Here is a 71,826-nt window from a genome sequence, read left to right on the forward strand (position 1 = left end):
CGGGATACAGAACTCTGGTGGTGGGAATGGGGTGGAATTGTGCCCCTCTTATCTTACAGTCCTGTCATTTACTAAATAAATAAATAAATTTAGTAATAAATTACTAAATGTTATTTACTAAATAAATTTTAACCAAAAAAAGATATTTTCATGTGAGCAAATAGACTGGCAGCAAGACATCCCTGGGCACCTGAAGAGAGGTGATATGGCAAGAAAGAGACTGCTGTTCTGAGTAGAATACCAGTGGGAGGGGGTCAGGAGGGGAGGAAGCAGATGGACAGATGATTCAAATACTAAGAAACCCTTCCTTACCTTCTGTAAGTACTTTAAACTATTGCATAGGACTGCCACCTACTGGTCAAAGGCATTAACTATGTCAAATACCAATTGAAAAAGTCCTATTTTACAACTGGCAGTGTTCTAGGAAAGTCTGTGTGAAATGATAATCATTCAAAACTTTGGAAACTCAACTTCTGAAAAGAACAAAAGTTCGATAAACACTCCTTTGCTGCCCTCATAAAGTTGCATTTGTTACTATCAGTTAAGGTCTCTCACTTGGAACTTTTTTTTATTCTTATTTATTGATTTTCCCACTTGTTGCCCTTGTTGTTTGTATTGTTGTTGTAGTTATTATTGTTGTCATCATTGTTAGACAGAACAGAGAGAAGAGGAGAGAGGAGGGGAAGACAGAGAGGGGGAGAGAAAGAGACACACCTGCAGACCTGCTTCACCACCTGTGAAGTCATGTCCCTGCAGGTGGGGAGCCGGGGGCTCAAACCCGGATCCTTACTTCACTTTTGCACTTTGAGCAACGTGTGCTTAACCGCTGCACTACCGCCCGACTCCCTCACTCTCAGTTTGACCTCAATACACAAGGAAATAAATAAATAAATAAATAATCAACAACAACAAAATCCCATGAGTCAGTCATTATGGGTTAATGTCGAAACGTACATTATTGGGAAACTCAGAGAGAGCAGAGCCACGAGGAAAAATGGGTCATGATGAATTCCCATCAAACAGCCTGACAGAAGAGGGTGGGCTAACACATCTCTTTTTTTATCGTTATATATTTTTTTTACTTATTGGACAGAGATCGCCAGAAATTGAGAGGGAAGGGGGGCTAAAGAGAGACACCTGCAGCACTGCTTCACCACTCGAAAAGCTTTCCCCTTTGCAGGTGGGGACCAGGGGCTCAAACATGGGTTCTTGCACATTATATCCTGTGTGCCCAGTCAGATGCACCACCACGCAGCTCCTGAACGAATAAGTTCTCAGAGGTGACAATAATGGATTCTTGCTTCTTTGGAGTACTAGACAGCTGTCACAAAGGATGCCACATTCTGCTGTGCTGTGACTTGGATGGCTCAAAAGGGAAACCTGTTCAACAAGAGAAGCCGGAAGAAGGACAGATGGGTTATCTCTCCCTCCCACAACCCTAGCAAAACAGTACTATAATACAGTGAGAGATTTGGCAGTGTGATGCCTCCAGTTCTGTTCTTTCTTCTCAAGATTGTTTGGGCAAATCTAGGTCTTCTGGTTCCAGATAAACATTTGTAGCAATTGTTCTATTCTCCTAAAAATGTGGTTGGGATCTTGATGGGGATAGCATTCAATCTGTAGATGGCTCTGGATAGTATATTCATTTTGATGATGTTAATTCTTACAACCCATAAACATGGAATACCTTTCCACTTCTTTGTGGCTTTTTCTATTTCCTTGAGTAGTGACTCATCATTTTCAGTATACAAGTCTTTCACTTCTTTGGTTAGCACCTGCCCATTGAGGCCCTGAGAGCTCAGTGGAGCCCACTGCACCAGCCCCTGCCTTGAGTGAGGACTCCATGGACTTTGTATTACCTCAAGAACACTGGCCCTCTTCCATGAATGCAAGGACCTGCTTGAAAAGTTTGTTTCTGACATCTTCACCTCTGGAAAGCACCCCAAGATAGCAGCTCAAGTCAACTATTGCCTTCCAGAAGCTGAGACCTTGGTTTTGGAGACCTGTTGAGACCTGATGGCCCTGGGGTCTGATGCCCCAGAAGCCCAGCTTTGAAACCTGCCCCTGAAGACCGCACTTTCTCAGCTACCCGCAGTGCCCCTCTGATCAGCCCAGCTCTGAACTTCTCCACAGAGAAGCCCGGGCTCTCTGGTTAGGTTTATTTCTACATATGTTGTTGCTTTTGTTGCTATAGTAAAAGGAATTGGAGCTGTAGTCCCGGAAGGCAGCAAGGAGGATGCACAGTAGGGCGATCAAAGGGTGTGGCTACTCTCAAGAGGTCTCCAGGTCTCTCCCGGAGCGGGAATCTCCCGGCCGGCCATTTCGGGATGGCAGAGGGAGGCCTGGGCAGCCAGCCTAGAAAGCAGGGTGCTGTGTGGCTGTAAGACGCCTTGGCTGCAAAAGTGGATCCTGTGCCCTCCAAGAAGGCAAAGCAGTCCTTCATACTATGAGTTCCTCCGAACTCCAAGCTGGGACAAGACCTCCTTCAGAATGTGTCTAGTGGGCCCAAGACCATCCACCAGCTGCTTCTGGAGCAATTCCTCACCTTCTTGCCCAAGTCAGGCCTGGTCCAGCCCAGTGAGAAAACCAAGGACCCCCTGGCTTCGGTTAGGGGTGGGAGCCCTGGCTTTCTGAACAGAGCACAACCTCATCCCTTAGTGAGCCTTGTGCCCAGAGAAGGAGGCCACCAGAAACAGGACACATTGTCTCCATGTTGGAAAGCTAAGCCTGAGGAGCTGACAGTCTTTGAGGACTTGAATGTATTTCACTCCCAAGAAGAGTGTGTGAGCCTGGATTCTGCACAGTGGCCTAGCTCAGAGAAGGAAGACAATGTTGGGGAGATGATGCTCCTCAAGCCTGCTCCAGATGTGTGACTTACCCCCACCCCCGAGGGTAATAAGCGAGAATAGGACTTTTCTTGGTCTATAACATTCAAAAAGTTAATGACAGTAATCTTGAGGATGGTGATCTTTGAAAAGAATCTGAGAGAATGAAAATCATGGAGAACACCCATCAGATTGTGGTGAAATGGTCTCTAAGAAACCTTCAAATTATGATAAAGTACTAAATGCATCCACTGCAATGGAAAGAAAAATGAGAAATCTTTTAGTTACCATTGAAAATGATGCTCCACTAGAAGAACTCTCAAAATATGTGGATACCAATGTTGTAGCACTTACCTGAAATCGAAGATCAAAAATATGGTACACTTGTCCACTCTGCGGGAAAGAGTTTAACGAAAGCTCTTACCTTGTTTCCCACCAGAGGACTCACACTGGAGAAAAAAACCTTATAACTGTAGTCACTGTGGGAAAGGCTTCAATCATAAAACAAACCTAAACAAACACGAAGGAGTCCATACAGGAGAGAGGCCTTATTCCTGTTCTCATTGTGGGAAGAACTTTCATCAGAATTCTCATTGGAGTCAGCATGAAGGAATCCAAATAAGGGAGAAGATGTTTAAGTGTCCAGAATGTGGGAAAACCTTCCCAGGGAATAAAGAACTAGTACATCATTTACAGACTCATGTGGCAGAAAGGTCATACAGCTGTCGAAAGCGTGGTAAAAGATTTGGTGGGCTGTCAAACTGTACCCGGCATGAAAGAACTCATTCAATATGTAAGAACCGAAAGCACAAGTGGACTCGGTAAAGGTCTGATGGCCCTGCCTCAGTCTGAAATGTGTCGCACGTATTCAGAATCCCCACTGTCTGGAAGATGTAGACATATAAAAACCTGTTAATAGCCAAAATCGGATAAATTCCCAGTTTGGCTCAAACCTCAAGTTTTTAGAAAATCTACAAGGAAGAAAACATCTTCAAGGGCTATACCTCAACACTCACACTTTTTGGACTAAGGATTTTTTGTGTGCATGAACTTACATAACTATGTAAGTTCTATTCCCAAAGAATGGTTTTGAATGTGCAACACACAGTGACTCATGTATTGAAAGCATACCTATTTACTCCTTCATGTGGGGATTCACACTTAAGAAATATTGTGGGGGTCAGGAGGTAGCACAGCAGTTTAATCACACGTCACTTCAAAGGAGGTGAAGCAGGTCTGCAGGTGTCTTATCTTTCTCTCCTCCTCTCTCTCTTCCCCTCCTCTTTCCATTTCTCTCTGTCCTATCCAACAACGAACTACATCAACAACAGTGGCAACCACAACAAGGGCAATAAAGGCGGGGGATGTCCTCCAGGAGCAGTGTTTTCCTGGTGCAGGCACCGAGCCCCAGCAATAACCCTGGAGAACAAAAAACAGTAAGAATGTGAAGGTTCTAATTTAGAACTGTGTTCCTCTAAAAGAAGCAGATTATTCACTTTTTAATCCAACTGCCATTATCAATTAACCTGACTCTTTTAAGAATTTAACACCCTGTTAAAGCTTGAGTGTTGAAAAGTATTGTTTACTTAGGAAAACTACAGCAGTTGAATGCCAAAGACTCATTAAAAGTGTTTACTGTTAAAAAAAAAAAAAAAGAAATTCATTTCTGGATTTCATCTTCTTCTAACTTAGTGTTTTATAGGGTATGCCACGTACTTCTGCATGTTACATTTGTAGCCTGACACCTTACTGTATTGCCTGATAATTTCCAAAACCTTCTTGCTGGATTCCTTAGATTTGTCTGTGTGTACTATCATGTCATTGGCAAATGGGGAGAGTTTGACCTCTCTTCTGATCTGTATGCCTTTTATTCCTTGCTCCTGGCTGATTGCTAATGTCCAACACTATGTTGAATAGTAATGGTGATTGCTGCGCTAGCTTCATGGGTGAGAGAAAGATGACCAGGGACTCATGGCTCATCTGGGAAGCAGTATCTCTTTATTCATGTGGAATGCAGCACAATCTCAGCTGTCTAAACTAACTATAATCACAATCCTGTCCTTATATATATACTCACCAAGTAGGGTGGAAACAGGATATGATGTAGAGAGGGTGGAGCAAAAAGAAATTGGTGGCAATCAGGGTGTGACAAGGAGAAGGGCAGAGCAAAAAAAGAGTATGAACCAGCAGGATTAAACCAATGCCCTAGAGGCAGGGTGGTGCTTAGTTAACAGTGGTTTCTGTAAATAGAATACAGTGTTAAGCGGGGGGATTAAACCAATGAAACATAAGGGGTCTTAGAAGCATACCAACAGTGATAGTGGGCAGACCTGTCTAGAACTTGATCAGAGAAAAAATGCTTCCAGTTTTTCACCATTGAATATGATGTTGGCTGTAGGTTTGCTATTTATAGACTCCAATATTTGAGGGATTATCCATCTATTCCCATTTTTGTAGTGTTTTGACCATAAAGGGATGTTGGATTTTGTCAAAGGCATCCTCTGCATCTATTGATATAACCATGTGGTTTTTGGTCTTGCTTTTATTGATGTGGTAGATCATGTTGATTGATTTTCAAACTTCTGGCTCCCCACCTGCAGGCAGGTTGCTTCACAGGCGGTGAAGCAGGTCTACAGGTTTCTGTCTTGCTCTCTCTCTCTCTCTCTGTCTTCCACTTTTATCTTGATTTCTCTCTGTCCTATCCAACAAGACCAATGGCAACAATAACAATAACCACAAGAGCAACAAAATGGGAAAAGTGGCCTTCAGATAGGGTGGATTTGAATTGCAGGTACTGAGCCCCAGCAATGATCCTGGAGGTAAAAAAATTTAATTTATTTATCAATGACAAAGATAGGAGATAGAAAAAGAACCAGACAGGACTCTGGTACATGTGCTGCCAGGGATTGGACTTGGGATCTCTTATTTGTGAGTCCATTGTTTTATCCACTGTGCCATCTGCCAAACCATGTGAATATAATCTCTCTCTCTCTTATGTATCTACTGTTTCTATGCTCAATTTTGTGGTGGTTGAGTTTGGAAATGAATATGTGGTCTCATTTGTCATTGTGGGCCAAAAAAATTCATTCTCACAAACCTTTTGGGGGAGTTTAATAGAGTAGAATTCTGCCCTTGAATGCTAAGAACATGTTTGTCATTTAAAAATGCAATGTAATTTTTGGGGAATGAGAGACAGAGAGAGATATGCAACACAGGGTTCCACTGGTTGGGATGTGGTGGTTCCAGGGTCTGAAACTGACCTCATTCTCCACTTTTTTTTTTTTGCCATTAATGAGAATCTCATTCCAATAAAAGAAAGAAAGGGAGAAAAACAAAATCTGACATTCTCCTGAAAAGTGTTACAAACTTATTTCCAGTGGCCTCAAAATGGAAACAAATGAGCTGCATCATCCTTTATGTCCTAGCGTTTAGATTAAAAAGTTCACATGCTGCCTGTCCCAGTTCTGGGCGCCAGTGGCCGGGCTAGCTTCGTGGGTGGGAGAGAGATGACTAGGGACTCATGGCTGAGCTGGGAATGCAGTTCCATCTTTATTGATGACTGGGGATGCAGTGCAAGCTAGCTATCTCTATTCACAATCCTGAGTGGATCCTGGAATTAAGACTCATGAAGAGAATCTCCAAAATGGACATTGGTAAATTGTATGGGATAGATTATAGGAGTCTGATGCAGAAAAGTAAATGAATCTAAGTTGACTAATCCCTTAAGCCTAGTATGCCTAATAGCAATTAGTGACTGCAACTGCTTCACCTCCTCCCTCCATATTCTTAAGCAGGAGAGCTAGGCAGGATGCTGCCTAGCTGAAAGAGCTAAGACCCCTGTATCTATCTAGCACCAGGACCCAGGATCATGTGCCTTTAGTGTGCCAATGTATGCATTCTCTCTGTAACCGAAATGTAGAATCCTATATAAGCTGGTGTTGTTTCAATTTTCAGTGGAGGTGGTAGGGAGAACTTCCTGGAGCAGTCCAGACCTCTTGCCCACCAGTGTATTAAACTCCACCCGGCTCTGGTCTCATGTTTGGGGATAATCACTTTTCTTTCTCTCTTCTTTCTATTCTTTTGCCTCAGGGTTACTGCTGGGGCTTGGTGCCTGCGCTACAAACCCACTTCACCTGGAGGCCATTCTTTTCCATTTTCTTGACCTTGTTGTTTTCATTATTGTTATTATTGGAAAGGACAGAGAGAAATGGAGACAGTAGGGGAAGACAATGAGGGACAGAGAAAGATAGATACCTGCAGACCTGCTTCACTGCCTGTGATGTGGCCTCCCTGCAGGTGGAGAGCCAGGGGCTTGAATAAGGATCCCACAACTGAGCCCCATGTGCATTCAATCTGCTGCACTACCACCCACCCTCCTGGAGGCAATTTCTACAGGAAATCCCTCCAATACCTCATGGAGTCAATTGGAGATGATTTGAATCTACTTCTGAGCATGGGGTTGGGGTTCAGCCTGGAGGATCTGGGACGCATTTCCAGATTGAGGACAGGAACACAGACACTGTTGATATTAATTCTTTTACTTATCTTTATTTTTTGACAGGAGGAGACATGTTTTGACATTTTTGACAAGGAGACATTTACAAAACCATAGGATAAGAGGGGTACAACCCCACACAATTCCCACCACCAGATCCCCGCATCCCATCACCTCGCCTGACGGTTTTCCTATACTTTATCCTTCTTGGAATATTACTCTAGCTCCATATCCATCCCAGTTTCTCTTTCTATCATATACACATATATAAATACAATATAAAAAATACAAAAAAGTTGCAGCCAATAGTGATCATTCCAAATGTTGGAATTCAAACAAACTTCACTACTGGAACTCAGATATGTTCAATATTAACTTGTCTCTGGACTTTCTCAGCCTGTCCCTATGCATTGTCTGAAGAATAAAAATTGTATCTGTTTCTGACAACAGTAAGACAGTTATGCCAGAATTCCAGACTTGATCCTGGGGCCAGGAGTCCCTGTGCCTGAAATGTCTTTGGAAAACATGTCCGCAGGGGCAGGGCGAGACCATCCTCCAAGATTTAACATCAAGTTAATTGTGGCAGCCGGGCCTCTGGTTCAGGTGCACAGGAGCAGCTGCCATGAGGTTTATCAGGGTCCCAGTTCTAGGGTGTTGTCCATCTAGTGGGTGGGCAGGAAGTCTGGTAGAAGGGCTGGTCCAGGGTGTCCTTCTCACTGAAGTCAGGAACGGGGTCCCCCTGGGTTGCTGCAGGCCAGGCCCTGGGCTGATAGCCCGGGCTTCTCTGTGGAGAAGTTCTGAGCTGGGCTGATGAGAGGGGCCCTGCGGGTAGCTGAGAAAGGGCAGTCTTCAGGGGAAGGTTTCAAAGCTGGGGTTCTGGGGCATCAGACCACAGGGCCATCAGGTCTAAGCAGGTCTCCAAAACGAAGGTCTCAGCTTCCTGAAGGCAAGAGTCAAGTTGAGCTGGGATCTCAGGGTGCTTTCCAGAGGTGAAGATGTCAGAAACAAACATTTCAAGCAGGTCCATGCATTCGGGGAAGAGGGGCAGGTGATCGCGAGGTAATCCGAAGTCCATTGAGTCCTCAGTCAAGGCGGGGGCTGGTCCACTGGGCTCCTGTGAGCTCTCAGGTCCCCCAGGGGCAGGTCCCGAGGCTAGGGATCTGGCACTGTGGGGCTGTGGCATCACTGGTCTGGCGGGACCCATAGGGGCAGGAGCTGGTGGAGTGGGCCTGGGGCTGCAGACAGCAGGTCTCCTTGCGCGTGGCTGGCCCTCAGAAGTGGAGGCTGAGGGCAGGCAGATGGGCTGGGAGTCCTGCACCTGTGGGTGTTGTCCTGCCATTCTGGAATTTGCTCTGGAGAGTTTTGCCCTCTGGTTCTTAAACCAAATCTGCAAAGAAAAGGACACAAGGACTGTGTGAGAGAACCCGGTACCAGCCCTTCCTGGTACCGAAACTCTGCCAGTAACCCCTCCACTGGGAAGCTAATGAGATTTCCCAGATTTAAGGCAGGGGGTGGGCCATAGAATCAAAGCCCAGATCCCTGCTCTATGAGGGTCTCCTGAGAGGCCCTGAAGTTTGGGCTTACAGACCTCATAGCCAGGGCATGCCAGCGCCCTGGAGGTGGGACTTGAGGTCAAGGTTGGGAGTACTAAGGGGACCCCCTTGCTATGAGTCTCACCTATGCTGGGCCTGTCTGGTTCTCTCAGTGCTGCATATGAGGTCTTAAGGTTACAGTGGGCCTGGGTGTTGATGATGGGTGGGGGAGAGGCAGAGGGAAGGGAGTCTGAGACCACTTACCTTGACACTGTACTCTCCCAAGTTCAGCTTGTGTGCCAGGGCCTGGCGCTCTCTGGCACTCGGGTATCGGTCGTGCTCAAAGCATCTCCGGAGCTCCTGCAGCTGCTCCTCCGTGAACATTGTGCGCTCCCTCCACTTCCGATTCAGGGCTTTTGTACCATGTAGAGACCCTGGTGCAGGGAACTGGAGTTAGCTCATAGCCCAACACGTCCCAGCTTTCATCCCTTCCTCCCAGTCTGGGCCTGTTGGGTTTTCTGTTGTCAGCAGAAATCTTGCTTCGCTTGTGCTGGGGATCCACTGAGGCTGCGCCCCAATTCTGGACTCATAGGCCACCTCTGTGCACCCCTACCCCAACATTTACCTGTGATCCCACAAACCCTGCAAGGCTTCAGGGTCCTGGGATCCGCCTGTAGCACTGCCCACCCTAATCTTATCACCAATAGGTGACAACAAATTTCAGAACTAGACAAGTCCCTGATTTCAAGAATTTGCAGTTTATGTTAGTTCACCTAAAATATACATAGAAAATCATGGACAATTGGTATATATGATATTCAGAAAGCGTACCATTCATATTGCTATTACATTTTCAGCATTATTTTTATTTTTAATTTAAACAAGTTCTGTGCAGCCCGGTTTTGGCTAGCTTTGGCTGAAGCAGATATTGAACTCGGACCTTGGTTCCCTCAAGAAATTCTGTATTTTGTAATCTTTACAGTATTTCCCCAGTCTGTTTGTTTTTAGATATATTCAAAAAACAAAACATATTTTTGGAACCAGGACCTCACAGTGAAGAATTACACTGTCTAACTTTTTTTTTAGAGAGAAAGAGAGAAAGAGGGAGAGGTGAGGAAAGAGAGAGAGCACACACATCTTCAACTTCCATCATTGCCACAGCCCAGTCCTGGGAGCCTCCTCAGAATCCCAGGCTCCCTCCAATAACACCTGGACTCACCTTCCGGAGACATGGTGGCAGATATCGTGTGTCTTCTGCTCTTCGAAGCTCTACTGAGGTTCAGCTCCCTCACCTGGCTTTATATGCTGCCTCTGATCCTTCACACCCTACACACCCCCACCACACCCTCTCCCTGGGTTCCCAGAAGCCCCTGCATGCCCTCACGGCTCCAGGCTCCGATTCCAGTTACCCATCCTAATGATATCACCAGTAGAGCCAGTAAATTGATCTCTTGTCCTAAAAGATTTGAGGTTTACTATTTTTCATCATTTGTTTTCTTGATTTCTCATTTCAGATGGCTCTTCTTTTTTCTTTCTCATCTCTACTATCATATCACTTGTTGGGTAGTTGCCATCTCCCCCTGGCTTCTGCTTAACCATATGCCTATATAGGGATTTTACTGATCCAAAGGTTTGGTCTATTTACATAAATCACTTTTACATAAAGCACTCCAGGGCATTGGTGGTTCAGTTATAGGATTCTCGCCTGTTCTGCCCCCTCCTTGTCACACTCTGATTTTCACCAGTCACTTTTCTCTCCACCCTCTCTATATCACATCCTGTTTCCACCCTACTTGGAGAGTATAAAAACAGCTGCTCTTCTGATTAAAGACACTTGGAAATTGCTTTCCGGCTCCGAGAGTTCCAGAGTGTATCTCCTGCGGAAGTTGGTGCAGCACGCGTTCCTGATCCCTCTCCCACACAGCAGCCTAGATCAGCTCCAGTTGAGTTCTCTCCAACCCAGAGAGCACTAGCTCGGGAAGAAGTACCCTCAGGCTATCCCGGCAATCACTCACTGGTCAACTACGAAAAAAATGGGATCTGTCTTCAACTGTCTTACTTCCTGGTTTCACAGTAGAAATGTGTTATAAAGTCTATAATCTAGAGGGTAAAGTCTCCCCACCATTGTAAATTTAAGCACTTTACTGACATGTGCAGTGTCTGTGGGCACTGTTGTCATGGACAGGGCAGGGAGACACACAGAGGAGCATCTTCACAAAGGCCATCAGGCTGCAACCCATTTGCAAATGGAAGAAAGGACTAGAGACATGATAGATAATAGATATGAGTGGTTTCTATTAATACTTTTAAAAGAACTTACTTACCAATGTTCAAGATAGGGGGAGAGAGAGAAAGAACCAAACATCACTCTGGTACACATACTTCCAAGGATTGAACTCAGGACCTCATTCTTGAGAGTGCAGTGCTTTATTCACTGTGCCACCTCCTGGACCACTGTATTAATACTTTAGTGAGATTTTCATATCAACGACATAGTGTAAGTCTCTCACAGAGACAATGAAACTGAGTGAAACCTGAACTGAAAACTCAGAACAGATTTGCAGGGGCAATTGAGACACAATTTATAAAATAGTGACAGATACATGGCTGCATTCAATGAGTAGTGAATTGACTGTGTAGTGGCACAAAGCAGTTGAGAGCACAAGTCATCACATGCAAGGAACTGGTTTCAAGTCTCCAGGCCCCAGTGTGGAATCATCACAATTGGTAACTCAGTGATGCAAGACTCCCTCTCATTCTCTCTCTCTTTCTCCACTCTCTCTCTGTCTCTCTGTCTCTCTGTTTCTCTGTCTCTCTGTCTCTCTCTCTCTCTCTCTCTATATATATATATATATGCCACTCTATGAATAAATGAAAAACTGGAAAGATGAAACTTGGGTGATAATTACAAGTAGTGGAATTCTATTTTCACTATTTGAATTCAATTAAGTCGATCATAGTTTGAATCTGGACTTTCCCTGCCTTCCAGTAATGAGATAAAGATGGAGAGAAAGATAGTAGAGAGAAAGGGAGAGAGAGAGAGAGTAAGTGTACAGCTTAGGTTTCTCAATTGCCAAAGCTCCTGCCTTGTAGATTTGGATTCTGAGTGAAAGGTAGAACCAATGCCCTCTTCGGCTGGTTTATAAAGTGGTGTTTGGATTGAGTCAATGACCTCATGTGGGTGTTTTAGAGGAAGAGTTATCCTCTAATATGTTAACACATTGTGTATGTATTAAATAATATTTAAGTGGGAGGGGAAGATATGTGTGAAGAGATTAAGGGAGACACCTGCAACACGGATTCACCACTTGGGAATATTCCCCCCTCTGCTGGACTCTGCAATGCATGTTAATTAAAACCTGGAAATTCTACAAGCTGGGGAGACTTTCTAGTGATTATGCACAATGACTTTCCTGCCTGAGGATCTAAGATCTCAGGATCCATCCTCAGCACCACTGTAAGTCTGAGCTGAGTAGTGCTCTGACCTCTTCCTCTCTCAGTATCTTTCCCTCTGAGTCCAATATGAGGGGGACCACATTTGCTCTCTCTCCACACTGAGCCTTGGCCTTTTTCAGTCCCGATTTCTTGGGTGGTAAGGGTTGGGGCTGGGCCTGAGGGAGGTTGAAGCTGAAGTCTCATTTCTTCATGTGAACAGAAAATTGATTTTTCATTAAGGCTGTCCTTTGGGGACTCCTACTACAGTGGAAACCTACCCCAGAATGATGAGAATTATCTGTTCATATCTAAAGATATTTCTTCATTTTCATGACAGAGAGAGGAGAGTGCGAGGGAATTTGGCATATGGTAATCCCCGGCATTGAACCTGACCCATGCTCCATTCCTTTTTTTCATACCATATTTATATTACTATTTAAAAGGAAAATAGATTGAGAAACTATATGAACAATATTGATATAGTACATATTTTACATTGATATTATTTTGACAGAACTAAGTGTTGGTATGCTTCTAATTCTGCTTATAAGACCTTTTGTTTTGATCATCAAGTTAGGTTCGATTGTATTACTAAACGCTGTGGTCTATTTACATAATCATTCTTTTAATCCCCACTGGTTCCTTATCTTTTTCCACTCCGCCCCCTCTCCTAGTCACACCCTGTTTTCCACCGTTTAATCCCCACTGGTTTGCACTCTTTTCACTCCAACTTCTCTTGGTCACATCCTGTTGTACATCCTACCACTTCCTTCCTGGAGAGTATAAATACAGATGAATAAAGACAGCATGGCATTGCACTGCACTCCAGCTCAGCCGTGAGTCCCTGGTCGTCTCTCTACCGCCAATAAAGCTAGCCTGGCAACTAAGAATAGTGTTTTTTAATTTTTTATTAGTGTTTTAATAATGATTAACAAATTATAAAATAAAAGGTAGGGCTTCCTTGCTATTGATAGTTTTATGAAACCTCTGCTCACAACTATAGCTACCCAGGGCCAGACCTATCGTGGTGGTGGCTCCATGACCGCCAGTGTCCATGGCCATCTCGGCCCTGGTCACCCTCGAACCCAGCCAGACCTCGGAGGCGGCGGCCCATTGACCCCAGGCAGCAAGGTGGTGGTGCTGACCCTGGAGGCCTCCACCAAAGTCCCAAAGATGCACGGGTCCCTGTGGCCTAGAACACCTGGGGGCCCTGGCGGGAGCCTAGATGCCAGTCTCTCTGAGCCTGGGGACAGACTCTCGAAGGTTGGCAGGGAAGAGTGCTGGGGTGGCTCTCACTTCATTGATTATGTTGCGATCAGCTGATTCAATATTATTTGATAGGAATTGAGAGAAGCATGCAGGAAAGTGGGCCCCACCCTAAGGTTCCAGGACTGGGGGAAATATAGGCTCTATAGTGGAAATGTGAGGTTCCTGCTGTCTTCGGGTTCAAGAAGACAATGGATAGATCTTGTTATCATCACATCATTTGGTAATTGGGTTAACTTTGAAAAGTCCCTTTGTTAGGGTTTGCTGTATAATACCCAACATCTTGTAGATAGCTGTACCACTAGTTGCTTCTGTTCTCCATGGTCTAGGCTTTTGAGAGAGTCAACATATCAAAGACTCAGCCTATGTATTAAAAAGACTCAATCTGTGCTTTAAAAAGTTTGAGATGTTCAATCAATTTTTCCCCTCTCATATTAATTAACTAGTGGTTTATGTGACTACACTTTAATAGGAGTGTACATAAACACCATTCCCACAGCAAAAGACTGTGCCCCATCTCTCCCTCCCACCCACGCTGCCCCTCCCCCACCACCCCAGGAAGCCGAATGCCCACCCTCCCCCTCATCACAGGATTTTTACTTTGGTGCCCTACTCTCTATTTAATCAGATCCTGTTTTAGTTTCCCTTTCTCTTCCTCTTTGTCAACTTCTGTTGATGAGTGGGATCATCCCATACTCATCTTTGTCTTTTTGACTTAGCTTGCTTAACATAATTCCTTCTAGCTCTGTCCAAAATGGTTCAGATGAGGTGGGTCCATTGTAATAGCTGCATAGTATTCCATTGTGGATATATAGCACAGTCATAGTTTTCTCAGCCACTCATCTGTTGTTGGCTGTGTGCAGAGACTTCAGGGGTGGAATGACAACCCTTCAGCTTCATCACTCAGTAGAGACCTTTCCTTTCATAGTATTCTCTAATTCCATTCCAAGTGTTCCACTCACCAATAAAGTCCTCAAACCTAGATATAGACCAGGTCCCCTGAGGTAGTGCATATGTTCACATGTGTCCATAAACCAGCGAAAAATATACACCAGAAAGCAGAAGTACACAAGGGTCTGCAAGGAATACCCCCCCACACACACTTCATCTGCACTATTCCAGCCTTTAGGACCATGATTGTTCAACAATTTGGATTTGTATGTGAACTCTCTTTTCAGCCAGTAGGGTCCATGCTAGCATAATGCCGACCAGACTTCCCTGGACTGCGGACCCCACTAACCTGTCCTGGAGCTCCACTTCCCCAGACACCCACCCTACTAGGGAAAGATAGAGGCAGACTGGGAGTATGGATCGACCAGTCAATGCCCATGTTGAGTGGGGAAGCAGTTACAGAAGCCAGACCTTCCACATTCTGCAACCCACAATGATCCTGAGTCTCTACTCCCACAGGAATTGAGAATGGGAAAGCTATCAATGGAGGGGATGGGATATGGAGATCGGGTGGTGGGAATTGTGTGGAGTTGTACCCCTGCTATCCTATCCTAAGGTTTTGTTAATGTCTTCTTTCTTAAATAATAATAATAATAAAAGATGGAAGAGGCTATAGCCACCCACGGCCCAGGCACCCGGACAGGGACCCCCCACCAGAATAGCGCCCAGGGTCCTGAAGACCAAACTCCCGCTCTTTCCCAAGCCTGGAAGCTCCTTGTCCTATGAGGCTTCTTCAGGCAAGTCGCTGTGGGCACTGAGGAGCTGGTGACAGGTGGCCCCTGGGCTGAGACATCAGCATCAGCATCTGACTCCGCAGGACTCGCCCCATAGGACGCCCCCATCCTCAGCCATTGGTCCTGGCAACCCTCTGGTGGTGGTGGTGACCATGACCCCGGCGCCTGAGCCCGAGGACAACTCTCAGGCCCTAGGCTATAGCTCCAGCCTTGACCCCAGAATCTCCGCACCAAGGGGGCAGGCCCCAGACACCCTCCATTTTGTAAATAGCTAGTAGTCATATTTTAGTTTTATTCCAAAGGGCCTGTGGCTATACTAGTTTTTTTTTTTCTTTTTTTCCCTGAGCCTGAAATCTGATATGCAGGTGGATCCACGTTATTGTCTGTGGCGATGATGGCATGACTGGAAAAATAGATCAGAAAGCTGGATCAGGAAAGAGAGTAGCTCCCTAATATGGGGAAGGGGTATAAATATTGTCGACTATAAACCCCATTGATGTGATGTGATCTGGGGCCCATATTCACCTCACGAGCCTATGTGACCTCTGCAACCCTGAAGATCTGAGCTCACATTCTGTGCTCATAAGTAGGAATGTTCCAGGATGCTCCAATATCAACCCATCTTCTTCAGGTGTAGCATAGAGTATGTTGTCCAGCCTCCCTTCGGAGTATGGAACGTTCTCCACCATTGTTGATCCAAATTGAGGACAAGGTCCTCTGGGGGCCCACAAAGGGGTCCATTGTGTTGTTCCTGATAGAAATGACCTATAACAATAGAGAGAGGGATTTATTTGAGGTCTAGGCCCATCATGTCTGTTTGGAATCTGAGGATGTTGGGTAGTATGCCAGCTCCCCTGGCTTAAAGCTTCTGTCTCTAATCCTACTTACCTAAGCACCTGCATGCCTGCAGTGCATTGGTTTGATGCATTGGATCGACCTTCCCGTGGTGCATCTCGTGAATACCCATTCATTGGGGAAACTGACGATCCTTCCTAGCCGACTGAATCCACATGGATCCCAGTCACCTTCAACGCCAGCAACAAGCAGCTCCTGCCATCTTTCAAGCTGTTGGTCCTGCTCTTCGAGTCCTCCAACTTAATGTTGAGGGGCTGTCCTTTGCCAAACGTGTTCTTATTGGTCAATTGGCGATACAGCATCAGGCAGATGTTATCTGCCTACAAGAAACACATATAGCAGTCGGTGAAGCTGCTGGATTCACCATCAGTGGATTCAATTTAATATGCTATAATCTCCATCATAAACATGGCCGAGCCATCTACGCCAAATCGTGTCTTGTGGACGTTTACCATACGGCCTCTTCGACCTTCTACGACTCCATTACTGTTGGAACTATTCAGCTCATCAACGTATATAAGCCTCCCAGTGCCTCATGGGATAACGAGGTCCTGCCTAGCCCAAATCACCCAGCCTTTTATGTTGGAGACTTTAATAGTCATCACCAAGACTGGGGATATTCCTCCACTTGTGCTGATGGCTCTATCTTAGCCAACTGGGCTTCAGCAAATGACCTCTCCCTATTATACGATCCCAAACAACCAGGCTCTTTTCACAGTGCTAGATGGAATAAAGACTCGTCACCTGACCTGTGCTGGATTAGCACAGTCAACGGCCAAGCCTTTCCCACTACGAGACAAGTTCTCAAGATCTTCCCGCACAGTCATCACTGCCCAGCTATCATCCACATTGGTCTCCAGCTCCCACTGATTCTGTGCTCGGAGAAACTAAGATGGAACTTTCGGAAAGCAAACTGGCGTCTGTTCAGTGATCTTACCAACAAATCTATTCCTGCAATTCCAATTAACTCTATCCCCTCTGAAGATTCCTACAGGCGCTTCCACCAAGCCATCTTCAAAGCAGCTTCCCAAGCCATTCCTCGTGGGAGATGTGCTAACTATATGCCTTGTCTTGATGCTGAATGCGAGCAACTGCTAAAGCAGTATGATGAGTCGGGCGACCCAGATGTGGCTGACCATCTCATTACCTCCCTGGATGCAGCACGCCAAGCCCACTGGCAACAACTCACGGAAAGTCTGAACTTCACCCACTCAAGTAGGAAGGCCTGGAAGTTTCTTCACAGACTGGGTGCCGGTAGCCAACCCCCTCCCGTCACCCATCCTCCCGTATCTCCAAACTCAGTGGCCAGTCACCTAACTCAAGTTGGACGTGCTAAGATCGACCCAGTCTGGAAAAGAGAAATTTCCCATGAGTGGTCATCCCACTTCCGGTTATCTTGTCCATCTCCAAAACTCTCTCCCTTTACACTGTCTGAACTTGAAGACGCTTTGAAGAGGGTTAAACCGGGAACAGCTGCTGGCTATGATAACATCACCCCAGAACTCATTCTTAACCTGGGCCCCACGGCAAAGAAGTGGCTCGATTCATTCCTGTCCCACATCTTGGAATCTGAGTCTATGCCCAAAGTTTGGCGTTGTGCGAAGATTATAGCAGTTTTGAAACCAAAGAAAGACCCAACACTGGCTGCCAGCTATAGACCAATTTCTCTCCTCTCCATGTGTTACAAACTCCTTGAGAGGCTGCTTCTATCATGTATTTCTCATCTTACAGAGAAATTCCTATCACCCGCCCAGGCTGGTTTCCGCCCAGGAAGATCTACCTGCGAACAAGCCCTGGCCCTCTCAACTTACATTGAAAATGGATTCCAGAAGAACTTAAAGACGGGTGCTGTCTTTGTTGATCTCACAGCAGCCTATGACACGGTCTGTCACCGTGGTCTCCTGGTCAAGATCTCAAGATGCCTGCCTCCATGGGTGGCCAACACTATATCGTTGCTTCTCCAAAACAGAAGATTCCGGGTACATCTGGGTGACAAGTCTAGCAGATGGAGACTTGTCTCAAGTGGCCTCCCCCAGGGCTCTGTTCTGGCTCCTACGCTATTTAATATTTACATCAATGACCTCCCAGAAACTTCTTCAAAGAAGTTCATCTATGCCGATGACATCTGCTGTGCAACTCAGGCATCAAAGTTCGACATCCTCAAGGAAACACTCACGAAAGACATGTCTCTGATATCTGATTACTGTAAAAAATGGTGACTAATCCCTAGCACTGCAAAAACAGTATCATCTGTTTTCCATCTACACCATGCCTCGGCCTCACGTGAGCTTAATGTGCAGCTTGGCGATACGAGAATCCGGCATGAAGCCCAGCCAGTCTATCTTGGCGTTACTCTCGATCGCACTCTGTCATTTCACAAACATCTCATAAAAACTGCAGCAAAGGGGGGCGCGAGGAATAACATCATTGCAAGGAATAACATCATTGCCAGTTCCTCATGGGGCACGAGCGCTTCCACACTACGATCATCATCTCTGGCATTATGCTATTCCACTGCAGAATACTGTGCCCCAGTATGGTTCCGTAGCCCCCATCTCCACTTGGTCAATTCCAAATTATATTCCTCCATGAGGATAATTTCTGGAACCATACGTTCCACCCCGGTTCCATGGCTGCCAGTTCTTAACATCGCCCCGCCAGATATTCGTCGGGATGCGGCATCATCTAAGTTCATTTCTCACGTCTACGCTCGACTGGACCTGTCAATATACGCGGATATCTTCGCCCACCCTGTTCAACGCTTGACGTCTCATCACCCAATCTGGTCCCCTACGCCTACACTGAACTTCTCTGTTCCAGTCTCTTGGAAACAGAGTTGGCAGTCAGCTGAGGTAAAGAACGAACACCTCATCACAGACCCCTGCAAGCATCAACCCGGCTTTGACCTAGCACGTTATGATTGGGCCCTCCTCAATTGCTATCGAACAGGCCATGGCCGGTGTGCCGCTATGTTCCATCGCTGGGGAGCCAGAGACAACCCGAACTGCCCCTGCAGCTCCAGACAGACTATGACCCACATAGTCAACGACTGCCACCTCTCCAGATTCAAAGGAGGTCTCGAAACTTTACATCAGGCTCAACCTGATGCTGTTGACTGGCTACGGAAGAAGGGCAAACACTAGAAGAAGAATTGGTTTGATCCCACTTAAAGCTGTGGTCTATTTACATAAACCCTGTTACCTAAGCAAGACCCTCCCTCCAGGGCAATGGGTTAATCCCCACTGGTTCATGATCTCTGCCCCCTCTCCTAGTACACCCTGATTGCCACCACTGTCTTTTCACTCCACCCTCTCTGTGTCACACCCTGTTTTCACCCTACTTGGCTAGTATATATACAAGCTGTTCTTCTGAGTAAAAACACTTGGAATTGCTTTCCAGCTCTGCGAGTTCCAGAGTGTATCTCCTGCGACGTTAGCTCAGCACGAGTTCCTCATCCCTCTCCCACTCAGCAGCCTAGATTGGCTCCAGTTGAGTTCCCTCCAACCCAGAGAGCACTTGCTCAGGAAGAAGCACCCTCAGGCTATCCCAGCAGAGGACTCCACGATTAGGGTCTGAGCTAATGGGGTGGCTTGATAGTGACTAAAGAGTCATCATTGAAGTGTTCCAGTCTCTTGCTTCTGTTCACCTTTTGCAGTCCTTGCTTTGCCAAGGTGAGCTTTGGAGTGAGTGAGAGAACTGTAATGGGAAGTAGGTGAGGAGGGTATCTAAGTCTAAGTTGACACTATATCATTATGACCTTCATACTGACTCACTACAGGCTATAGTGTCTTTTTGCATGTTTATGTACACTCCTATTAATTTGTAGTCATATAAATCATTGTTTAATTAATATGAGAGGAGGAAAAGTTGATTGAATATCTCAAACTTTTTAAAGCACAAACTAAGCCTTTTTAATTCATAGTTGAGTCTATTGATTTGATCTGTTGACTCTCTTAAAAGCTTAGGCCAGGGAGAACAGAAGTAACCGGTGGCACAGCTATATACAAATAATTTCAAAGGACGTACATTATGCTGGTGTTGTGTATGATACAGCAAATACTAACAAAGCGGTATCTCAAAGTTAATCCAATTACCAAATAATGTGATTATAGCAATAACTACTGTCTTCTTTAACCCTAAGGCAACAGAGGAACCTCCCACTTCTTCTATAGAGCCTGTATTTCCCCCAGTCCTGGAACCTCTAGGGTGGAGCTCACTTTCCTGCATGCTGCTCTAAATTCATACAGAATGATAATGCATCTGCGATCCCAACCTAATCAAGGTAATGAGTACCACTCAGCATGCTTCACTTCAGACTGTGTCCAGAGATGTCAGGCATGGAATGTCAACCCTTCACCCTCATTACTCAGGTGAGACCTTTCCTTTCATAGTATTTTCTTTTTAATATTGTTGTTGTAGTTATTATTATTGTTATTGATGTTGTCATTGTTGGATAGGACAGATAGAAATGGAGAGAGGAGGGGAAGAAAGAGAGGGGGAGAGAAAGACAGACACCTGTAGACCTGCTTCATCACCTGTGAAGCAACTCCCCTGCAGGTGGGGAACCGGGGGCTTGAACCGGGATCCATACTCCAGTCCTTGCACTTTAAGCCACCTGCGCTTAACCTACTGCACTACCGCAGGTCTTACCAGCTATGAGTACATAGTTACCAGCTTTGAGTACCAGCTATGCTTTTTTCATTAAGAAAATGTTTCTTTTTTTTTTTTTTTTAGTGGGCCAGGCAGTAGTGCACCAGATAAAGCACACATAGTGCTAATCACAAGGACCCACTTAAGGATCCCAGTGAGAGGCCCCGGCTACCCACCTGCATGGGGATTGCTTCAAAAGCGGTGAAACAGTTCTTCAGGTGTCTTTCTCTCTCCTTCTCTGTTTCACCCTCCTCTCTCAATTTCTCTCTGTCCTACACAACAACAGCAGCAACAACAACACAGCAAAAATGGGTGGAAAATGGCCTCGAGGAGTAGTGGATTTGTAGTGCTGGCACCAAACCCCAGTTATAACCCTGGATGGGGGGAAAACTTGAATTCACTATGAATTCACTGGTCCTGGAGCCCATCATTTTCCCATGTTGCTGTTGTTGTTGCTGCTGTTGTTGTCAGACAGGACAGAGAGAAACTGAGAGGGGAGGGGAAGACAGAGAAGGGGAAAGAAAGGCAGATACCTGCAAACCAGCTTCACTACTTGCAAAGCAAACCCCAGCAGGTGGGGAGCAAGAGGTTTAAAATGGGATCCTTGAGTGGGTCCTTGTGATTCGCACTATGTGTGCTTAATCTGGTACGCTACTGCCAGGCTCACTAAAGAAAAATAATAATAATGAAAAAGCAAACAAACAAACAAACAAAAACATAGCTGGTACTCACAAGCCCATGTCCTTCTCTTGAAGGGAAGACAAGAGTCTTGAGTAGAAGGGAAAACTGTTCTCAAAAACTCCCTCTCAGAGTCTGTGTGGGAGGGTGTGCCTGGGGCTGGTGAAAGAGAACTCAGTTCAGTCTGACACAACCAGCCAGGGCTACGTGCAAGTCACTTCACCTCTGGGAAATGTAGTTCAGTCATCTTTCAAATGAGGCAACTAAATGGTCAGATATCTTGGCATGGCGGTGGCATAAAGTACAGGAAGGGAGAAAGAGAGAGAGAGGGAGAGAGAGAGAGAGAAAGAGAGAGAAAGAGCAGGAGAAGGGGAAGGCTTTTAGTGTCTTACACAAGGCTGTTATCATAGGTGTGTGACTTAGGCAGACTCAGAAGGAAGGGGCTCATGCTTGGCTCGAGGCTCTCTTTGTGTCTAGAGAGTCTGGATGGGGCAGGGATAGATAGCCTAATGGTTATGCAAAGAGACTCTCATACCTGAGGTTCCAAAGTCCCAGGTTCACTCCTCTGTACCACCATAAGCCAGAGCAGATCAGTGCTCTGGTAAAAAAAAATCTGGATAAATTTCTAGCTAAGTATCTTGAGTTTTCATTTTATACTGAGCCTTGCAAAGTATGCAGCAGATTCTGCTCCTATAAGCTGATTAGAATTAAGTATGAAAGATCTTTTTGGAGGGTGCAGTAGGGTGGTGACATACCCAGTAGTGTGTATACACCACAGTTTCACCACTCCCTGGTCAGTTTTTTCGTTCATGGAGAGAGAAAGAGGGAGAGAGAGAGAGAGAGAGAGAGTGAAAGAGAGAGAGAGGAATGAAGAGAGATCACCAGCTTATGGTGGTCCTTTCCTGTGATGTCAGGGTTCAAGCCTGCATTACCATTTGTGAGGACCTGGGTTCACGTCTCCATCACGACCTACAATGGAGGGGCGGGGTGGGACAGCTTCACAAGCTGTGGAGCAATGCTATCGGTGCCTCTCTTTTCTGTCTCTCCCTTCCTCCCCATCTACTTCTCTCTCCCACACACCTTCTATCAAAGAGTTAAAGGGGGAAATGGCAGCTGGGAGAGGTGAGTACCACATTCTAGTGACCCACCACCCAAAAAAAACCTTTCCTAGAATTGGAGAGATAAGGCATTTGGTAGGTCACATGCTTGCCTGGAACACAGTGCAGGCTTGAACCCTGACATCACAGGAAAGGACCACCTTAAGCTGGTGATCTCTCTCTTTCTTTCTCTCTCTCTCTCCTCTCTCTCTCTCCTCTCTCTCTCTCTCTGTCTCCCTCTTTCTCACTCCATGAATGAAAAAACTGATCAGGGAGTGGTGAAACTGTGGTGTATACACAGGGCCCCAATGCCACAAAATAATAAATAAAATAATAAATAGTCCTACTAGCTTTTTTCCAGAATGGAGACCACCAAATGTCACCTACTCCATTCTTACCTTTAGGTTCCTGGTTATTAAACAATTTGTTCTGCTTTATATCCTAGTGCTTTTTCAGCCATCAAGTTGCAGATGCTACCATGACACCAAGTTGACTTCCCTGGGCAGACGACCTCCCCAATGTGTCCTAGAACCTCACCTCCCCAGAGTCCTACCCCACTAGGGAAAGACAGAAACAGGCTGGGAGTATGGGTCAACCTGCCGATGCCCATGTCCAGCGGAGAAGCAATTACAGAAGTCGGACCTCCCACCTTCGGCACCCCAGAAAGATCTTTGGTCCATACTCCCAGAGGGATAAAGAATAGGGACCCTTCCAATGGAGGGGACGGGATACAGAACTCTGGTGGTGGGAATGGGGTGGAATTGTCCCCCTCTTATCTTACAGTCCTGTCAATTATTAGCAAATAAATTCTAACCAAAAAAAGATATTTACATGAGAGCAACTAGACTGGCAGCAAGACATCCCTGGGCACCTGAAGAGAGGTGATATGGCAAGAGAGAGACTGCTGTTCTGAGTAGAATACCAGTGGGAGTGTGTCAGGAGGGAAGGAAGCAGTTGGACAGATGATTCAAAGAAAATACTAAGAAACCCTTCCTTACCTTCTGTAAGTACTTTAAACTATTGCATAGGACTGCCACCTACTGGTCAAAGGCATTAACTCTCTCCAATACCAATTGAAAAAGACCTATTCTAGGAAAGTCTGACTGTGTGAAATGATAATCATTCAAAACTTTGGAAACTCAACTTCTGAAAAGAACAAAAGTTCAATAAACACTCCTTTTCTGCCCTCATAAAGTTGCATTTGTTACTATTATATTTGTTACTATTTGTTAAGGTCTCTCACTTGGAACTTTTTTTTATTCTTATTTATTTTCCCTTTTGTTGCCCTTTTTTTGTTGTTGTTGTTATTGTAGTTATTATTGTTGTCATCATTGTTATATAGAACAGAGAGAAATGGAGAGAGGAGGGGAAGACAGAGAGGGGGAGAGAAAGAGACACACCTGCAGATCTGCTTCGCTGCCTGTGAAGGGACCTCTCTGCAGGTGGGTAGCCGGGGGCTCGAACTGGGATCTTTACTCTGGTCCTTGTGCTTTGCACCACGTGTGCTTAATCCGCTGGACTACAACATGACTCCCTCACTTGGAAATTTGACCTCAATACACAAGGAAACAAATAAATAAATAATCATCAACAACAACAACAAAAACCTGTGAGTCAGTCATTATGGGTTAATGTTGAAATGCACATTATCGGGAAAGTCGTGAGAGCAGAGCCATGAGGAAAAATGGGTCATGATGAATTCCCATCAAACAGCCTGACAGAAGAGGGTGGGCTAACACATCTCTTTCTTTATCGTTTCATTTATTAACTTATTGGATAGAGATAGCCAGACATTGAGAGGGAAGGGGAGCTAAAGAGAGACACCTGCAGCACTGCTTCATGACTCGAAAAGCTTTCCCCTTTGCAGGTGGGGAACGGGGGCTCAAACCTGGGTTCCTGCACATTGTAACCTGTGTGCCCAGTCAGATGCACCACCACGCAGCTCCTGAACAAATAAGTTCTCAGAGGTGAAAATAATGAATTCTTGCTTTTTTCGAGTACTAGACAGCTGTCACAAAGGATGCCACATTCTGCTCTGATGTGAGCGGGATGGCTCAAAAGGGAATCCTGTTCAACAAGAGAAGCCAGAAGAAGGACAGATGGATTATCTCTCCCTCCCGCAACCCTAGCACAACAGTACTATAATACAATTAGAGATTTGGGAGTGTGATGCCTCCAGTTCTATTCTTTCATCTCAAGATTGTTTGGGCAATTCTAGGACTTTTGGTTCCAGATAAACATTTGTAGCATTCGTTCTATTCTCCTAAAAATGTGGTTGGGATCTTGATGGGGATAGCATTCAATCTGTAGATGGCTCTGGGTAGTATATTCATTTTGATGATGTTAATCCTTACTACCCATGAAAATAGAATATCTTTCCACTTCTTTGCATCTTTTTCTATTTCCTTGAGTAGTGACTCATCATTTTCAGTATACATGTCTTTCACTTCTTTGGTTAGGTTTATTCCTAGATATTTTATTGCTTTTGTTGCTATAGTAAAAGGAATTGATTTCTGGATTTCATCTATCTCTAACTTAGTGTTTGCATAGAGGAATGCCACAGACTTTTGTATGTTAGTTTTGTAGCCTGACACCTTACTGTATAGCCTGATGATTTCCAAAAGCTTCCTGTTGGATTCCTTAGCGTTTTCTACATGTACTATCATGTCATCTGCAAATAGGGATAGTTGGACTTCTTCTCTTCCAATCTGTATGCCTTGAATTCCTTGCTCCTGCCTGATTGCTATGGCAAGAATGTCCAACACTATGTTGAATAGTAATGGTGATAGTGGGCAGACCTGTCTAGTACTTGATCTGAGGTAAAATGTTTCCAGTTTTTCACCATTGAGTATGATGTTAGCTGTAGGTTTGCTATATATAGACTCCACTATTGGAGTAATTTTCCATATATTCCCATTTTTTGTAGTGCTTTGATCATAAAGGGATTTTTGGAATTTGTCAAAGGCTTCCTCTGCATCATTGGTATAACCATGTGGTTTTTGGTCTTGCTTTTCTTGATGTGGTGGATCACGTTGATCGATTTCCAAACTTCTGGCTCCCCACCTGCAGGGGGTCACTTCACAGGCAGTGAAGCAGGTCTGCAGGTGTCTATCTTGCTCTCTCCCTCTCTGTCTTCCTCTGTTCTCTTGATTTCTCTCTGTCCTATTCAACAACACCAATGGCAACAATAACAATAACAACAAGGAGAAAAAAATGCAAAAAATGGCCTCCAGGAGCAGTGGATTTGTAGTGCAGGCACCGAGCCCCAGCAATAACTCTAGAGGCAAAAAAAATAATTTGTTTACTATGAAAATATAATATTTCTCTCTCTCTCCCCCTCTCCCTTGGCACCTATGTATCTATCGCTCTTAATCTCAACTTTCTGGTGGGTGAGTTTGGAGATGAATGTGTGGTCTTATTTCTCATTGCGAGTCAAAAAAGGTTTATTCTCACAGACCTGTCGGGGGAGTTAAATGGAGTAAAATTCTGCCCTAGAATGCTAAGAACATGCTTGTGATTTGAAAATGCAAGGCAGTTTTGTAGTTTTGGGGGAAAAAGAGAAAGAGAGAGAGAGAGAGATGCAACATAGGGCTCCACTGGATGGGATGTGGTGGTTCCAGAGTCTGAAACTGACCTCATTCTGCATTTTTTTTTTGCCATTAATGAGAATCTTATTCCTAAAAAAAAAAAAAAAAAAATCTGACATTCTCCTGAAAAATGTTACAAACTTATTTCTAGTGGCATTAAAATGGAAACACAAGACTGCATCATCCTTTATGTCCTAGTGTTTAGAGTAGAAGTTCACATGCAAATGAAATGGATAAACTGCCCTGCACTGATCGATGCTATTTATTTGGTCCTTAGTTTGGGGCAATGATGCCTCATTTGTCCCCTTGTAATCATAAACCGAGGCTCCCACTTGCAATCATAAACCAAGGCATATTTGGCCCTGGAACAATTATATATCATCACCAGAAAACCACTAACAGGAAGAAGTGAAGGGGCTCCAGAGAGAGGGAAAGTGCTCCCATCACAGTGGATCTGACGCACTTTCCCCACATGTGCGTCCAGCAGCTGGGTGTCCGTGGGCACCACTGTCACAGACTGGGCAGCCAGAGACACACATGGGCATCTTCACAAAGGCCACCAGGCAGCCCCAATGGCCCCTGAAAAGCAGCAGAGCTGCTGCATGTGTGGGCTCAGCCCGGCTGTGGGTGCTGCACCTGCTCACAGCCTGTGAGAAGTGAGTGTGGGGAGCAGACATTCTCCTGTTCAGTGTCCTGGTAGATCTCAGAGTGTGTGGTTAAGCCCTTTCCCACCAAGGTCTCTGAGCAGCACAGTGGTCTCTGGGTACATGGCAGTGGCCCCTTCCCTCACCCACAGCCTGTCCCTCTGTCCCTCCACCAGCCCTGCTTTTTCTCCATGTTCTGCCTGAGGCAGGTCTGCTCAGAAGATGGAGAATTTGCTCCAAGGGCCTGGAGGAGTAAGAGTGTGAGACCCAGGATGACCACCAGGGGGCGGCAGACAAAGGTGGAGACCGGAGATAAGGGAGCCTGGATTTAGCGCCTGGATGGGACTATGGAATTATCACCGGGATTTTGTAGTGGCTGAACGCACATGAGTGGATCCAGGAATTAGCACTCATGAAGAGAATCTCCAAAATGGACATTGGCAATCGTATGGGATAGATATAGGAGTCTGAGCAGAAAAGTAGATGAATCTAAGTTTACTACCCCTTAATCCTAATATGCCTAATAGCAATTAGTGACTGCAGCTGCCTTCCCACCTCCCTCTACATTCCTAAACAGGACAGCTAGGGAGGATGCAGCCTAGCTGATAGAGCTAAGACCCCTGTATCGACCTAGCACCAGGGCCCAGGACCATGTGCCTTTAGTGTATCAAAGTATGCATTCTCTCTGTAACCAAAATGTAGAATCCTATATAAGCTGGTGCTGTTTCTTTGTTCTGTGGAGGGGGTGGGCAGAACTTCCCAGAGCAGTCCAGAACTCTTGCCCACCAGTGTAAAGAGAGGAGTTTAATACACTGGTGGGCAAGAGTTCTGGACCGCTCCGTAAACTCCTCTCTTTTCAACACTTGTGGCTCTGGTCTCATGATTGGGGATAATTTCTTTTTCTCTCTTTCTTTTATTTATTTTTTCTATTCTTTTGCCTCAGGGTTACCGCTGGGGCTTGGCGCCTGCACTGCAAACCCATTGCACCTGGAGGCCATTTTTTTCCAATTTTCTTACCCTTGTTGTTGCCATTGAGGTTATTGTTGGAAAGGACAGAAAGAAATGGAGAGAGGAGGGGAAGACAGAGAGGGGGAGAGAAAGATAAACACCTGCAGACGTGCTTCACTGCATGTGATGACCCCACCCCCACAGGTGGGGAGCCAGGGACTTGAACAGGGATCCCTACACTGAGTGCCATGTGCACTTAATCTGCTGCACTACCATCTGACCCCCTGGGCACAGATTCTAAAAGAAGTCCCTCCACTGCCCCGTGGAGTCCATCAAAGATGATTTCCGAAAGCTTCTTACTGGATTCCTTAGGGTTTTCTACGTATACTATCATGTCATCTGCAAATAGGGAGAGTTTGACTTCTTCTCTTCCAGTCTGTATGCCCTGAATTCCTTGCTCCTGCCTGATTGCTATGTCAAGAATTTCCAACACTATGCTGTATAGTAATGGTGATAGTGGGCAGCCCTGCCTAGTACTTGATCTGAGGGAAAATGCTTCCAGTGTTTCCCCATTGAGTGTGATGCTGGCTGAAAGTTTGCTATTTATAGACTCCACTATTTGAGGAATTTCCCATCTATTCCCATTCTGTGTAGCCTTTTGATCATAAAGGGACGCTGCATTTTGTCAAAGGCTTCCTCTGCAACTACTGATTTAACCATGTGTTTCTGGTCTTGGTTTTATTGATGTGGTGGATCACATTGATTGATTTTCAAACTTCGGGCTTCCCACCTGCAGGGGGGTCACTTCACAGGCAGTGAAGCAGGTCTGTAGGTGTCTATCTTGCTCTCTCCTAATCTGTCTTCCCCTGTTCTCTTGATTTTTCTCTGTCCTATCCAACAACAGCAATGGCAACAATAACAATAACAACAAGGGCAACAAAATGGGAAAAATGGCCTCTAGGAGCAGTGGATTTGTAGGTAGTAGCACAGTAGATTAAGTGTACATGGCGCTCAGTGTAGGGATCCCTGTTCAATCCCCTGGCTCCCCACCTTCAGGGGGCCACATCACAGGCGGTGAAGCAGGTCTGCCATCTTTCTCTACCTGAGCCCCTGGAGACAGTTTCTACATGAAATCCCTCCACTGCCTCGTGGAGTCAATTGAAGCTGATTTGAATCTAATTCTGAGCATGGGATTGGGGTTCAGCCTGGAGGATCTGTGACATATTTCCAGATTGAGGACAGAAACAGAGACACTGTCGATATTAACTCTTTTTTTCTTTTTTCTTTTCTTTTTTGACATGAGGAGACATTTTTTGACATTGTTGACAAGGAGACATTAACAAAACCATAGGACAAGAAGGGTACAACTCCACACAATTCCCACCACCAGATCTCAGCATCCCATCCCCTCCCCTGATGACCTTCCTATTCTTTATCCCTCTGGGAGTATGGGCCCAAGGTCATTATAGTATGCAGAAGATGGAAGGTCTGGCTTCTGTAACTGCTTCCCTGCTGAAGCCAATAGTCATTGGCAGGCCAATTCATACTCCCAGTCTGTCTCTCTCTTTACCTAGTGGAGCAGGGCTCTGAGGAAGTGGAGCTCCAGGAAACATTGGCTCCACATGGCTTAACCTGATGCACTCAAGCCGAACTCTGGGTCTCCTGCATGAATAAAGATTTGTATTGCTATCGCCACGAGCTTGGTTCCTGGATCATCTCTCCCGCCTGCAAAGCTAGCCCGGCACATAGTGTGTTATGCTCAGCGCCCAAATGTTTCCGTTTTCTGCTCCCTTACAATTGTTCTCTTCTACCCACTCTGCTTACTCCTCTTCTCCCTTTCCTTCTGGTCACCACTTTTATTTTACAGTCTAAATTTTCATTTTTGTTTTATTTCTTCATGGTGTGTCAATGAAATCATGCAGGACTTAATTATCTTTCTTCATGAAACTTATTTCACTAAGTATAATATATTTTTGGTTCATCATGTTGGAAGTGGCAAGATTTTTTTCTTTAAAAAAAAAAAAGTGACGGGGAGTCAGGCAGTAGTCCATCAGGTTAAGCACACATAGCCCAAAGCACAAGGACCAGCGGAAAGATCCCGGTTCAAGCCCCTGGCTCCCCACCTGCAGGGAAGTCACTTCACAGATGGTGAAGCAGGTCTTCAGGTGTCTGTCTTTCTCTCTCCCTCTCTGTCTTTCCCTTCTCTCTCCATTTCTCTCTGTCCTATCTGACAGTGATGACATCAATAACTACAACAATAAAACAATAAGGGCAACAAAAGGGAATAAATAAATAATAATAATTTTAAAAGTGAGTAGGGTTTTTTTAAATCATCTTTATTTATTTCTTGGATAGAGACAGCCAGAAATCAAGAGGTAAGGAGGTGATAGAGAGGGAGACAGAGAAACACCTGCAACATGTCTTCACCACTTGCAAAGTTTTCCCCCTGCAGGTGGGGACTGGGGGCTTGAGCCCAGGTCTTTGCACATTGTAACATGTGTGCTCAACCTGGTACATCACCACCCAGCCCTATGAGTAGTTTTCTTTGTATAACACTTTTTTTTTCCTTCTCACCTTGCATATGTCACATAGAATAGTACTTGGAAGGAACTAAATAGCTGCTAGATGTTAACATCATTAATATAAAAAGGAAATGATCAGAACAAAGGTGTGGAACTGTGTGAAAACTTGGTAGAGCTTACGGAAGCTCTCCCATCCTTGGATGGAGGACTGGAAAGACACCCCATTTTTTAGCCTCTCTCCTGATAGAGATGAGCCAAGAGGGAAAAGTCTCCCAGACTCAGTTTCTCCTTGTTAGTATCTCAAGCTCACAGAAAGCCTACAGGCCTCTCACACTTAGTTCTCCCTGCTAGCAGCAGGCCAAATGACTGCCTGCTTTAAGGTTCATTCAAAGTTCACATATCCACTTCACCTTTTGATCATAAAGGACAACACACTCTATCATACACCCCTAACACCAGACAGTGAAAAGCCCCCAAAATCTTATTTCCTTGTGTCTTTTGATATCTGTGATTTACATTAAGCTTTGTTTTTCTTTTCTCTACCTCACCTTACTGGTTTAACCCCTCTGCTTCTCTCAAATGCCTTTGGATAATTAAACTGTCTGCATCATGGAGACTAATTGTCTTGACCTTTATGTATCGCATCTATTCTTGTCATACCAGCCCCCTATCATAGGGGCAAGCTGACGTTTAAGAAACCTGTAGTTTCTGACATATTTGAAAAAATGTTCTTTGTTTAACTCTCTATGTAAACCTGTACCCATCTCCAAATAAATGAGTGTTTGTATCAGAATACTCCCTGAGTCCTCCTTTCTGAATCATGCGGTCCCTTCTTCTTCTTCTAGTGTTTGCCCTTCTTCCGTAGCCAGTCAACAGCGTCAGGTTGAGCCTGATGTAAAGTTTCAAGACCTCCTTTGAATCTGGAGAGGTGGCAGTCGTTGACTATGTGGGTCATAGTCTGTCTGTAGCCACAGGGGCAGATGCGGTCCCTAATAGTCGGTGACAGACGATTAGAGACTTACCCCCGGCTGAATCCCGGGAGTGCCAGCACAAAGTTAATTAAATACTGGAAAGATTTACCTCTCTCTTCAGCCCTTAATACACACTCCTAGAATAATGCAGTGGCTTGAAGTGCATCACAGATGATCATCTGAGAATATGAGTGGAAGGAAACTTTTGGGCCCTGGCAAATTGGCAGTGTTCTTATGAAAAAAATAAAATAAAATAAACCAACATTTGAAGTTATTGTCATGGACCTCTTGCACCAGAAACACTTGGAGGATTTTTTTTTTCAGACTCCTGGTTTAGTCACAGATTAAGAATGCAAAAAAGAACTCAGTTCTTTAGATGACCCTTATTCACAGCCAGAGCTAAGAATCACCATAGGTTTAGGGAAATTGAATTCTTTGACTTAGTACTTCATTTGTTTCCAACGTGCTATTCAGAATGATCTGTGGATCTTTGGGGAGTGGAGGAACACACACATACTCCCACTGAGATAAGTGAGCAGGGGGAAAGTACTTATTCAAATCAGAATGATGGTGAACTCTGCGTTGTGGGTTGATGAAAATATTTATTTTGCATCTGCTTTTATTATTCCTAAGATTTCTGGTTGAGCATCTATTGTATTTTTTATTTTAGTATTCATTTGTTTGATAGGACAGAGAGAAATTGTAGGGAATGGTAGATAGAGACAGAGAGAAAGAGAGATACCTGCAGACTTCCTTCACAGCTTATAAAGCTTCCCCCACCTGTAGGATGGGACCCAGGGCTTGAGCTTGAGCCCTTGCACATGCTAAAGTGTGTGCACAACCAATTGCACCACCCAGCCTTTTATCTTTAATAATTGGGTCATTGTGGAAAATATTCACAACTAGTGCAAAACTTCTGAGAATCTCACGTAGTGGTGTGTGTGTGTGTGTGTGTGTATTGTTAAATGAGAGACCTCTTATAAAGCAATGTGTGGACTGTATTTATTCATGTTTTTAAATGTCACAAATTCTTTTGGAACATCGATAAATCTTAGAGAATGTAACACAAGTTCAATCCTAATTAGCTTTCACTTTCTTTTTTTTTTTTCTCTTTTGGCAGGGGTGGGAATCCAAGATATTAGCCAATGTTTATAAAAGAACTAATCAGTAACTTTATACTTGAGGAGAGAAGAACTGTTCTGGTACGGTATAGACTTTCCATTCAATTTGTGGTCCGGGCTGTGCTCCAAGAACAGGGTTTAATCCTTTTTGAAGAATCTCTTGGCTTCCACTCCTTCGTATACGTAAGTCTGAAAGGTATTATCAAACAGAAGAATTTCCCATTAAAATTCAAGACTAAGAAAAAGTACCAGCAAGTTTATTTTCTTTGAAATGAGTTGATAATATCCTTGTGTTTGGTTAGCAGCATTCTCCACAGAGACTCATTTTGATCTGTACTCCCTGATGATTTCAGAAACTCAGTATCAGTGTCCCGGATGTAGTTTCCTATTTTGGTCTCTGTGGCTGTAGCTACGATTGGGAGTTCACCACTCTGCTAGCTTCTCCAGATAGAGGGAAAGACAGCATAGCACCAAAGCCCCTTTCCCACCAGTTGGTGGGAGGCCAAGCTTGACCCTGGGTCCAGTACATGAACGAAGACCACCCTTCCCAGGTGAGCTGTCTCATCAGCCCATCCCCCAGCCCCTTTTCAATAAGTAGATCTGAAAAATTATACTTTCAACATCAGTAAAATGTATGGGGAAAGTTCCTCGTTAACTGATGACATGACTCAGTAGCCAAAAATAAAAATGTCATGTACTCATTACTGTTTTTGGGAAATAACAGTATTATTTATTATTATTATTACTATTATGTTGCCTTCAGGGCTGTTGCAGGGACTCAGTGCCTGCACTACTAATCCACTGATGCTGTGGCAATTTTTAAAAATTTAATATTATTATTATTATTATTGATATAACAGAGAGAAAGTGAGGAGGAGAAGATAGGAAGAGAGAAAGATAGCCACCTGCAGACCTGCTTCACCGCTTGTGAAGTGACTTCACACACACACAAGTGCAGGTGGGGAGCCTGGGACTAGAACCAGGATTGTTATGTGGGTCTTTATGTTTTGTATTATGTGCACTTAATCCAGTGTGCCACCACCCAGCCTCCAATAATGGTCATCTTTACATAGCTCACCTGGACCATTTCATCACCTACAACTTCTCGGATAGCATTCAGTTCTTTTCCGTTGTCTACACGAGTGAATTTTCCAACAAGTTTATCTCCTTCAAGGTTCCAAGTCCCCTATATTAAAAAAAAATAATTTGGGGATTTTAGCCATTTACTCTATAAGGTAAATACAAAGTTTCCATCTTATAGGTGACCTAAAACTACAGAGTGAGTGCTAAACCTAGGCTTCTAGGCTCTGGCCCGTAATTCTTTCCAACTGCTGGATTTTTAAGGCAGATGAGTAAAACTCCTCTTAACATTAGTTGTTTACACACACACACACACACACACACACACACACACACACACACACACACACACACACTCCCCACCTGCAGGGGAGTCGCTTCACAAGCGGTGAAGCAGGTCTGCAGGTGTCTGTCTTTCTCTCTCCCTCTCATCGTCGCCTCTTCTCTCCATTTCTCTGTCCTATCCAACACAACAACATCAATAACAACAATAATGACTACAACAATAAAACAACAAGGGCAAGAAAAGTGAATAAGTAAATATTTTTTTAAAATAGGGAGTTGGGCTGTAGCGCAGCGGGTTAAGCGCACGTGGCGCAAAGCACAAGGACCGGCATAAGGATCCCGGTTCGAACCCCGGCTCCCCACCTGCAGGGGAGTCGCTTCACAGGCGGTGAAGCAGGTATGCAGGTGTCTATCTTTCTCTCCCCCTCTCTGTCTTCCCCTCCTCTCTCCATTTCTCTCTGTCCTATCCAACAACGACAACAACAATAATAACTATAACAATAAAACAACAAGGGCAACAAAAGGGAATAAATAAATAAAATAAATATTAAAAAAATTTAAAAATACACACACAGAGAATCTAAATTTGGTTCAAACTATTTTCATGGAGAGGCTAAAAAGCCTGTGTTTCATTCCTGTGGTGCTTTTAATTTACTTTTTAATTTTATTTATTTTTTTATTGCTAAGGCTTGGTGCTGTCACTATGAATTCACTGCTCCCAGTGGCCATTTTTTTCCTTTTGTTTACCCCCTCTCTTTATAATTTTTACTAGATAGGATAGAGAGAAATTGAGAGAGGAAAGGGAGATAGAGGGAGAGAAAGACACCTGCAGACCTGCTTCACTGCTCGTGAAGTGTCCCCCGTTGCAGGTGGGGAGTGGGGACTTGAACCTGGGCCCTTAGACTTGATAACGTGCTCTTAACTGGGTGTGCCACCACCTGGCCTCCTGCAACCCTGGAATTGTGGTCATTTCAAGATTGCCATAATTGTTTTTTTTTAAAAGTTTGCCAGCTTAAACTGTCATTGCAAAACAGAAAAATAGAAAAATTCTGAGGCCAAAAAGTTTTTAGAAAATCAGTTGAAAAATGATGACTTCCTAAAACTTTGAATCCTAAACATTCAACAGCATACTTCCTGTACCCTGTAGTGTAACAGAAGAGGATTTCATTTACCCATGCACTTACTCTTTGCTTTCTTCCATTTTAATACGTTTGCTAAATTCCTGTCATCCTTGAATTGCTTAGCACCAAAAGCTTCTGTTGCTGACAGCTATATAAAGTGAAAACTCTGAGTTTTAGATTTTTTTTTTTTTTGCCTCCAGGGTTATCACTGGGGCTTGGTGCCTACACTACAAATCCACTGCTCCTGGAGGCCATTTGTACCCCCATTTTGTTGTTGTTGCTACTGTTGTTGTTGTTGGATAGGACAGAGAGAAATGGAGAGAGGAGGGGAAGACAGAGAGGGGGAGAGAAAGATAGACACCTGCAGACCTGCTTCACCACTTGTGAAGCTACTCCCCTGCAGGTGGGGAGCCAAGGGCTTGAACCAGGATCCTTGCACTTTGTACTATGTGCACTTAATCCGGTGCGCCACCGCCTGACCCCCTGGGATTTGGATTCTACTTAAGTTTTTTTTTTTTTAATTCACATTTAATCTAGATTCTATAGAGACGTGTATGAAAACAAAAACATTTAAATATCATGCCGGTATGGCAACATATAACATGAGTAAATTCAATTGGCTGCCTTACTAAATGAGAGAAACCTCCACTTATTAAGTCTCCCAGTGACAAAAAGCAGAGAGTTTTTAATAACACATAGAAAACAAATCAAGAGGGAGTTGCGCGGTAGCGCAGCGGGTTAAGCGCATATGGCGCAAAGCGCAAGGACCGGCATAAGGAACTTGGTTCGAGCCCCGGCTCCCCACCTGCAGGGGAGTCGCTTCACAGGCGGTGAAGCAGGTCTGCAGGTGTCTCTCTCTCTCTCTTCCTATTTGTCTTTCCTTCCTCTCTCCATCTCTCTCTGTTGTATCCAACAACTACGACATCAATAACAACAATAACCACAAAAAGGGCACCAAAAGGGGATAAATAAATATTAAAAAAAGAAATAAAAAAAAAACAAATCAAGAATACATTGCTTATTAAAAAAAAAAAAAACTTACACTGAGCTCTGTTCCATCCGCTAGGCTGTAGTTAAAATTGACACCAAGATTAAAAACTATTTCGATGGTTCGGAAAGCGCTTGATTCTTTGACTGTGAATTTATTTCCGTCTTGTGTAATTATCAGTTTCAAATTGTCATGAGCTGCAAGCTTCCTTTTCACTATGTTGATACCTGTAAGAGGGAGAGAGGTTGAAGAAAATAAAGTCAATTTAGCCTGAGATGCACATAGTTTCCCAAGTTCTGCTCATTCATTCATTCATTCATTCCTTTCTTTATTGTTAGATGAAATTCTAGTGGTATCAGATGACTCTTAAAGTATATCCATATAAATAAATACAACTTTAATTCTATACATACATCATGCTTTTTAAAAACACCCATTTGGGGCCAGGTGGTGGCGTACCTGGTTGAGCACACAAGTTACAATGCGCAAGGACCCGGGTTCGAGCACCCAGTCCCACCTGCAGGGCGAAAGCTTCACAAGTGGTGAAACAATGCTGCAGGTGTATCTTTCTGTCTCTCACCCTTTCTACCCCTCCCTTCCCTCTCAGTTTCTGACTGTATCCAATAAATAAATAAAGATAATTTTTTTAAAAGTTAAAAAACACCCCTTTGCATATACACCCTTACTTTTTGAGCTTCCTAATTTTTCTTGCTTTCGGTGGCATTTTTGACTGTTCCGTAAACAAGAAAATCAGCAAGCATTGGAGTCACTCATTATTACAAGACTGTACAAGTTCTGTGAGTTTTTATTTGGTATCCCTGAATTGTAGAACATACAGGAGCATGATTTTTTTTTGTTTGTTTTTGTTTTGCTTTGGAGAAATAACACAAAATTGGGTTTGAGTGTTTGTTTGTTTATTTGTTTGTTTATTTATTTATTTTGCTTCCCGGCTTATTGCTGGGGCTCAGTGCCAGCACTACTAACTGCCCTTGGTGGCCATCCTTTTCCATTTTATTCAATAGAACAGAGAGAAATTGAGAGAGGAGGGAGGGGGATACACACCTGCAGGCCTGCTTTACCTACCACTTGTGAAGTGTCTGTCTCCTCTGCAGGTGGGGAGGCGTGTCCCTGCGCTTAGTACTGTGTGTGCTTTAACTGGTTGTGCCACCGCCTGGCCCCCACAAAACTTTTGTTTTGTTTTGTTTTGTTTTGTATCTTGGTCAGTGTTAAGGGCTACCTGAGTTTTGGCTTAGGTAATCAAGTCACTTAAATTAATCCTCATAGAAAATATGTAGAAATGAAACCTAAGTCTAATTCATTCAAAGCTGTGAATTTATTTTTGTTAAATTCAAATTTATGAGGGAGAAAGTCAGCATATCACTTTGGCATATACCACATATGCGGTACTGGAGATGGAACTCAGTACCTCATGCATGCAAGTCCTGCTCTCTACCACTGAGCCACCTACCCAGCTCGGCAGAGAGCTGTGAATTTTGATAGAATTCTTTTTTTTTTTTTCCTTTCCCTCCAGGGTTATTGCCGGGGGTTGGTGCCTGCACTACAAATCCACTGATATCCTAGAGGCCATTTTTCACATTGTGGTTGTTATTTGATAGGAAAGAGAGAAATCCAGAGAGGAGGGGAAGTTAGAGAGGGGGAGAGAAAGACAGACACCTACACACCTGCTTCACTGATTGTGAAGCCACCCCCCTGTAGGTGGGGAGCCAGAGGCTTGAACCGGGATCCTTGCACTGGTCCTTGTGCTTTGTGCCATGTGTGCTTAACTTGCTGTGCTACTGTCGGTCCCAAATTCTTTTTAATTATTTTATGTGATCTTAGTTTTCTCATCCCTTAAAGGTTAATTTTTTTAAGTTTGGAATTTGCTTTGTACTATTGTTTTTTGACTCTAACCTCACAAAAAGCCAATTTTTTTGATATAACCACAAGTTAAAAATGAAAGAAACATCTTTTTTTTGAAATGTGCATCTGTGGACAACACCCAGTGATTTTTTTTTCCCCATTTGTATGACAGTATATTCTTCCTAATGTAAAAAGTGAAAGTAGAGCTCACACATTACAGTGCACAGGGACCTAAGTTCTAGTCCTCAGCCCCTACCTGCAGGGTAGAAGCTTCCCTTGTGGTGAAGCTGGTCTGTAAATGTTTTTCTCCCCCTCTATCCCTGTCCCCTCTCAGTTTGTCTCTGTCTCTCCAAAAGGTTGGGTTGTCAGAGAAGTTATGACATATCTTTCTATGTTTTTTTTCTGTGCAAAAATGCATCATGACCTTTCTCATAACTAAATAAATAAATAACATAAACAAAGAAGTGAAAATAATGGTTCTTCCTACTCTGAACCATCATAGTCTGGAATCTCATTATTAAAATAGGCACCATTCTCTCATCCCAGGGATTTAGAAGTAGTTAGGGGGAAAAAATGCTTACAAGAAACCAGAGAATGTGATTCTAAAGAAATGAGCTCTTACCCATTTTTTCCATGAACTTGTCATAGTTGTCACTCCGGTCCACCTTCCAACTCCCGGTCAGTGCCATGGTCTTCAGTTGAGTCAGCCTCTAGGCAGTCTGAGACGAAGGAGACTTCGGGAGAGAATTTATTCTCACTGTTATCATAGCATCAGCTTTATTTTATGATGTGGAAGTTTAAAGTTCAGGAGGTCAGAGCAAGCTACACAGTGTAACCAGTCAAGTTTCTCTTCCTGTAGTTAGTTCTTAGATCCTCATCTGTATTTCAACTAAATCAAAATAAGACAAGCATACCTGCTCTGTTTTAAACTACAACTTTGGGGCACATTTATTTCAAGAATTCGAAAGTCTTTTACTTGAAGATAGTTTTGCTGCCTTGAAGGTCAAAGTACACAGTGTACTGGAGGTAATACCACACAGAAGTTAGATCACATCCCATCCAGCAGTGAGACTATCTATGGCCTTGCCCTTTTTTTTTTTTTTTACAGTAGCAATTACCTTGTAAAGTAAGACTTTGTGAACAATGTACACCTGAAAAAGTTAACATATTATGACCAAACCTTTTTTCTAAAATATCTTCTGACATGTCCTTTTGCACTTGTGTTTTTCAGTTGCCAGGAATTTGGAGAAAGCTCTTAGCACTTCACATGGTACAGTGCATAACACATAGCAAACAACATGGCAGATGTGACTGCGTCTGCACAATTTCCCAGCATCTCCCCCTTTCCTTTTATCTAATGGCCAGGGCAACAGTCTGCAAAGTCTATGAACTACTCAGGGTCAGTCTATGAAAAACCAGCAACGTGAAGGGAAGGAAGCTGCTGTATAATTGTCTAAAGTGTCCAAAGGGTATACCAGCAAGTCCGATAGAAGTCTCAGTCCAAAGTAGGTGACTAGGGGGAGAAATGGCAGGGGATGAAACGCTGCATGAGGAAGGTCAGCTGCTAGGATTCTGCTTCTCTGTAGAGAGTGAGCTGGAACCGCCAAAAGCAGGAAAGGCAGACAGGCAGTAAAAAAGTTCTGTCCTTGGAGTCTGTGAATCAGGTTCTTCAGATGGTGTCAGGTGACATCTAGGGTTTGGGGGGGGGGGGGTGTGCCACTGTAGTTGTGCCATCTAGTGGGTGATGTCAGGGTGTGCAGGGGTCCAGATGTTTTTTTCCGGGATTCCTGTGGAAGAAACACAGTCTGCTTCTCGTGGTTAGCAGGGCATCTGATTTGAATTTTTTATAGAAAAAGAGGTTTGGTGCCTTAGCAACTCAGTATTGGGGGATGTATCTTTCCTATTTATTTATTTATTATTATTATTATTATTATTATTATTATTTGTCATGATAATCAGCCATTATCTGGAAGGTCCTGGGTGGTTCATGGGGAAAAAGAACTTATCTTTAACAAAGACTCTAAGGTGTAGGGAAATGGGAACTTATCTTTTTTTTTTTAGTATTTATTTATTTATTTATTGCCTTTTGTCTCTATCCAATAAATAAAAGATAATGATTTAAAAAAGGAATAAAAATCTGTGACCCAGGTGAGAAATGGGGAGGAAGAGACTCAAATGGCCTCTTTTTTATTATTTTTTTAAATCTTTTTATAAGAGTGTATGTACATAAACACCATTCCCACCACCAAAAGACTGTGTCCCATCCCACCCACCCACCCCAAACCCCATCACCCCGGGAAGCCGAATATCCACCCTCACCCTCACCCCAGGGTTTTTACTTGGGCTTCTTAACCCCAGTTCACCCAACAGTTCCTCCCAAACATCTTTTGCCTCCTGGCCTAAGTTTCTCAGGAAGAGAATAGGGCCAGATGGAGGCAGAGAACATTTGAGGTCATGCAGACCTACTAACAGCTGGAAAACTCTACACTTTCACCTTTCCATTTGTCAGTGCCAGGGACCTCTTTAAAGTCACCCAGTAATCCTTTTTCTCTATATAGAGTGGCTTGGGGCGGGGGGTGATTTCTTTTAAGTGGCTGTGTGAAATTTGTGACATCAACTTTTTTTTTTAACTCCAGGGTTATCCCTGGAGCTTGGTGCCAGCACTACAAATCCACTGCTCCTGGAGGCCATTTTTTTCTATTTTATTGGATAGGACAGAAAGAAATTAAAAGGGGGGGGGAGGCGTGGGGGTGAAGATAGACCTCTGCAGGCCTACTTCACTGGCTGTAAAGCGACCCCTCTGCAGGTGGGGAACTGGGGGCTCGAACCAGGATCCATATGCCAGTCCTCGCGCTTCGTGCCATGTGTACTTAACCCAGTATGCCACTGCCCGACCCCACCCCACCCCACACCACACCACACACACTTTTCTTCTTCTGGCACCCCAAATCTAGAGCTCTCCAATTCTTTCCACATACCTGGATTCCATCTATAAAAAGTTACACAGAATTTATGGGTGGGTTTCCCTGCTAGCCTGTTCTACCAATGGTTAGGTTGAACTAAGCAGATAAGGACATGGCCAGGGCTTAATTTCCCATTTACGCATTCTGGTAGCAGTGGAAGTCCTGCATCTTGTGGGGCAGGCAGTGTGGGTGTGCCCGTGTCTGTGGGGGGGGGGGTGTTGTGGTGTGTGTGCATGTGCGCGTGTGCGTGTGCGCGTGCGCGTGTGCGTGTGTGCGTGTGCGTGTGCGCGTGTGCGTGTGAGTGCGTGTGCGCGTGCGTGTGCGTGTGAGTGCGTGTGTTACTATGGAATGAGCAATAGTGTCTGAACTCTGCTGAGCCTTTGTTATTCTCTCTTGTTTGATGTTCCTACTGATACTTAGCCCATTCCTCCAGGGTAAGCTCACCTGACTTGCAGAGTATCTACTTGTATTTCAGTCTCAAATACCTTGCAGTTAGTTACCTGTGCCCTGGATATGAATGTGTTCTGTCACTTCAGCTCCCAGGTAGATCACGGACCACTTTAAGAAACCTGCCCTCAATTGGAAGGAGCCAGATAAGCCTACTTCTCCCCAGTGTCTAAAGGTCTCAGTATAATACACAGCAGATAAACACAGCTGACTTGTGATAACTAGGGGAGGCAGGTGTATCTTCAGGAAGTCCAGTGCAAGCAATACAGTGGGGTTGAACCTGGGCCTTCGGAATCTCAAGCTTGAGAGTACCTTTGCATAACCATTATGTTATCTATCCCCCCACCCCAGTGTGAATGTTCCAGGTGTGAGAATTTATCCATCAACCTTCTGTTTCCCTTTAAGTTTACCACTGAAAGAAGTCTAGCTCTGTTCTTTGCCATATAATGACCCACTTCACCTGGCTTACTTCCCTCCCCCTTCTAATCTTAAGACTAACTTGGTCTGATAGTCTAAAATGGATTATTTTATTTAGTCCACATATATATACATATATATGAAATCATACAGTGTTTGTTTTGTCTTTTTCTACCTTATTTCATTTAAGATTGCGCCTTCTAGGCTCATCCATGTGCAAATGACAATTTCCTCTCTCTGTCTAGCTGCCTAGTGTTCTGTGCACATACCCACACCGTCTTTATCCACACAATAGCCCCTGTCAGTGTGTCCTTAGCAACAACCTAACAACCTGAATTGTTTCTAACTCTTAGCTGAAGGCACAGATATACCTTCCATGTATTTTTTGGCAGATACACAGAAGTGGGATAACTGGATCATGGGGAATTTCTTACTTCTTTTTTTTTTTTGCTTCCAGGGTTACCGCTGAAGGGCAGTACCAGCACTACAAATCCACTGCTCCTGGTGGATTTTTTTATTGGGTAGGACAGAGAGAAATTGAGAGAGGTGGGGGAGATAGAGAGGGAGAGAGAAAGATAGACACTCGTACATCTGCTTCGTCCGCTTGTGAAGCGGCCCCCCTGCAGGTGGGAGTAACGGGGCCCAAACCCGGATCTTTGCCCGGGTTTTTTGAGCTTCACATGATGTATATTTAACTGGGTGCATCACCACCTGGCCCCTTATCATTTTTTAGTTTTTTTTCTAAAATGCCAGTGAAAATCACCTTTTCTGAAAGCACCAAGATTAGTATATATCTTTAAAAAAATCTTTATTTTATTTATTCCCTTTTGTTGTAGTTATTATTGATGTCATTGTTGTTGGATAGGAGAAAAGAGAAGAAGACAGACACTTGCAGACCTGCTTCACTGCCTGTGAAGAGACTTCCCTGCAGGTGAGGAGCCGGGGGCTCAAACCAGGATTCTTACATGGGTCCTTGTGCTTTGCGCCACGTGCGCTTAACCTGCTGAGCTAACGCCAAACTCCCACCCCTCCCTTTTTTTAATTAGAGCACTGCTTAGCTCTGGTTATTAGTGGTACCAGGGATTGAACCTAGGACCTGTTTCGTGGTGTTGGTGGTGTTTCCAGGGCTTCATTCGTCTAAACTACCTTTTTTTTTTACACAGAAAGAGGTAGAGAGGGAAAGACACCCTATCTCCAAAATATCCTCCAGTATGGTGGGGTCCAGATTCGAACCTGCGTTGTGTGCCAACAAAGCAGGCATACTATCAAGGTGAGCTATGTTGGAAGTCCAAGCCTGGGACCCCTTGCATCCTGTGCTCTACTGCTGTGCTGTCTCCCTGGCCCATCTCCTTTGAGGCTTCTGATGAACCTTTACGCCGTTTTCCATAATGTTTGTATGAACCTATATCCCCAAAAACAGTGTACAAGTCCTCCCTCCTTTCTGCATCTTCTTCAACTCTTGTTTTTTGCCTCTAGGGTTTTTCTGGGGCCCAGTGCCTGCACTACGAATCCACTGCTCCTGGTGGCCATCTTTTTTCCATTATTGTTGTTGTTTTATGTTGTTGTTGGATAGGACAGAGAGAAATGGAGAGAGAAGAGGAAGACAGAGAGGAAGAGAGAAAAACAGACACCTGCAGACCTGCTTCACCACTTGTGAAGCGACATCGCTACAGGTGGAAGGGAGGCATCCAGGATCCTTGCGCCAGTCCTTGCACTTTGCACTATGTGCGCTTAACCGGGTGCACTACTGCCCAGCCTCAAGGGATAGTTTTCGAAAGACCACCTTTTGCCTTATCATCTGGATCCACTCTTTCCCCACCCCCAAATTATGAGTCCCCTCAAGTTGTATGGTGGGGCAGACGGTTTATCTCCTGTTCCGCTGACCACAAAAGAAGAATTTGTGTTCTCGCTCTCTTTTTAAAGTTTATTTTTTTATTTTTTTTAAAGTTTATTTTTTAAAAATATTTATTTATTCCCTTTTGTTGCCCTTGTTGTTTTTTATTGTTGTAGGTATTATTGATATCGTAGTTGTTGGATAGGACAGAGAGAAATGGAGAGAGGAGGGGAAGACAGAGAGGAGGAGAGAAAGACAGACACCTGCAGACCTGCTTCACCATTTGTGAAGCGACTCCCCTGCATGTGGGGAGCCGGGGGGGGTGCTTGAACCCGGATCCTTCCACTGATCCTTGTGCCTTGTGCCACCTGCGCTTAACCGCTGCACTACCGCCATACTCCAAATTTGTGTTCTCTTATCTCCCTACTGCCACCTTCAGATAAGCGTACTTTTGCTTTGTTTACAGAAAATCTTTTTCCCAGCAGCAACAAATGTTGGAGAGGCTGTGGGAACAGAGGAACCCTTCTACACTGCTGGTGGGAATGTAAACTGGTCCAGCCTCTCTGGACAACAGTCTGGAAAACTCTCACAAGGCTAGACATAGACCTTCCATATGACCCAGTAATTCCTCTCCTGGGGATCTACCCCAAGGATTCCATAATGCCCAACCAAAAAGATGTGTGTACATCTATGTTCATAGCAGCACAATTCATAATAGCTAAAACCTGGAAGGAACCCTGGTGCCCAAAAGCAGATGAGTGGCTGAGAAAGCTGTGGTACATATATACAATGGAATACTATGCAGCTATTAAGAACAATGAGCCCACCTTATCTGACCCATCTTGGACAGAGCTGGAAGGAATTATGTTAAGTCAGCTAAGTCAGAAAGATAAAGATGAGTATGGGATGTCCCCACTCATCAACAGAAGTTGAGAAAGAAGAACAGAAAGGGAAACTAAAAGCAGGATATGATTAAATCGAGAGCAGGGCACCAATGTAAAAACACTGTGGTGAAGGGGAGGGTGGCCATTGGGCTCCCCGGCATGGTGGAGGGTTGGGGGGGCGGGGGTGGGTGATGGAGATGGGACACAGTCTTTTGGTGGTGGGAGTGGTGTTTATGTACAATCCTATTAAAGTGTAAACATTATATAAACCACTATTTAATTAAGATGAGAGGTGAAAACCTTATATGTCTAAAACTTCTTAAAACACAGACTGAGTCTTTTTAATACATAGGCTGTCTTTGATATGTTTTCTCCCAAAAGCCTAGACCAGGGAGAACAGAAGCAACTGATAGCACAGCTATATACAAGATGCTGGGTAATATACCCCAAATCCTATCAAAGGGACTTTCCAAAGTTAACCCTATCACCAAATAATGTGATAACAGTAGCTATCCATTGTCTTCTTGAACCCTAAGACAACAGGAACTTCACATTTCAACTCTAGAGACTATATTTCCCCCAGTCCTGGAACCTTAGGGTGGGGCCCACTTTTCTGCATGCTGCTCTCAATTCAAATCAAGTAATACTGCATCCACATATCGCAACCTAATCAGCACAAAGAGTGCCACCCCAGCATGCTTCACTTCAGACTGTGACCAGAGACTTCAGGTGTGGAATGACAACCCTTCAGCTTCATCACTCAGGTGAGACCTTTCCTTTCATAGTATTCTCTAATTCCATTCCAGGTGTTCCACTCACCAATAAAGTCCCCAAACCTAGATATAGTCCAGGTCCCCTGAGACAGAGCATAGGTTCATCCTTGCCCATAAACTAGGGGAAAAATATATACCTGAAAGCAGAAGTACACAAGAGCATGCAGGGAATACCCCCAACACTTCATCTGCACTATTCCAGTCTTTAGGTCCATGATTGTTCAACAATTTGTTTGGCTTTGTATGTTAACTCTCTTTTCAGCCACCAGGTTCCGGATGCCAGCAAGATGCTGACCAGACTTCCCTGGACAGACGACCCCATCAATGTGTCCTGGAGTTCCACTTCCTCAGAGCCCCACCCTACTAGGGAAAGAGAGAGGCAGACTGGGAGTATGGATCGACCAGTCAATGCCCATGTTCAGCGGGGAAGCAATTACGGAAGCCAGACCTTCCACCCTCTGCAACCCACAAGGACCCTGGATCCATACTCCCAGAGAGATAGAGAATGGGAAGGCTATCAGGGGAGGGGGTGGGATGTGGAGATCAGGATATGGGAATTGTGTGGAATTGTACCCCTCTTATTCTATGGTTTTGTTAATGTCTCCTTTCTTAAATTAAAAAAAAAAAATTTTTTTTAAGAAAATCTTTTTCCAAACTGGAGATGTAAGAGTTTACATTCCTGAGGCCCCAGAGGCCACACGTTCAATCCTTGGCATTGCCTTTTGCCAGCGCTGGGAACTTCTCCATTTGCTTTCTCTCTCCTACCTCTCTCTCTCTGCCTCTCATAATGAACATTTTCCTTTGAGACCATATCCATGTGATGGAGATATTTCCTCTCATTGGGGACTGGGTGGTGGTGCAGCTGGTTGAGTGCACATGTTACAATACGCAAGGACCCAGTTTCGAGCCCCCGGTCCCCACCCACAGGGAGAAAGCTTTGCAAATGGTGAAGCAGTGCTGCAGGTGTCTCTCTGTTTCTCTAACACTCTGCCTCCCTCTAGTCCCCCTCGATTTCTGACTGTCTCTACCCAATAAATAAAGATAATTTAAAAAGTTTTTAAAAAGAGAGATTTCCTCCAGTCTGCATCATCCTTGCTATCTTACCTACTATCAGTCCCCATCTGGTGTTATCGGCCACCTATGACTGAAAATCATGGCTCCTTCCACAGTCTGTGTCCACCATCATCCCAAGTGGCCTCAAAGTCCATGCTGATAAGCCACTTGTCCTTGCCCCCTCTGTTCCTTAACCTCCTGAGCTCAAGTAACCTTTACTTCTAGCCACTTTATCCCCTTAGATCTAAGGGCATAGCCTGTGACTTGTCATCAGAATGATGAGTCTCTCTGTGAGGCTTCACACACCACCTCTCTCCAACCACAGCCTCCCGCTCCCTTCTGCTTTTTCCCTTGCTCCCAGTTAGTCCCTTCTCATCTTGGACAGACCTCCTCTCTGTGGTTGTCTTTATTTCCTCCCAGACTTGGAAGCCCCTTCTGGTTTATTCACTTGGTCATATATATATATCTGGGAGTCGGGTTAAGCACAAGTGACACAAAGCACAAAGGACCATCCTAAGGATCCTGCTTTAAGCCCCCAGCTCCCCACCTGCATCAGAGTCACTTCACAGGCGGTGAAGCAGGTCTACAGGTGTCTATCTTTCTCTCTTCCTCCTCCTCTCTGTCTTCCCCTCCTCTCTCTATTTCTCTCTGTCCTATCCAACAACAACATCAATAACAATAATAACTACAACAATAAAACAAGGGCAACAAAAGGAAATAAATAAACAAATATATATTTTTTAAATCTTAAAAAAAAATTCCTCCCAACTTTCTCTTGTTCTGGGTATGATTGTATGATGGCATTGATGGTTCCCACTCTCGGTGGAATGGTCTGCTGTGCCAATGAAGATGTCTTTTTTTATTTTTTGCCTCCAGGGTTATTGCTGGGACTCAGTGCCTGCACTATGAATTCACTGTTCCTGGAGGCTATTTTTCCCCTTTTGTTGCCCTTGTTTTTTATTGTTGTTCTTATTGTTATTGTTGCTGTTATTGCTGTCATTGTTGTTGGCTAGGACAAAGAGAAATCAAGAGAAGAAGGGAAGACAGAGAGGGGGGAGATTAAGATAGATACCTGCAGACCTGCTTCACCAATTGTGAAGCGATCTCCCTGCAGGTGGGGAGTTGGTGTCTGGAACCCGGATACTTATGCTGGTCCTTGCACTTTATGCCACCTGTGCTTTTTAAAAAATAATTTAATAATTTGCTAATTTAATAATTTGATTTTTAAAAAATAATTTGCCTTCGTCCCTGTAATACCTTTTTAAAAAATAATTTGATTGGATAGAGACAGGCTGGGGGTGTGGATCAACCTGTCAACACCCATGTCCAGCAGAGAAGCAATTATAGAAGCCAGACCTTCCACCTTCTGCACCCCCATAGAGATCTTCGGTCTATACTCCCACAGGGGTAAAGAATTGGGAAACTTCCAAGGGAGGAGATGGGATCTGGCACTCTGGTGGTGGGGACTGTATGAATTGTACCCCTTTTATCCCACAATATTGGTTTTTATTAATCTTTTTTTTAGATTTTTAAAAATATTAGTTATTTATTCCCTTTTGTTGCTTTTGTTTTATTGTTTTAGTTATTGTTGTTATTGATGTCATTGCTGTTGGATAGGACAGATAGAAATGGAGAGAGGAGAGGAAGGCAGAGAGGAGGAGAGAAAGACACCTGCAGACCTGCTTTACCACCTGTGAAGTGACTCTGATGCAGGTGGGGAGCCGGGGGCTTGAACTGGGATCCTTACACTGGTCTTTACACTTTGTGCCACATGCACTTAACCCACTGCACTACTGCCCAACTCCCTCTCACAATATTGTTGATCATTATTAAATCACTAATAATAACTAAAGAAGTTGAAAAATAAGAAAACACAAAGCAGAACTTGAACTGCAGTTGGTGTATGCACCAAAGTAAAAGACTCTTGTGTGTGTGTGTGTGTGTGGGGGGGGGGGGGGTTATGTCCTGGAACATGGTGGCAGAGGAGGACCTAGTGGGGGACGGTGTATTGTTATGTGGAAAATTGGGAAATGTTCTAGGTGTACAAACCATTGCATTTCTATTGTTGACTATAAGCCATTAAACCCCCCCCCAAATAAAGGGAAAAAAACTAATAATTTGATAAGAGTCCTACCTGGCTCTGGCATATGATGGTGCAAGGGATTTAATATGGAATATCTAAACCTTCATTATGAGAGTCTGTTTTGTAAAACTCCATCATTGTAAATTCATTTTTTTCTTTTTTCTTTTAGAAAGGATTAATTAACAAAACCATAGGGTAGGAGGGGTACAACTCCACACAATTCCCACCACAATCCCACCCCCTCCCCTGATAGCTTTCCCATTCTGTATCCCTCTGGGAGCATGGACCCAAGGTCATTGTGGGTTGCAGAAGGTGGAAGGTCTGGCTTCTGTAATTGCTTCCCTACTGAACATCATTGTAAATTCATTTTAAACAACGTACAAGAGCCAGATTTCCCCCATTTCATTCCATGAATAGCCAGTGCAAAGAACTTTTTTAAAAAATGAAAAGATGCAGCCCTGGAGGTAGTGCTGTGACTAGTGTGTTGACCTGGAAAGCATGAGGCTCTGAGTTGGGTTCCCAGCCCCCGAATGTGTCAGAGTGATGCCCTTGTTCTCCCTCTCACCCCACCCCCTCACAATAATGAAGAGATTTTTTTTTGTCTTCAGGGTTATCGATGGGGCACTGTATCCCCTGCTCTTGGAGGCTATTTTTTTTTTGCTTTTGTTGCCCTGGTTATTTAACGTCGTTGTTGTTGTAATTATTGTTATTGTTGCCACTGATGTTGTTGTTGTTGTTGGATAGGACAGAGAGAAATCTAGAGAGGAGGGGGAAACAGAGAGGGCCAGAGAAAGAGAGACACCTGCAGACCTGCTTCACCGCCTGTAAAGCGCCTCCCCTGCAGATGGGGAGCCGGGGGCTCTTACCGGGATCCTTACCCCTGGTCCTTGTGCTTCGTGCCACGTGCGCTTAACCTGCTGTGCTACTGCCTGCCTCCCACCCCCGAAGAGATCTTTTAAAAAGCACATAATTGAAAATCTATGTCAACATATAAAGAAAAGATTTAGTAGCTGGGGAGTGGCTCTCTGGGTTGATTATACCTTATCATGTGGAGGCCCTAGTTTTATGTCTCTGGAACCACATAAAGGCATCCAGGACTTCACTAAGGAAACTCCGTGAGTGGCAGAGTGTTGCTTTAGTCTCTCTTATTATTTTTATTTATTTATGCTTGGATAGAGATAGAGAAATTGAGTCGGGTTGGGAAGATAGAGAGGGAGAGAGACAGACACCTACAGCCCAGTTTCACCACTGGTTAAGCTTTCCTCCTGCAGGAGGGGACCAAGGGCTTGACCTTGGGTCCTTGCGCACTGTAATGTGGGCCTTTAACCAGGTGCACCACCGTCTGGCCCCTTGTTGCTTTAGTCTCTGTCCCTCATTCGCCCTCTGAAAATAGGAAATAAGCATCAGAACCACGCTGAAAATAGAAAAAAAAATTACCCAAGGATTCATACCCATTGACTGGAGGAAACTTCTAGAATGGTTATGTACACTCTTCCAGTTTGAAGGGTATGTATATGTTTCTGCATGTACGCTCTCATTTATGCACGGATGTATTTCCCCACGCTGTGTGTATCTGTGCGTATGTATGGATGTATTAACACGTATGTGCAGATACCCACAGACACAAGATTTTCTTTTGCAGGACATAGAATAAAGAGCTGAAGGATCACCCGAGGACAAGTCTAATTAGATCTCACTGGAGTGTTGCTGAGAAAAGAGAAGTAAAGGGGGCTTGGGCGGTGGCACATCGGGTTAAGGGCACATAGTACAAAGCTCAAGGACCTGTGCAAGGATCCTAGTTCAAGTCCCTGGCTCCCCATCTGCAGTGGGGGGGGGGTCGCTCCACAGGCAGTGAAGCAGATCTGCAGGTGTCTATCTTTCTCTCTCCCTCTCTATCTTCCTCTCCTCTCTCAATTTCTCTCTGTCCTATCCATAAACAAACCAAAAAATTTTTCAAAAAAAAAAAAAAATGGCCACAGGAGCAGTGGATTTGTAGTGCAGGCACTGAGCAACCAGATAACCCTAGAGGCAAAAAACGAAAGAAAGAAAGAAAGAAAGAAAGAAAGAAAGAAAGAAAGAAAGAAGAAAGAAAAGAAGGAAATGAGAAGATAGAAGTGGAGTTGAGTAAAAGAAACTATAGCAAAGTGGGAATGTCGTAGGCTACTGTCAGAAATGAGATTAACTCTCTCTCCCTCTCTCTCTCTTCCTCTCCTTTCAATTTCTGTCTGTCCTATGCAATAAAGTGGAAAAAATGGCCACCAGGAGCAGTGGATTTGTAGTGTCAGCGCCAAGCCCCAGTAATAACCCAAGAGGCAGAAAGAAAGACAAGACAGTGGCTGCAGGTCCTGCCAGAGGGCTGTGGTCTCTCCTAAGGGCATCAGGGCGCCTAGTGCTTTTTGGCTGCCTCAACTCTCTGTGAGGCAACCTTTGGAATCCAGATAATTTCCCTGGGCAGTAATCAACCACACATTGAAATTTGCCCCCAATTAACGTTGCTGTCCAGTCCCACATCAGTCTGTGTCCCAGCCCATCTCCTGGCTAAGGAGACAGGGTAAGCCCTGGGGAAAGCATCCACGTTGACAGCACGCTGCTTTGCCAAGTGCAAGACCCAGGTTCTAGCCTGACCCCTCCACATGGAAGGAAGCTTTGGGGCTCCTCTCTGCCTCTCTTACCTCTATCTAAAATAAAGAAATAAAAAGGGGGGAGCCCAGTGGTGGTGCTTCTCGTTATTAATCACCAATAGTAGGAAATACATGGACCTGTGCAAGGATCCAGGTTCGAGCTCCTGCTCCCCATCTGCAAGGGAGTCACTTTGCAAGAAGTGAAGCAGGTCTGCAGGTGTCTATCTTTTTCTCTCCCTCTCTCTCTCCTCCTCTCATCTCGATTTCTTTCTGTCCTATCCAATAAAGTGGTAGAAATGGCTACCAGGAGCAGTGGGTTGGTAGTGTCAGCACCGAGCCTCAGTGATAAGGAGGCAGAAAGAAAGAAACAGAGAAAGAAAGAAAGAAAGAAAGAAAGAAAGAAAGGAAGAAAGAAAGAAAGAAAATAAGAAAAAAAGGAAGGAAGGAGAATCAATGTAATGAGTACCACCTCAGCATGCTACACTTCAGACTGTGTCCAGAGACTTCAGGTGTGGAATGACAAACTTTCAGCCTCATTACGTGGGTGACACCTTTCCTTTCACAGTATTCTCTAATTCCATTCCAGGTGGTTCACTTCCTAACAAAGTCACAAAACCTAGATATAGACCGGTCTCATGAGATAGAGTATATGTTCACACGTATCCATAAACTAGGGCAAAATATATACCTGAAAATACCTGAAAGCAAAAGTACACAATAGTCTGCAGTGAGTACCCCCCAACACTTCATCTGCACTATTCTAGCCTTTAGGTCCATGATTGTTCAACAATTTGTTTGTCTTTGTGTGTGAACTCTCTTTTCAGCCACCAGGTTCCAGATGCCAACATGATGCTGACCAGACTTCCCTGGATGGAGGACCTCACCAATGTGTCCTGAAGCTCCGATTCCCCAGAGCCTACCCAACTAGGGAAAGAGAGAGACAGGCTGGGAGTATGGATTGACCTGTCAATGTCCATGTTCAGTGGGGAAGCAATTACAGAAGTCAGACCTACCACCTTCTGCATCCCACAATGACCTTGGGTCCATACTCCCAGAGGAATAAAGAATAGGAAAGCTATCAGGGAAGGGGATGGGATATGGAGGTCTGGTGGTGGGAATTGTGTGGAGTTGTACCCCTCTTATCCTATGGCTTTAATGTCTCCTTTTTAAAATAGATTTAAAAAATTAAAAAAAGACAGAAGGGAAAGAGTGAGGGTGGAAGAGAAGGAAGGAAGGAAGGAAGGAAGGAAGGAAGGAAGGAAGGAGGAAGGGAAACAGAGAGAGAGAAAGAGAGAGAGAGAAACCAGGCTAATTTTGACTCTGACCTTGGGGGAGCTGGTGCCCAACTTGACAGCCCTGCCCTACTAGTATGGATCAACCTGTCAATGTCCATGTCCAGTGGAGAAGCAATTACAGAAGCCAGACCTACCACCTTCTGCACCTTATAAAGATCGTTGGTTCCTACTCCCAGAGGGATAAAGAATAGGGAACCTTCCAATGGAGGGGATGTGACACAGAACTCTGGTGGTGGGAATTGTGTGGAATTGTACCCCTCTTATACCGTAATCTTGTCAGTCATTATTAAATCACTAATAAAAAAGGAGATAACTCAAAAAATATATTTATGTACTTATTACTGGATAGAGACAGACAGAAATTAAGAGAGGATGAGGAGAGAGAGAGAGAGAGAAAGAGAGAGAGAGAGAGACACCGTCCTGCTTCACCACTTGTGAAGCTTCCCTCCCCTGCAGATGGAGACCAGGGACTTGAATCCACATCCTTGGGCACTGTACTGTGTGTGCTTATCCAGATGAAGCACCACCTGGCCCCTGGATAGTCCCTTCTTAACTGACTGCAGGCTACCAATCCCACCATTGGTCCTTCTCCTAGTTCCTAGAATTCATTACTCGTACCAAGGAGAATAAAGCCAATCTTCAGTGCTCACCATTGTAAGAGATGGCTACAGATTGTCAACTGGAAATCTTTCCAGTTCAAATGAGAACCCTAAGTTGGCCTGTTTCAATCAATAGGCCCAGAGCACAAATTGACACCTAAAATTAAAAGAAGTCAATCAAGTGCAGTCACATGAGGCATCACGTTACTAGCTCCTCTTTTTCCATAGTTGGTGTGTGTGTGTGTGTGTGTGTGTGTGTGTGTGTGTGTGTGTGTGTGTGTGTGTGAGATCTATGAAAAAAGTTCATTCCAGGGGCTGAGGGGTAGCGCACCTGGTTGAGAGCACATGTTACCGTGTACAAGGACCCAGGTTTGAATACCACCCCCCAGTCCCCACCTGCGGGTGGGTGGGGGAAGCTTTGCAAGTGGTGAAGTACGGCTGCAGGTGTCTCTCTCTCTTTCTCTCCCTTTCTGTCAAACCCCTTCCCTCTCAATTTCTGGCTGTCTCTAATAAATAAATAAAGATAATTAAAAAAAAGTTCAATCCATAGTTTGTGATCAATCTGTTGTCAGTGCAAATGGAAATTCACCTCCAGGGGTCAAGTGATAAAGCACCTGGTAGTATGCACATATTACCATGTGCAAGGACCTGGGTTCAAGCTCCCAGTCCCCACCTGCAGTAAAGCAGTGCTGCAGGTATTTCTCTCTCCCTCCTTCCTCCCTTTCCATCTTCCCCTTCTAAAATTCTGTCTCTATCCAATAAAGTGTGTGTGTGTGGTCGGCCCATAGGCTCTGGTGGTGTGGCCCTCCTCTCTCTCTTTTGTAAACCTTTTTTTAATTTATTCCCTTTTGTTGCCCTTATTGTTTTATTGTTGTAGTTATTATTGTTGTTGCTACTGATGTCGTCATTACTGGATAGGGCAGAGAGAAATGGAGAGAGGAGGGGAAGACAGAGGAGGCGAGAAAGACACCTGCAGACCTGCTTCACCGCCTGTGAAGCGACTCCCCTGTAGGTGGGGAGCCGGGGGCTCAAACCGGGATCCTTACGCCCATCCTTGCACTTTGTGCCACTTGTGCTTAACCTGCTGCGCTACCGCCCGACTCCCTCTATTTTTTTTTTCAAATTGCCACCAGGGTTATTATTAGGGCTCAGTGTCTGCCTGATGAAGTTGATCTATTAAAGGGTAATTGAGTCAGCACATGTTATCTACTTAGATTACCTCATGGAGTTATTGATTCTAATGAATTTGATCAAATATAATTCTCTAAAATAAACAAACCAAAGGGACCTATGGCTTAATTATATAATCAGGTATAAGTTATCAATAAGACCATAGGATAAAAGTGGTAAAATTCTACACAATTCCCACCACCAGAGTTCTGTATCTCATCCCCTCCCTTGAAAGCTTTCCTATTCTTTATCCTTCTATGGTCATGGACCCAGGATCATTATGGGGAAGCAGAAGGTGGGAGGTCTGGTTTCTGTAATTGCTTCCCCACTGAACATGGGCGTTGGCAGGTTGACCTGTACTCCCAGTCTGTTTCTATCTTTCCCTAGTGGAGCAGGGCTCTGGGGAGGTCATCTGCCCAGGGAAGTCAGGACAGCATCATGGAAGCATCTGAAACTTGATGGCTGTAAATCATTAATATATAAAGCAGAACAAATTGTTTAATAATCAGGAACCTAAAGGTAACAGAGCGGATGAGATTTGGGGTCCCCATTTTGGAAGAAGCTAGGAAGTTTATTTTAGGTATATTCCAAGGGGCCCTTTAGGTATATTTACTAATTTTTGCCTGAGCCTGACAGCTAACATGCAGGTGGGCCAATAATACAGAATCTTAGTTCACATTTTTATCTCCTTTTTTAAAACTGAGTTTTCTTGACTTATTGGTGGTTTACAGTATTGCACAGTTTGGGATATGCAAGCCCCCCCCCCCCCCCCCCCCCGCACACCCCAAGTCTTTGCTGGGATTTCACTGCTCTGGGCTGACATTTTCAGGTAGAGAGACAGAGAGTTGGAAAAACACCACAGCAGCAAAACTCCCTCCTCTGCTAGGGGGAAGGCAGGCCTAGACTCCAACCTGGGCTATGCTCAAGGCAAAACAGATACATGTTGGTATGCTTCTAAATTCTGCTTCTAAAACCCCTTCTGTTACATTGTTTGACGTTGTGGTCTATTTACGTGGTCATTCTGTTACATTGGTTTAATCCTCATTCCCACTGCCTCTGAGACATTTGGTTTAGTCCTCACTGATTCGTGCTTCTTTCTTCTTCCCGCCCCCTATCATATGTACTTCCTTATTCCTGACTCTTCTGCTGGAGTAGAGATGCAAGAGAGAATTGTGTTGTGATTAGGTTGTTGAACCGCATCCCTGCTCGTGAATAAAGATTGAACTACCTTCTCAGCTCAGCCATGAGTCTCTGGCCATCTCTGTCTCCCGCCCGCGAAGCCAGCCTGGCAAAAAAATGACAGATACACTCCATAGGTAGGTGAGCTACCAGCAGTTTTCTCTCTTTTTAGGAGGAATTCCTGCCATAGAGTGTGGGAGAAAGCACCACAGTTAAATCAGTGCTCACAAGATGAGGGGGAATGCTCCTCCCTGTGGCCTTACTCGCCCCCTCTTCTTCTGCCTGTGAGCAGTACAACCCCCCCCCCCCTCGCTTTGGAGGACTTTGCTCTGTGAAGGAATTGTCCTTGCCTTGCAAGTCATTTGTAAGCAAAGGAGAAGGAGGGAGCCGGGCTGTGGTGCAGCAGGTTAAGCACACATGGCGGAAAGCACAAAGACCAGCATCAGGATCCTGGTTCAAGCCCCCGGCTCCCCACCTGCAGGGGAGTTGCTTCACAGGAGGTGAAGCAGTTTTTTCAGGTGTCTGTCTTTCTCTTTGTCTTCCCCTTGCTCTCGATTTCTCTCTGCCCTATACAACAACAATGACAGCAATAACAATGACAACAATAACTATAACAATAGCAACAATGATAAACAAGGCCAACAAAAGGGAAACAAATAAAAAAAAAAGAAAAGAAAAGGAGAAGATGATGATGATGATGATGGAAGGGTATAGTTACCGAATGCAAAGTTTTAGTTAATCAGTTAACCTCTCACTGTTGGCATAGAAGTTAAATAAACCCTGCACAGAAAATGATAGCTGCTTATCCCAAAGAGAAAGTAGTTCGTTTCTGCAAAGGATTAGTTTGGTGAACTTGAACATGGGCATACAAGCTTCATAGAAAACTATTCATAAAAAAGAAGAAGAGCATGCTTCTCTCAACTCATATCAAATGATATTCCATCAGCCGATCCCAACCTAATCAACGCAACGAGTACCACCTTAGCACGCTTCACTTCAGACTGTGTCCAGAGACGTCAGGCGTGGTGTCAGGCTGCACCACGGAGAAGAGAGAGAGGAGGTCCTGAGCAAATGGGGTACACAAATCTTTATTATTGGATCAGGAGGGGGTGGCTCAGGCCATATTTTTCGGAGTCAGCTGAAAAATATGGCCGTCCCCTCTACCTCACCATGGTGGGGGGGGAGCGAGTGAGTGAGAGCGGGCTCGTGAGAGGGGGGGGAGTGGGAGGGCTTTATTGGGCAACCACCAGGAGTGACATGTCGGGACAGGATTGGTTGAAAAGGGCACAGGGAGTGGCAAAACCTGCATCTGTATAATTCTCCAACAGCGTGGAATGTCAACCCTTCAGTCTCATTATTCGGGTGACACCTTTCCTTTCATAGGATTCTCTAATTCCATTCCAGGCGGTTTACTTCCTAACAAAGTCCCAAAACTAGATATAGACCAGGTCCCATGAGATAGGGCATATGTTCACATGTATCCCTAAATTAGGGTAAAATATATACCTGAAAGCAAAAGTACACAATAGTCTACAGTGAGTCAGTATAAAGCTCCTAATGAAATAGTGTCTACTTAGACTTATATACCATCCTCACCTACTTCCTATTACAGTTTTCTCACTCACTCCAAAGCTAACCTTAGCAAAGCAAGGACGGCCAAAGCTGAATAGTGGCAAGAGACTGACATACTTTAATGATGACTCTTTAGTCACTATCAAGCCACCCCATCAGCTGGGGTCCTATTCGGGGAGTCCTGAGATTCCCAAACAGAAATGATGGGCCTAGACCTCAAATAAATCCCTCTCTCCATCGTTACAGGTCATCTCTATCAGGAACAACAAAATAGACCCCTTTGTGGGCCCACCATAGGACCTTGTCCTCAACTTGGATCAACAAAGGTAGAGAATGTTCCATCCTCTGAACATACTCTATGCTACACCTGAGGAAGTTGGGTCCTGATATTGGGGCAGCTTGGAACGTTCCTACTCATGATCACAGAATGTGAGCTCAGATCTAGAGGGATGCAGAGGTCACATAGGCTCTTAAGCTGAATATGGGCCCCAGATCAGATCAAATCTATGGGGTTTGCAGTCAACAATATTTACACCCCTTTCCTATATTAGGGAGCTATTCTTCCCTGATCCAGCTTTCTGTTCCTTTTCCAGCCATGACATCATCTCCCCAGACAATAACTTGGATCCACCGGCATATCAGATTTCAGGCTCAGGGAAAAAAAAAATTTAGTATAGTCACAGGCCCTTTGGAATATAACTAAAATATGCCTACTAGCTATCTACAAAATGGAGACACCTCCAACTCTTCATCTACACTATTCCAGCCTTTAAGTTCATGATTGTTCAACAGTTTGTTTGGCTTTGTATGTTAACTCTATTTTCAGCCACCAGCTTCCAGATGTTAGCATGATGCCAACCAGACTTCCTTGGATGGATGACCTCACCAATGTGTCCTGGAGCTCCACTTCCCCAGATCCCCACCCTACCAGGGAAAGAGAGAGACAGGCTGGGAGTATGGATCCACCAGTTCCATTATCCATGTTCAGTGGGGAAGCAATTACAGAAACCAGACCTTCCACCTTCTGCATCCCACAATGACCTTAGGTCCATACCCCCAGAGGGATAAAGAATAGGAAAGCTATCAGGAGAGGGGATGGGATACGGAGAGCTGCTGGTGGGAACTGTGTAGAGTTGTACCCCTCTTATCCTATGGTTTTGTCAATGCTTTCTCTATATAAATAAAGAGAAGAAAAAGGAGGAGAAGAAGAAGAAGGAGAGGATGAGGAGGAGAATGAGGAGGAGGAAGAAGAGAAGGAGGAGGAAGAGGAAGAAGAGGAGGAGGAGGAAGGAGGAGGAGGAGGAAGGAGGAGGAGGAGGAGGAGAAAAAGAAGAAGAAGAAGAAGGAGAAGGAGAAGGAGAAGGAGAAGGAGAAGGAGAAGGAGAAGAAGAAGAAGAAGAAGAAGAAGGAGAGGAAAAGGAGAAGGACAAGGACAAGAACAAGAACAAGAAGAACAAGAAGACTAAAAGGTTAATTTGCACATGGCACAAGGCGCAAGGACTGGCAAAAGGATGCTAGTTTGAGCCCATGACTCCCCACCTTCATGGGGGTCGCTTCACAGGCAGTGAAGCAGGTCTTCAGGTGTCTGTCTTTCTCTCCCCCTCTCTATCTTCCCCTCCTCTCTCCATTTCTGTCTGCCCTATCTAACAACGACGACATCAATAACAACAACAATAATAACTACAATAGCAAAAAAAAAAAAAAAAACAAGGGCAACAAAAAGGAAATTAAATAAATATTTTTAAAAAGAATGAAAAAAAAGTTGGGGGTGCAGGTGGTGTCACACCTAGTTGGATCCACGTTACAATGAGCAAGGACCCAGGTTCGAGCCCTCGGTCTTCACCTACAGGGGAAAAGCTTTGCAAGTGGTGAAGCAGAGCTGCAGGTGTCTCTCTTTCCCTCTCTCTCTCTCTCCATTCCCTCTCAATTTATGGCTGTTTCCATCCAATAAATAAAGATAATAATAATAATAAAAGAAAACCTTCTCATCTAAGTTGGGCTATCACGAATGATTCACTGGCTGACAGGTTACTGCCAGTTATGACTGCTGCGTCTATCAGGCCTGCTCTCAGCAAGTAGAAAGGCACTGAAAATAAGCAGATCTCAGAAAGTGGCTGCTCGGTTAGCTTTGCAATCAAAGTCTCACCTCAGCCTTTTCATTCCTCACATGAGAGATGACAAAATGCAGGGGGGCTGCTGGGAGGAAGGATGTTGGATGGATAAAGAGGAATAAATGGCATAACGAAAGGATCACAAGGAAAATGTCTTTGATTGTCCCTCTCGGGGCACTATCATTAGGATATGCACAGGCCAAGAAAGATGGCCAATGTACTATCTGCCTCAGAGTCGCTGTTGGTCTGCAGGTGGCCATTCATACAACAAAAAGACCTGAGGTGGCCTGTCAGAGTCAAGTGCTTAGCCCAGTGGCCCCATCTGTGGTAACCGTGAGGAGAACAGGGGATAGAAGTCAGGCCTGAGTTCAGAGTCTCAAGCTTTGTGAACACTGGGGATAAAAAGTGACATAAGAGGTGAAAGACAGCTGAAAATATTTAAGAGAGAAATGGGGGGTTAAAATTAACTACCACGGGAGTCAGGCAGTAGTGCAACAAGTTAAGTACAGGGGGCAAAAAGCCCAAGGACCGGCGTAAGGATCCCGATTCGAGCCCCCAGCTCCCCACCTGCAGGGGAGTCACTTCACAAGTGGTGAAGCAGGTCTGCAGGTGTCTATCTTTCTCTCCCCTTCTTTGTCTTCCTCTCCTCTCTCCACTTCTCTCTGTCCTATCCAACAACGATGACAGCAATAACAACAACAATAATAACTACAACAATAAAACAATAAGGGCAACAAAAGGGAATAAATAAATATTTTTCTTTAAATTAACTACCACGGAGGGGAGAGTACGTCCTGGAAAAGGATGACAGAGGACCTAGTGGGGGTGTATTGTTATGTGGAAAACCAATAAATTTTAATGCATGTACAAACTATTGTATTTACTGTCAACTGTAAAACATGAATCCCCCAATAAAGAAATAAAAATTTTTTAAAAATTAACTAACATGTAGGGTGGAGGGGGCAGGCGGTGGCACACCTGGTTAAGTGCTCCCATTCCAGTACTCAAGGACCCCAGTTCAAGTCCCTGCTCCCCACCTGCAGGGGGGCCTACTTCACTAGTGGTGAAGCAGGTCTGCAGGTGTGTCTCTCTGTCTCTCTCCCTCTCCTCTCAATTTCTCTCTGCCTCTCTCTCTCTCTCTCTCTCTCTCTCTCTCCTCTCAGTTTCTCTCTGTCTCTCTCCCTCTCCTCTCAATTTCTCTCTATCCAGTAATGAAGGAAGGAAGGGAGGGAGGAAGTTAGGAAGGGAAAAAGAAAAAGTCTAAAAAAATGAAATTAACTACTGCCTTCTTCTTCTTCTAGCGTTTGCCCTTCTTCCGTAGCCAGTCAATAGCGTCAGGTTGAAAGCTGTCAGGAGCTGCTTGTTGCTGGCTTTGAAAGTGACTGGGATCCATGTGGATTCAGTTGGCTAGGAAGGATCGTCAGTTTCCCCAATGAATGGGTACTCACGGGATGCACCACGAGAAGGTCGATCCAAACTACTGCCTAAGACTGTTAGAAGGTCAGTAAGAGCTGAGATACAGGAAAACTTGCTCAGGAAAAGGCTGCTTTCTTCCTCTACTCAAAAGGCTGTCATGCTGAGACTTGTTCCCTGGGATACCACTTCTGCACAGTGCCCCAGACACAGCTCCACTGTGTTTGAGGGCTAAGTGACAGGCCCAGGCATCTGCTTCCTCTGTTATCTGGGCCTCTTCCCTGGCCAGGTAGGGCTGCCCTGCTGTGGAGTGGAACAGAATAGAACTGAAACAGTCCTCTCTCTCTCTCTTCCCTCCCTTTCTCCTTTCCCTCAGGGGGCTTTTTTTTGTCTTAAGTCTTCCTGAGGTCTCCTTTCAGAACTCCTGATGCCTAGGTTCTGAACATGCACTGACTGTGGGAGCTCTGGGGTGGCCACTCCCAGCAGTCTCTGCCCTCCTCCCAAGTCACTCTTTGATGTCTGTCCAACATATCAGGATACACTGAGATGATAAATCACAAAATGGACCTTTGCACCCACGCCCCCTTCTAGAAGCTATTTGGTGAATTATGGGTGGCATTATCTTCTGTCAGATAACACGTCAGCTTTCCTCTGCCCTCATGGCCCATCCAAGTACCATCCAGGCCCCAGCAAAAGCAGTTTCTAACAGATGGTAGGTAACAGCAGTTTCTCAGATGGTAGGTAACACACATCAGAATAGCCTGGGGAGCTTAATATTTTACTTATTACTGTTGGATAGAGACAATGAGAAATTGAGAGGGGAGGGAAAGATAGAGAGGGAAAGAGACAGAAAGATACCTGCAGCCCTGCTTCACCAAACTAGTGAAGCTTCTCCCTGCAGGTGGGAAGCAGGGGCTTGAACCTGGGTCCTTACGCACTGTAATGTCAGCACTTAACTAGGTGTGCCACCACCTGGTCCTGTCTGGGGGAGTTTAGTAAAATTCATGGGACTTACTTAAACTCCAATTGCTTCACCTGACCTTTAGTCGATCAGGCACAGGGACTGAGAATTTGCATTCTCCGCAAGTGCTGCCGATACTGCTAACCCAGGAACCACGCTTTTAAAATTTTTTTTTAATTATATTTATTTATTTATTGGATAGAGGCAGCCAGAAATTGAGAGGGAAGGGGGAGATAGAGGAGAGAGACAGAGATAGAGTGTATGAGAGAGAGAGAGACCTGCAGCCCTGCTTCACCACTCGTGAAGCTTTCCCCCTGCAGGTGGGGACCAGGGGCTTGAACCTGGGTCCTTGCTCACTGTAGCATGTGCACCCAATCAGGTGCACCCCCATCTGGCCCCAGAACCACACTTTGAAAGCCACTGATTTATGTAACAGCTTGCCACTGGGAACCCTGAGTGGATCTCTCTTTCTCTCTCTCTCTCTCCCTCTCTCTCTCTCTTTCTCTCCTTTTAAAGTAGGGTTTTTCTGTGTGTTTTTAAGTATTTATTTATTCCCTTTTGTTGCCTTTGTTGTTTTATTGTAGTTCTTCTTATTGTTGTTACTAATGTTGTTGTTGGATAGGGCAGAGAGAAATGGAGAGAGGAGGCAAAGATAGAGAGGGGGAAAGAAAGATAGACACCTGCAGACCTGCTTCACCGCCTGTGAAGCAATTCCCCTACAGGTGGGGAGCCGGGGGTTTGAACCAGGATCCTCCCACTGGTCCTTGTGCTTTGTGCCTTGTGTGCTTAACCTGTTGTACCACCTCCTGACTCCCTGGAACTCTTTTGTGATAGGACAGAGAGAAATTAAGAAAGGAGGGGGAGGGAGAGAGGGAGAGAGAAAGACACCTGCAGATTTACTTCACTGAGATTGTGAAGTGTCCTCACTTCAGGTGGGGAGCCAGGCTCTCAAACCTGGATCCTTACTAACATGACATGTAGCAGACTTGTTGTAGGGAGACTTGAGCTCAAGGGTAAGTAGTAAAACAGCTGAGTCTCTGAGATGGTTTTATCACCTGAAAATCAGGGATGAAAATAGTGCCTGTACTGCAGAAGGGCTGGACAGATAAGGTCATTCATGGGACCTTGTCCAGTGCTTTTTCTTAGTCTGCTGAGATGATCTTTGTCCTTGTAGTTAATTGTGAGGGGAGGGGGAGATAGAGAGAGGGAGAGAAAGATTGACACGAGGGCTGCGTGGTGGCATACCTGGTTAAGTGCACACACTACAGGGCACAAAGACTGGTCCTTACCTGCAGGGGGAAAGCTTCACAAGTGGTGGATTAGGGCTTCAGGTGTCTCTCTGTCTCTCTATCTCCCCCTTCCCTCTCGATTTCTGGCTGTCTCTATCCAATAAATAAAGATAATAATTTTAAAAGAAAAAAAAAAGAAAGATTGACATCTACTTTTTTTTTTTTTGACCTGCTTTACCGCCTGTGAAGCTAGCCCCCTGCAGGTGGGGAGCCGGGGTTTCGAACTATGCGTGCTTAGCCAGGTGTATCACTGCCCAGCCCCCAGTTTGCTAGTATTTTCTTGAGGATTTTTGCATCTTTGTTGGTGATACTGGTCTATACTTTCTGTGTATATGTGCTCTCCTAGTCTGGTTTTGGACTCGGGAGACTTTTGGCTTTATAAAATGTGTTTGGAAGTTTTCTGGTTTTCATTTTTATGGAAATATACGGATAGGTATTAATTCTTTGACAGTTTGGTAGAAGTCACAGATGAAGCCTGGATTTATTTATTTTATTTATTTTTTTTGGTGGCAGTGTATGTGTGTGTGTTCGGTCACCTCTGGGGCTTCACCACTCTGGACCTACTTTTACATAAACACACACACACACGCATACACACACACACACACACACACACACACACACACACACACACACGGTGGCGGGGAGAGAGGGGAAGAGAAGGAAAAAGGTCAAGTGAGACCATAGCTCCTCAGCTTTCCCCAGTGCGGTGGAGCTGGGCTAACATCTAGAGCACATGTGAGAGTGAGTTGTCCTGCCTGCCCTCGTATTTAATCTTCTTCAGCATAAAAACATTGACTAGAGATAACAAGACAACGCTGCACTACGGTTCTGTGATATGATGCAAATCACTACGACGACAGTCATCTCTGACTGACGTATGAAGAAATTACGTCTCGTGCCTGCTACAGAAAGTTCAGTCACTGTGCACTTACAAAGCCTGTTGTACAAATTCCTCGCATCCCTAAAAGAATATATAATTCAGGTGGATTGTTTGTTTGTGTTTGCTTGAGGTCCCAGGCTAAGGTAGTCCCCTGGATGTGCCCGGTCCTGGGATTTCTTGATTTATTTATTTTTGCCTCCAGGGTTATCGCTGGGGCATGAGTGCCTGCACTACGAATCCACTGCTCCTGGCAGCCATTAAAAAAAAATTGATAGGACAGAAAGAAATTGAAAGAGGAGGGGAAGACAGAGAGGGGGAGAGACAGAGAGACACTAGTGGACCTGCTTGACGGCTTGTGAAGCGAGCCCCCTGCAGGTGGGGAGCTGGGGGCATGAACCTGGATCCTTGCACCGGTACTATGTGCACTTAACCTGGTGCACCACCGCCCAACCCTGGTCTTTATAAACAATTTCACTTAAGATGCATGAATCACACATGAAATGTATTTTTCTGTATCTCTGTACCTTGGAATGTCATTCTGAGCTCAAAGAAGTGGGCCATCAAGTCACAGAAAGATATAGAAGATACTTAGATGCATGTTACTAAGAAGACACCAACTTGGGGGGTCGGGTGAGAGCACAGTGGGTTAAGCACACGTGGCGCAAAGCACAAGGACTGAATTAGAATCTTGGTTAGAGCTCCCCACCTGCAAGGGGGTCGCGTCACAGGCGGTGAAGCAGGTCTGCAGCAGGTGTCTTTCTTCCTTCCTTCCTTCCTTCCTTCCTTCCTTCCTTCCTTCCCTCCTTTCCTCCTCCTCCTTTTTTAATATGGAACGCTTCACAAATTCGCATGTCATCCTTGCACAGGGACCATGCTAATCTCTGTATTGCTCCAATTTTAGTGTACGTGCTGCCAAAGCGATCACAGGTGTCTATCTTTCTCTCCCCCCTCTCTGTCTTCCCCTCCTCTCTACATTTCTCTCTGTCCTATCCAACAACGACATCAACAACACTAGTAACTACAACAATGAAACAAGGGCAACGAAAAGCAAAATGAATAATAATAAAAAGAAACCAATTTGAATAGGCTGCATAATAACTGACCTTCTGGAAAGAGCAGAACTCAGAAGACATTGAAATAAGTCTCCCAGAGGGTCAGATGGTGGCGCCCCAGGTTAAACACACATAGTAGGACATGCAAGTACTTAGGCTAGGATTCTGGTTCGAGCCCCCGGCTCCCCACCTGCAGGGGGGTCGCTTCACAGGAGGTGAAACAGGTATACAGTTGTCTATCTTTCTTGCCCCCTCTCTGTCTTCCCCATCTCTCTTATTTTCTCTCTTTCCTAGCCAATAAAATGGGAAAATGGCTACCAGAAGCAGTGGATTTGTAGTGCAGGCACCAAGCCCCAGCAATAGTCCTGGCAAAAAATAAAATAAAATAAAATAAAAGGAAAAAGAAAAAAAATCTCCCAGTGTCTCCAATGTCTGGGGAGAGGGAAGGGTGGGGGAATAAGCAGAACCTGTTTTTTTTCCTGACAGTAGAACTCCTGGGTTGTCGGAAAAGTCATGATGCATTTTTGCACAGAAAAGTATCTCATAAGTATGTCATAACTTCTCCGACATCTCAGTACTCACCCTCTGACATAAAAGTGATGGGTATAAGCAGGAACTTTATGAAAAATCTCTGTGCCTTTCAATCTATTTTGATTTCGTCTTAAGACACTCTAAAAATAGTCTTCACAAAGAAGATGAAGGGTTAGCAGGGAAGGCTGATTCCTCCCCCTGACCCCCGCCCCGGCTTATCGCTGCAGCTCAGTGCCCTGCCCTATGAATTCACTACTCCCAATGGCCATCTTTTCCCCGTTGTTGTTGCTGCTGCTGTTATAGTTGTTGGATAGGACAGAGAGAAATGGAGAGAGGAGGGGAAGACAGAGGGAGGAGACACATGCAGACCTGCTTCACTACTTGCGAAGTGACTCCCCTGCAGGTGGGGAACTGGGGCCTCGAACCGGGATCCTTGAGCGGGGTCCTTGTGCTTCGTGCTATGTGAGCTAAGCCTGGTGCACTACTGCCAAGCCCAGGGAAGGTTGGATTTTTAGGGTAATGAAACTCTTCTATACGTGTCACACTGTGCATTATCCTAGTCCTTATAGGATGTGTCCACAGCACCAAGACTGAACACAATTGTAAACTCTGGACATTGGGGTTCTAACAGAGTGTCGGTGTTGAGTCATTGACTACAGCACTTTGGGGTACACTGTTGATAGATGAGGAAACTGCAGGTGAGGGGGGCAGAGGTATTGAACTCTGTTCAATCTTTGCTGTGAACCCGTAACACCCATAGAATCAGTGGGAGAAATGACACAGAGGAAGAGCACTAGGTTTCTTAGCTCACCTGAAGAAAGGCAGAACCTGACGCTGTTGACTGGCTATGGAAGAAGGGCAAACGCTAGAAGAAGAAGCTGTGGCAGACATAACAATGGCCCCACGCCCAGATCCCTGGCACCTGGCATGTCTCCTTGCCCGGCTGAAGAGCTTTGCAGATGTGATTCAGTTACACCTTCTATAAGTGGTGTGTGTGTGTGTTTGAGAGGGGGTGTCACCCTGAGTTACCTGAATGAGCCCATTGTAAATACACAGACCTGTAGAGGTAAGAGAGACAGCAGAGTTGGAGTATGTCACGGGGTGGAGGGAGGGGATGTTCTGAAGACATCCTTGCTGGCATTGGACATGAAGAAGTCACGAGCTGAGCAAGGAAGCAGGGTTCTTTTCTCTTATTATTATTATTGTTTTCTTCCCTTCAGGGTTATTGCTGGGGCTCGGTGAATCCACTGCTCCTAGAGGCCATTTTTTCTCATTTTGTTGCCATTATTGTTATTGTTGTCATTGCTATTGTTGTTGGATAGGACACAGAAATAGAGAGAGGAGGGGGAAGACAGAGCAAGGGAGAGAAAAGACACCTGCAGACCTGCTTCACCACTTGTGCAGTGACCACCCCTGCAGGTGAGGAGCCGGGGGCTCAAACCAGGATCCCTACACGGGTCCTTGTGCTAACCTGCTGTACTACCTCCCAGCCCCCAGTAGCAGGTCTCTCAAAAACTTAAAAACAGGGAACAAGTCCTTAGAAGGGAGTCAGACTTTGGCTTATGGTCTTTCAAACTTCAAGATAATAAATTTGTATGTGTTGTGGTAGGGGCTGTTTTTTAAAAAAAATTATTGTTTAATAATGATCAACAAGACCATGGGACAAGAGGGAGTACAATTCCATATAATTTCCACCACCTGCTTGTTTTTAATGAGATAGACAGACCACAGCACTGTTCAGCTTTGGCTTCTGGTGGTGCTGGGGATTGCTTCTGGGACTTCAAAGCCTGTCAGGCATGAAAGTCGTTTGCAGGACCATTATGCTGTCTCTCCAGCTCAATTTGTATGTGCTTTAATTATTTTTGTGATCTACAAAATGATGAGATGACAGGGATTAATTCCACAATGTGCCCACCACCTGAATTCTGGGTCCCCATCCCCTCCACTGGAAACTGCAGTAGTTCTCCCAAGGCCACAGAGATGGGTTGACTATTATTTTTTATTTCTCTATCGATTGATATTTTTATATATTTGCCCATTTATGTCTATGGCCCTGCCCTCTCTTCCTTTCGAAGTCACTCACGCTTACTCACTTTTGAGTGTCTCTCAAGATTCCTGTTTAGAATGAACTGCTATGAGATGAAAGAGTCCATTTACTTCCTGCAATCCTTCTGGCTCCTCTGGAAACGAGATTCGGTATGCGATCACATCACTTACATAGTCAAATTTCTTTCCATTCAAGTAATTACTATCTTCATTTCATTGACAACTCTTGTGGATTTTCTGTTTTTTGTTACTGGGATTACTGCTGGAGCTCAGTGCCTGCATGATGAGTCTACTGCTCCCAGTGGGTTTTTTTCTTTCTTTTCTCTCTTAAGAGACCAGCCTGCAACACTGTCCCACCCTTCCTGAAGCTTCCCCCCTGCAGGTAGGAACCAGACCTGAACTGGGTTCCTTGCACACTGTTGCCATGGATCATTATTATTTTTTGCTTCCAGGGTCATCACTGGGGCTCAGTGCCTGCACTACAAATCCACTACTCTTGGAGGCCACTTTTTTCCTTTTTTTTTTTTTTTGTTGTTGCTCTTGTTTATCACTGTTGTTATTGCTATCACTGTTGCTGGATAGGACAGAGAGAAATCGAGAGAGAGGAAGACAGAGGGGGAGGGAAAGACGACTGCAGACCTGCTTCACTGCTTATGAAGCGACCCTCCTGCAGGTGGGGAGCCGGGATCCTCACGCTGGTCCTTGCGCTTCACAACATGGGCGCTTAACCCGCTGCGCTACCGCCCCGCCCGCCCCCCCCCCCCCCCCCGTTGTGGATTATTTTGAATGAGAGGTCTATGAAATGGAAACTGATCTCCCCTCCTCACCCCCACATCCAAGACTGAATATAGCATTTAACTAGAGCCTAGCTGACAAGTGAGATGCCCCAGGGAGGGTGCCACGTGTATGACCCAGGTTTGAGTCCCTCTGGCACTGGCATGGGATGATTTGGCATCTCTCCCTCTGAGAAAGCCCCAAGTGACCAAAAAGCAAATACAATGAGCTAAAGTGGGATGCCTGAAGTTCAGTTCACTGAGTGTCACGTATCGTAAAGATAGAAAATCATTACCTGACTTTAAAAAAAAAAAATAGGGAGAGCTGATGCCTCTGGAAGAAACAGTCACCGGACAAAAAGGGAAGTTAGTCTAAATGGAAAAAGTCAAAAGCAACTGAGATTCTTGTTTTCTTTCAAGCTGCTGACCTCTAGTGGTCAGAAAAATCAAAGATATTCTACCTGAGCTTTTTACTTTTGTCTTTAGCTTTGTGAACTAGGCAGACATGGTCTAGATGTTCTGCCCTGAAATGGGGGTGGAGGTAGGGTGGGGAAAGCTATCTAGTGTGGAAACTGGAGAGTGAAATGAGGACCCACTGCCAGTCATGCATCCAGGCCTCTATGCACCAGGTGGCCGGCCTGCTTCCTGATACCCCATGAGGTCCACGGGGTCAAAGGACTACGGGGAATCAATCCTTAGAAACCACACAATACTCATCCGTACGTATGGTTGATTCTTTTTAATTTTACAGAGCACGGCAGGATGGCGGTACAGCTGTGAGGCGAGGAAGAGTGGGCAGAGTGGGAACCATCTTGATTCCAGAGGGGTCTCAGGCAACCTGAAAGACGTCAGCTTTGAAGGTGGTGTTGTCATGAGAACCGTCTGAGACGTTGTCGCGGTGGGAGACAGGCCAGCATTCACGACAGCTACGCATAATATACACAGTTAACTTCTTTATCCTAGTACAAAAATAGTGCCAGAAACTATATATATATATATATGTATTTGTCCAAATATATTGAAAAGGTAGAAGAATACAAACAGGTATTAACAGTGGCTAGTGATGGTTCATAGTTTTTCCTTTGCTTCAACTGTAATAGAAATGTTTATTTTCAACTATTTACACTGCCTTCGACAGCATTCATTAAGAAGACAAGTTTGCACAGGCTTTCTAGAAGGGAAGAGTGAGTTTTTAAAATTTATTATTATTATTTTTTTAAATACTTTCTTCCTTGCTCTCTGTGGTAGAGTGTAAGGGGTCTAACACAGCTTTTTTTAAAAAGTATTTTTTTTATTTCTAAATTATTATTATTATTATTATTATTTTTACCAGAGCACTGCTCAGCTCTGTTTTATAGTGGTGTGGGGATTGAACTTGGGACTCTGGAGACTCAGTCATGAGAGTCTCTTTGCATAACTAGTATGCAGTCTACCGCTGCCCCACAGTGTACACTTTAACATGCTCAGGGAACTGAATAACGTCTACCTGACTAGCACAAGGAAAACCAATCTGTTGGAGTATATAATTCCTTATATAAAGTATCCTTTAAAACTACAGACCACAGATCTTAATAATCCAAAAAAAAAAAAAAAAAAAAGATGTTCCTTGGGAAACTGACACAGAAGTTATAGATAAGGGCAAAAGCGATAGAACATTATCCTCTATGTTCACTTGAAATGGTCAGAATCAGACACAGACATTTCCTGCACCCTATCCGCCCCCATCCCTGAGCCACTCAAGGGCACTTGTTCAAAGGAGAGGAGAGGACACAGCATTACCAGTGGTCCTGCCTCTCACCTGACACTCATCTTGGAAGATAAGAGCACAGCTGCTAACAGCTTGTACTTTTTTTTTTTTTTTTTAAGTCATTCTGGTACATGTGCTGCTGGGGACTGAACTCAGGACCTCATGCTTGAGAGTCTAGTGCTTCATCTACTGCGCCACTTCTCAGACTCACAAGCCTATAAAGTTCTGAGGAGTATGTTCTGGTGGGAAAAAAAAATGTGGGAGAAACAAAAATCAAATCAGAGCTGGTCCTAACATTTGTGCTCTATGCTGAAAAATGAAGGCACTTCACTGCTAGGCCTTGAGATGAGACCCTTAAGTCTCATCTCATGCTCACTAGTGATCTGCATGAGAGGCCAAGGAAATCTGTAGCGTTGCTGCTTTTTCAGTCTTGGAAAACTCAAGCTAAGAAAGGAAACGTTGCCTAGTATCCCCTTTCTGACAGTGGTCAGGGCCCCTTAGGGCATGCGCAGTAGCTAGTTTCTGTGTCATCCTCCTTTAACAGGGCAACGTATTCAGGTACGCAGAGGTCAAGTGACTTAGACAAGGACACACAGGACTGTGACTGGCAGCGGTCAGTTCTCTAAAAACTGTCAGACTGGCCATTTTATATACATCTATTAACACCTCACTGTAGCTGTGGGTTATATAGAGGCCAGGGTGAAGGAGGAATATATATATATATTCCAATTTAAGGAGATACTAGAAAGCTGTTATTCACATAAGAGCTAAATGGATTTGTGCCCATATATGGAATGCTTAGTTGAAGCATTTATGGTCTCTTTTCTGCTCCTTGAAATGACACACGCAAATAAATACTCCACACATAATATGTGTCTTTAAAAAAAAAAATCTGACATAATAGGTCTAAGCAAACTACTAAAACAGATGACTGCATAGGCATTTGAGCATAACTGGTAAGTTACAATGGGAGTGAGGGAAAAAAAGACTATGGAAGACTACATACTTTTGTGTATGCAAATGTCATTCTTGACGGACCGTCCCTAAAATAATGTGTCTTGCTAATTTACACACCAGTGCCACGAAAAAACGTTATTTGACATCTGTCTGACACAAAGTGAAAACAAGGAAGACCCTGGCAATGGAAGTTCCAACAACGATGACACTAAAGAGTCGATCATTTTCCGAGGCTGAGGCTGTAATAATTTGTATGATTTGCTACAGGCCGTTGAGGAGAACATGTCTTAACAGCAGGACTTTGAGAATGCTGCACACTATGGATCCCAAGGTATTTTCCACCCAAATTAGTGAGAGAAAAATGAAATGTTTTGGGGGGGGGGCAAACAGTGCTTTTAGCAAATCCTCCTCCCAGGGCCAATGGCTACAGTTTAAAAGTCTTAGGAACCAAGTCACTGGCTGCTTCTCACTCACGAGCTGGTTGCTTCTCAATTTGATTCAAGCCTAAGGTTTCTTAACTTATTCCTGCCATCTGACTGATTTTTGGCCCAGTATCATCTTTTGCTTTTCATGCAGTCAGTATTTCCACCTGTACTGTGTTTTGGCAAGGAAAAAAAAAGAAACAAACAAATCAAACTCATCTGGGATGTTTGGTCTACAGTTACACCTCTAATGATGACTATCTTGTTTTTTTTTTCTCTTTTTTTTTTTTTTTTTTGCCTCCAGGGTTACCACTGGGGCTTGGTGCCTGCACTATGGATCCACTGCTCCTGTGGCTATTTTTTTCAATTACTTGGATAGGATGGAGAGAAATTGAGAAGGGAGGTGAAGATAGAGAGGGAAAGAGAGACACCAGCAGACCCCCTTGCAGGTGGGGAGCCAGGGGGCTCGAACTGGGATCCTTACTTAAACCCTTGCACTTCTTACTATGTGTGCTTAACCTGGTGCACCACTGCCTGGCCACTGTATCTGAGGAAGGTACTTTATAAAGGAAATTCAAGGGGGTCGGGTGGTGATGCACTCAGTTAAGTGCACTTAGTACTTTGCACAAGGACTTGGGTTCAAGTCCCTGCTCCCTATCCACACTGGGACACTTCACGAGTGGTGAAGCAGGTCTGCAGGTCTCTCTCTCTCTCCCCCCATCTTCAACTCTCTGCCATACAGAATAAAACAGAAGAAAAAAATGGATAAAATGGCTACCTGGGAGCGGTAGATTCATAGTGGCAGCATCAAGCCCCAGCGATAACTCTGGAGGCAAAACAAAACAAACAAACAAAAAAACACCACCACCTCAAGGATGCTTGCTTCACCTTCAGACAGCCAAAGCCACTCTCTTCTTGAAATATAGTTAGTGGAACCAGATTAGAAGTTGCTGTAGTGTCACAGGCCCTGCACTGAGGTGAGAAGTGTTCTCCTCCCATTCTCACACTCACCTGCTTAAATAACCTTCAAATAGCCTTTTCTTTACAACCCTGCCTCAATACTTTGCATCTGTTAATATGCCTCTTCCTCCTTACAAGCCACTTGG

General features: G+C 44.6%; 2 protein-coding genes, 1 non-coding gene and 1 pseudogene across 5 annotated transcripts in view; 1 reads left to right on the forward strand and 3 right to left on the reverse strand.

The window, feature by feature from the left end:
* The first annotated feature begins 940 nt into the window (after positions 1–940).
* On the forward strand, positions 941–3,901 carry LOC132532746 (zinc finger protein 200-like; annotated as a pseudogene).
* A 28,263-nt stretch (positions 3,902–32,164) lies between these two features.
* On the reverse strand, positions 32,165–38,348 carry FABP2 (fatty acid binding protein 2). Its single transcript, XM_007521959.2, has 4 exons — positions 38,268–38,348; positions 35,840–36,012; positions 33,390–33,497; positions 32,165–32,500 (listed from the first exon to the last, which is right to left on the reverse strand). Exons 1-4 carry the CDS (start codon positions 38,332–38,334, stop codon positions 32,450–32,452), a joined length of 399 nt encoding a protein of 132 aa, XP_007522021.1. The 5' UTR covers positions 38,335–38,348; the 3' UTR covers positions 32,165–32,449.
* Positions 38,349–64,013: 25,665 nt separating this feature from the next.
* LOC132537279 (U6 spliceosomal RNA) lies at positions 64,014–64,117 on the reverse strand. Its single transcript, XR_009548738.1, has one exon. It is a non-coding gene; the product is annotated as a U6 spliceosomal RNA (small nuclear RNA).
* Positions 64,118–68,318: 4,201 nt separating this feature from the next.
* PDE5A (phosphodiesterase 5A) overlaps positions 68,319–71,826 on the reverse strand; it is a 177,736-nt gene continuing 174,228 nt past the window's right edge. For all 3 annotated transcript variants that reach the window (XM_007521960.3, XM_060177152.1, XM_016187617.2), the window contains exon 21: positions 68,319–71,826. This exon is cut by the window's right edge and continues 597 nt beyond it. The gene's annotated coding sequence lies outside the window, so the exon portion shown is untranslated.

The sequence above is a fragment of the Erinaceus europaeus genome, chromosome 2 (genome assembly GCF_950295315.1).
Source record: "Erinaceus europaeus chromosome 2, mEriEur2.1, whole genome shotgun sequence".
Lineage (NCBI taxonomy): Eukaryota > Metazoa > Chordata > Mammalia > Eulipotyphla > Erinaceidae > Erinaceus > Erinaceus europaeus.

Bases quoted from the DNA above. Each gene is read 5' to 3' on its own strand.
- FABP2 (XM_007521959.2), bottom strand. From the start codon at position 38,334: ATGGCACTGACCGGGAGTTGGAAGGTGGACCGGAGTGACAACTATGAC. The intron at 36,013-38,267 runs GTAAGAGCTCAT...TCCCTCTTACAG, and splicing joins CAAGTTCATGGAAAAAATGG to GTATCAACATAGTGAAAAGG. The intron at 32,501-33,389 runs GTGAGCTATGTA...AATACCTTTCAG, and splicing joins TAGGTGATGAAATGGTCCAG to ACTTACGTATACGAAGGAGT.